Below are 72,089 nucleotides of genomic sequence, written 5' to 3'. Positions count from 1 at the left end.
CGGGCGGCTAGGTCCTCTTAGTAAGGGAAGCTAACAATACAAGACTGGGAATGTCCCCCTATTAACAATAGGGAACATGTCTTTTTTGTTTACACGACCTCTCGAAGAGCAAGACTGTGAAAATGCATGGTCGTGCTCAGATGGATTTTAGAAATCATGTGCTTATTGACAGTCGAACTCAAAAATCGAGAAACACTTCTGGACGTAATAAGGATGACGAAGAATCATACCTTATAGTTCATGAAGAGACATTAAGTGACATAGGAAATGGGCTATACACTAACAGCGCACTTTTCCGGAAGGACAAGTGGGAGATTGAAAGGAATGGTGTCCTTCGAACAAGTGTATTATTCCGATAGAGGGTTCAGTATTATTAGAAAGCTAATTATTCAGTGAGGTCAAGTGATTGGAATGCCTAGCTGGAGGCTGCTTCCGATCAATAATATTAATGTATAATTAATATTACAGCTTAATCTTTTCTGAACCCTTCGGGTCACACCTAATCGAGTAACCGAACCGAAACGACGAATTAATGAAGGATTAAATGAGTCATTAGAATATTATGAACAAAGATGTTGTAAATCGAGCTTGGAGCGTCAAAACCGAGCGTTGTAAGTCAAGTAGAATTTAGAATTTGACGAGACGAGAAATCAAGCAAACGACAAGTTTAAGCTAAGTCGTAGCTTTGCATTGGTCTAGCCATGCGAAGGCTAGGTAGCATAGGGCACCAACCGAAATGCATGACTGTGCCGCAAGCCAAGCATGAATGTGCGTGCTAGGCTTGCTGGCCGAGCATGCTTGTGGGGCTGGTGCACCTGGTCACACGCAAGCTAGCAGCTGGCGCGCCATGCGTGCTAGCGTGCTAGTGTGCTGGGCCTCGCACTCAGCAGCAGCTAGGCTACGCCTAGCACGAGCCTCACATCAGCATCAACAGCGCGCTATGCGTGCGTGTGCTGTGGGCTACGTGTGCTTGCATGCTGGGCAGCGCCTAGCAAAAAACAGCAGCTAGCTAGCGAAGGCTAGCGATGGGAGCATAACATCAGCTTGCCCACAAGGGCTTGCGGTAGCAGCGCCAGCATGCCTAGAAGTAGCTTGCATACATGCGACGCAGGCTTGCTGGGCAGCACACACACGCTACTAGTCAGCAGGCCTAGCCTAGGGGCCTGACCGCCAGCAAGGCAGCCTTAGCGCCCAAGGCAGGCCACGCCAGCTGGGTGATGCGTGTGGGACGTGTGCATGGAGTGTATGTGGGTTTGTTTGGGGAGCAAGGGGAGTGTGGCCCCCCCTTGTGGTCCTCACCTAACCCCTTGCTCACCCCTTGACATTTGTCGTTTATTGATTCACTTGCATTTCAATTTGATTTTTGAATTAAATTAAATTGAATAAAATGCATTTTACCAACTCTCCCACATTGATAGGAGATTGAAATTCAAGGGCTCCCTTCCCTATAAATACCAATCATTTGGCATTGGGAAGGGACACTTGAGTTGTGAACTTTAAGGGATCTCCAAGAAGAGAATACCTTAGTTCTAATACTCTAAGTTCTTTTGGTTTTAGCCCGAGTAAGCTTCGGGGCAGGGGCCGTTGGGGTCGGGTCTCGAGGGTGAGAGTCGTCGGAGGCTTGCGCATTTGCGGAGCTTTACGCTTTTAAGTACGAGCTCTTAGAAAGAGCGAAGAACGCATCAAGGGTAAGATCGTCTTTTCTTCTTTTCTCTCCTTGTTAATTAATTATGCGATTGTTAATTAATTAATATGCACATTTAGTTACTTTAATTTGTGTGCGGATTTTGGGAGGGTTTCATTTCGCGTAGTGTTGGACACTACGAAACCTAACATGGTGCTTATGGAGTAAAAGTGTGGTTATTTGGTTCTTTTGCTAAGCAAGTATATATTGTATATAGTGTGTGAATAAAGACAATTGCAAAGTTGAAAAAGCCGTCCATAGTTTAAAGAGGCGAGGATAAAGCAATAAAAAAAAGAAGATGAAACCAATTAACAAATGCTTTGAAAAAGAGTAAAAAAAAAAAAGCTCAAAAATATTTTGATGTAGCCTTTATCTCCCTAATTTAGAGCATGGAGACAATGCTCCATTTAAGCTTGGGGGAAGCGCGTCTATTCTTTTTGTATAATATGTTTGTGATTTTGGTTTGAATAAGCTTGGGGATATTTGGTATTTTTGTTTGAGTTTTGGTGATAACTTGATTATGGTGTTGAGGATTGATCACCCTTTGCTTTAACAAATTAGGTATACCACCAAATTTCAAATTTTAGCCTACCTTTACCCTTTTTGCCCATACGTTACAACTGTTCAAAGGACCTTTTGACCCTTATGGTTGAGTCACAAGTCGGTGGAGGAGATTAGAGTCAAGCCTATGGAGCAGGTTTGCATAGTCAAAGATGTCGAGTAGCCCTAAATCTTTTCTTTTCCGGTTCTTTCGAGGAATCATTGAGATGCTCACTAGAGGTGGATTTAAAATTAGTAGGGAGAAACGCGATAAGATTGTTTGGGATGAAGGTGAATTGTGTCTTATTAGTTCTCTACGCTTAGCATATTTTATGTTTCAATCAACCTTGGATATCTTGAAATGTGCATTTCTCTACTTGTTTAGAAAGACTTGCATCCATTTGTGCTTGTTCATTTGCAAAAAAGTCCATACAAGAACATTTGTTCTTCTTTTGATTTCTTTTTCATGCTTTGCCTTGTTTGTTTGGTTTGTGAGAGTTATGGTTAATCTCTTAGGAAACCTTTACGAGAGCATCACTCGTCCTCTAGGGCGATCTAGGGGTTTAAATTGCTTGTATTTAGTTGTAAATTGACTGTGATTCCTACGAAAGTGAGTTAGTGTATATTCTCATCTTTTCTATCTTTCTTAGCTTGAATAAATCCATCATTTTCAATTCCCTTAGGTTTGATTTTGTTTTGCTTGAGGACGAGCAAAAGGTTAGCTTGGGGGAATTTGATGAGTGTCATTTATGGCACTCATAGGGTAGTTTTCTTCGTAGTTTTATGCTCATTTTTCGCCTTTTATGTCGTGTTTTAGGTAATAATGCTTGCTTTTCATGCTTGTGAGTTAGTTTAGAGAAATGCATGTTTTTTATCAATTTTATTATCCTTTATATGCATTTCTTTGTTTTTCTCTTGATTTCGTTTGGCTTGACTTGTTTTGTAGTGTGTTGACATTTTTTAGGTTCAAATGTCGAGGAGGAAGTCTAACACGAGCTTTGGAAGTCAACAAAACCAAGTTCGGGAAGTTATAGAGCAAGCAAACCAAGTTAGAAGTCAATCCAAGGTTTCTTCGACAAGAATGCATGCCCAAGCATTGGAGAAGACGAATTTCATTCTGTGCTAGGCATACAAAGGGTGCTTGGCCGAGTGGCTCGTCATGCCCGAGTATCCCTCCGCACCAAGCATCTCTCACGCGCAAGCAGCAACTCAAGCAAACAAGCATCTGCTCGGCCAAGCATTACACGAGCCAAAATGGGTTTTCCCGGGCATGCTATTTTTCTCAGCCGAGCAGATGTGTTTGCTCGAGCAGCTCTGTTTTACGGTTTTTGCGCCTTCTTTCTGTTTCTTATAAATAGCTCAGGGCTTCCCTTTTGTAATGGAATTTTTAGACTTCATTTTTTTCCTCTTTTATAATTAGGCTTAGGTTAAAAACTTCTTTCTCTAGATTAGTCTAGCTTAGGAGTAGTTTTAGAGAGAGAAAGTGAGAGATTTCAATGGTGATCTGAGAGATTGAAGATTCAAGAGTGACAATTGTATTAAACATCTTCCAAATTATCAATGTGCATTTCTTACTCTTTCTCCTCTTTATTTTCTTTCTTTAATTTCATGTTGATTTAGTTTTTTTGCTTTGATTCTTGATTAGATTAGTTTGTTCTTCATATCTGGTTGATTCTTGATTTCAATTACTTGTTTGGATTAGATAATGATTGCTAGTGATTAATTGCTTGCTAGGATTTGGGTAAAACTTGTATGATTGATTGATTGTGATTAATTTGGGAATTATGTTGATTGATTGTTGAGATTGAAGTGATTAATGGAAGTTTGCATGTGCTTGGTTTGGTTAGGCCTTAAGAACTATGCTATATTGCATTGTAGATCCTAATGACATGACCACTTGATTTAGGATTTACAATTGTTGATTGGTTTGAATTGTAATTCTCCTAGTTTATCATTCATAGAGGAAATCTAGCTTGACTATTAGGTGATAGCTCTTTGATTCCAATTGATAGCTCTTACCATTAGTCTTAACAACCATTGCTTGGCTTAACCTTCCCAAGTTGTGGCAATTGTCATGATTACATGTTGATCCCCATTCCCTAGTGTTTCGGGGATTTCTGATGTCCTGCGGGAGAGTTACAATTCCGAGACTGGAACCGGACGCCTGTACCTGCAAAACAACGGAGACTCCTTGTGGTGGGAGCTCCGCCTCCAACGGTCAAGTTAGTACTTGATTAAGGAGTAATTAATGCGGAAATTAAAGTGATTGGGTCTCTCTAGGTGAGAGTGTTTAATGTGTGTAATCTGCGTTTTCTCCGTTCCCCCCCTTATAAGGATTAAGGTAGGTATTTATAACCTCGGGAAACGTGCCAATCTAGGTTTAGGTTAACCTTGGGCTGATTGGGCTTCCCTCCGAAGTTGGGCCTAGGTGACCGGTTATCCCAGGTGTCATGGGAAGGACACGTGTCGTGTCGTAATTGGTCCATAGTGGACGGATCATTGCTTGACACGTGGCAGGCTCCTATTGGCCCATGTGACGAACACATGGCGGAACCTGATTGGTACACTTGTCAGATGGTGATTGGTGGGGAAAAATCCCCTAATAATTTGCCCCTCACAGGTGGCACGTGACTGGTCACGTGTTACCTGTGACAGGTATCGCCCTGTAACAGGCGACGGCCTGCTACAGGTGTCACTCGGCGAGAGGCCGAGAGATTCTCCCGCCAAAATTTTGAATTCTGGAAGTGACCCTTCGCCTTCTCACTTCGCCTATATAAAGGAGTGTTGACTTCGGTCATTTTCACACTTGAAAACTTTGTGAGAGAACATTCGGACCCCTGAACTTGCTCTGACATTTTGGACCCTTTCTGCCTACCCGCCTGCTCTGACAAGCCGACTGCAAAGGATTTTCAGAACTTCATCAATCGTCACTCGTTCAGGTAACCGTCGGTTCTCTTACTCTTAATTTTCTCTTTACTTTATTCTTTTTTTTTTGAAATGGCACCACGGAAGCACACGACACGACCTAGGTTAGTGATCAGCCGGTCACCGGGGATGGCTGAATCTAGGACTAGGACGGTCGCCTGCCCTTTTCTGGACCCATCTTTGCCCTTCATACAAAGTCCGACTGTATCTGTGTCTATGCAAAGCATGATGGCCAGAACAAAAAAGACTGCCAGGATCTCAAACTCAGACGGCTCCTCCCACAGGGTGCCGATTAGTGAAACATCTGACCAGGCGTCAGATGTGGAAGTGAAACAAAGCGGCTTGAAAGCCGGCAGTTCTGAGGGAGGAGTCAAAGTGACACCTTCCCATTTTACAGTTGACAATTCTACATTCTCTCCTGCTCCTTTTAAAGGAGAGGAGGCGGGCCCCTCCGGGAGAGGGGAGGAGTCGTCCTCTTCGGACTTGTCAGAGGACGATTCCGAGTCTAGCTCTTCTGGCCATGCTTCTCTGGACACAGAAGAGAAAAACAGTCGCCTACAAGAGGCGAGGCTTTCTCACGCAGTTGAGAAGGGGGACGATTGGGCGGAGCCATCCGCCTCTCACCGAGAGCAAAATACCCCCTACTACTACACGGTACCTCGGGGCCGGATCACGGCCATGCAAGAGAAAGTGGAGAGCTTTATCGCAAACCACAGAATGGGCCCCGGCTTTTTAGTGTTCGTGCCGGATCCAGAAGACACAGTCGTCTGGCCGGCTGGTACCAGTTATGATGGCGCCTGCTTTGGCTGCTACGAGGCGGCCATCAAGGCTGGGCTGCGCTTCCCACTACATCCGGCTGTTCAGCGGATCTTGGATGGGTATGAGTTGGGGTTATGGCAGTTAGCCCCGAACTCCTAGGTCAACGTACTCGGCTATGTGGCCGGGTGCGAACTGCACGGGGTGGAGCCGAGCTTCGAGGCTTTCGCCCACATGAACTACCTCAGCCGGACCCCTAAGACAGGCGGTACCGGCTGGTATCAATTGACGAGCCACAGGGGCTACCTCATGACGAGAGGTAAAGCAAACAAATGGAAGGACTGGCGGAGCACCTTCCTTATCGTTGAGAATTCAGACACAGAGCTGAACAAGCGATTCAACAGGTGGAACAGGAATCCGCCCCTTCTTGCAGGCGGCCGCAGCATGCCGCCTGTTCCCCCCAAGGCTAAGAAAGAGATCCTAGACAAAGGACTCTTCAAAGTAGAGTCGAAGGTGAACTCTACTTCAGGGGTACGAGAGCAAGTACCCCTGCACTGCGTCCCGAGCTTCAAATGGCTCTACGACGAGTACTTTTTGGCCGCCTGTGGCCTCAGCAGTCGGTGCTCAAGAGGTAGCCGGCCTGTCGAATACTCTGCTGTTCCGTGCATTTCTTGTTATGACTTTTATTAACTTTGCGATTTGTTTTTGCAGCGGACGCCATGAGCAAAATTACCACCTCCAAGACTGCGGTGGCCATGTTGCGGGCCTCCATCATGCAACAGTATTCAACCGAATCCCCCAAGAAGGGGGCACCCTTGGTGGGCTTCGAACCTTTCACCCTCTTTTTGGAGTTGTGTTTATGCATATACTGACTCTTTTCTTCTTTTTTAGACGGGCGCTCCAAGAGCTTCTTCTTCCCAACAGCCGGACCCCAAGGCCCGGAGGACGACTGTTGCGAGCTCTCCTGGTTCTGCCAGGAAACATGCGGCGGCTGAGAAACAGCCGGCCATTTCTTCTAAAACTCCAGCTAGGCCACCTAGAAGTATGAAATTGTCCTTCTAAATTTTAGACTTGCTCCTTTCTTTACTAGGTCTAATCCGTTTGTTTATGCTTGACGCAGCCGACCCTCAGGAGCCTGACTTGGTCGAGGTGGCCAAGTCTATGATCAAAGCCGTTCCTCCAGCTGAAAGGGAGGCGGTCAGGGGTGTCGGCACCCTTGACCTAGACGGGATTGCAGGGGTCCTTGGTGAGGTATACTTAAGCATATTTTTGAGTATTTGAATTCCAGGACGCCTGTTTTCTTTTTGTTTGGAAACTAACGCATGTTCCCCTTTTTACTTAGGCCCTGCTCCGAGTGAACGGCCTTCGCAAGCCGCTTGACCGGAAGAACAAAGAGGTAAAGGCTGCAAAAGCTATGGCCGCCTCTGACTGTGATAAGGCAATGTTTCAAAGTGCCCAAAATGAAGTTCTGACCATTGATATTCTTTATTATCAGGCGCAGGCTACCGCCGCTATCCGGGCTCAGTTAGAGGCGGCCCAGAAGAGGAATAGCGAGCTGGAGGCGACCTTCAACAACCTCAAGGCCGAGCTGAGACCTCTTCGCCAAAAGATGTCCTCATACGAAACCTTGGAGAAATCCTTGGCGAGCGTAAAGGTACGCCTGGTGACCCAGGAGAAGAGTCTTACTCAGGAGCTCTCGGAAAAGGCCAAGAAAGAAAAGAAAGAGCTGGTCCGGGAGATGATGGAAGACTCTACTCAAATCCAGCGCATGACTTGGGGCCGCCTCTTCCCCAATGCCGACTTTGCCTCCTGGGAAAAAACGTACCGCCAGTGTTCTGATAGATATAATCAAGAGATCCTGGCGGCTGCTGAGGAAGAGGCACTGGAGGAGGAGGAGCAGCCGGTGGTGGCGCTTGTGCCGCTTGGGGGTAGTACATCAAATAAGGATGCAGCTGAAGCCGAGTCCAGCAAAAAGAGTGTTGACCAGGCGGCAGCTGCTAATATTGAAGATCTGCCCCCTTCATAAGCTTTATGTCTTCTTTCCCCGGCCTGCGTGCCGTTTGTTTGTATTTACCCGGCTAGGGGGCCAGGGCTCTGAATATTTTGCCGGTCTTTAATGACCGGCTTCTTTTTAATGAATATTTTTGTTTTGCTTCAAATTTGTTTAAGTATTGAATATTCTGATATCCAATTGTGCACTATACCGACTGTTTTACATGGCCGATAGTTGCAGACAGGTACGGATAGTTAGTCACGCCGCCTATGCCCCTGGACGTATGGTTGTCTGTTTCCAGGCTAGACGATCAGTCGGCCATTTATCCAATCGGTATTCGAACCATTTTAAAGGCAGGCGGTCCTGTTTAGGCAGGCGGTCTTGTCATTTGTAAAATTAACCAAGTAGGAAAGTGGTTTCCTACTTGTCATGCTTTTAGGCTAGAGACTTTAGGTCGTCTAGGCCCATTGTTCCCCGTCATATTTAATCTAGTGTGAACAGGTGCTGTATGAACACCTTTTTAGTTTCATACTAAATTTTTAAGGAGTGACCAAGTAAACATGATTGTTACCTAGTCGCCAAGTAACTGAGTAGTAGAGGTATCAAGCGGTGGGTACCGGTTGTTCCCCTTTATTCGCCAATGTTTGTTGGCTTTTAACTCATAGGTTGTTAACCTAGCAGGAGTAGTGGTTGAGAGCCCCTGTTTGCTAAAAACAGGCGGACGACTCATACCTTTTAGGCTCCATACTAAGTTTGAGAGAGTGACTATGAGTTAACTTTGGTGTTACTCAGTCGCCGTCACTCCTGCTTGAGTAGTAAAGGTACCAGGCGGCGGAGGCCGGCTGAACCTTTTGATTCGCCAATGTTTGTTGGCTATTAACTCAAGAGGTACCCCCTGCATTTATCCCAAGTAATACAGGCGGTCATCTGACTCAGATGTCAACTGCTACCACTGGTTTGGTTAGTGATAGAGTTATCCTTGTCTCAAAAACGGCTACGTGGTTGCCCTTGGGGACAGTCGTATAGGTGTCGTGTAATTAGTTTATAGAGAAATGTTCCACCCAAAAGGGAGCTGCTCTCTGCGACGAATTTCATCCGGAGGGATGCCGCCGGACGCCTGCTATGATGTTGGGACAGGTCGTATTAGTTTTGAAGATTGGATCAGCTGGCTGGGCGCCTGGACTGGTTATTCGGCTTGTGGCCTTGGTTAGTTCTTGGTGAACGTAGGTGCTAAGTAAGAGGAGGGTAGCCGCCTGTTTAGGCACAGGGTCGGCCAGGCCCTGATCATTTTTAGCTAAGTATAAGGGGGGTGGCTGTGTGCTTTGGAACCAGTCGGCCCTCTTCTATGGAGAGTAGCCGACTATATGTCCATACGGCATGCCCCTATGGTGATAGAGTAAAATACTCAATGGAGAGTAGCCGACTGTAAAGGTACAGACGGCATGCCCCTCTGATGATAAAGTGAAAAACTCAAAGGAGAGTAGGCGACTGTAAATGTATAGGCGGCCTGCCCCTCTTAAGTAAGAATAAAAATTAAACATGGAGAGTAGCCGACTGTTTGTCAGTAGGCATGCCCCTCTTCAGTAAAAATGAAAACTGAGTATGGAGAGTAGCCGACTGTTTGTTAGTAGGCGTGCCCCTCTCAGTACAAAATTGAATATCAAGTATGCAAACTTTTATTAAGTAGCCCTTGACTATTTACATCATTCAAAAGAAATATTTCTTAAGATTATCTACATTCCAACTTCGAGGCAACGGTTGGCCGTCTGGTGTTTCCAGACGGTAGGTACCGTCCCTGACCTCTTCACAGATTCGGTAGGGTCCTTCCCAGTTGGGAGTTAGTTTGCCAGACTGATTAGCACTTCCAACTGCTTCCATTTTTCTAAGTACAAAGTCCCCCACTTAGAGTGGACGCCTGTGTACTTTTTTGTTGTATGATCTAGTCATTCTCAGGCGGTAAATCTCATGGCGCAAGACAGCATTGCCCCTCCTTTCAGGAAGTGAGTCTAATGTCATGCGCATGGCTTCCCAGTTTGCCTCTTCGTCATATAGCATTACTCGAAGAGTCGGCTCGCAGTGTTCTATTAGAAGAACAGCTTCCGTACCATAAGTTAGGAGGAATAGAGTTTCTCCATTCGCCCCCTTTTCAGTCGTCCTAATGGCCCAGAGAACATGTGGTAATTCATCCGCCCATAGGCCGCCTGCTCGTTCAATCTTTTTCTTGAGACCGTCTGAGATGATTTTATGAAAGGCTTCTACCTGGCCGTTTGCTTGTGGACGGCCGACAGATTCAAAGTAGTGTGCAATTCCTTGGTCACCCAACCAGCTTTTGAGAACAGGCGTCTCAAATTGGGGACCATTATCAAAAACCATAGACATGGGAACCCCGAACCGAGTGATGACATTTTTCCAAATGAATGAAATTACATCCTTCGTCTTGATTCCCTTTACAGCCTCCGCCTCTACCCATTTAGTGAAGTAGTCGACGGCAACAAGTATGTACCTCCTTCCGCCTGTAGCAGGCGTATATGGACCCAGAATATCCATGCCCCACTTAGAAAACGGTAGTGGGCTATGAATGGTAGTGAGGTCAGTAGCCGGACGGTGAATTAGTTTGCCAAACCTTTGGCACTTGTCACATTTTTTCACCATCTCCATCGCATCTGCTTCTAAAGTAGGCCAAAAGTAGCCCTGCCGCCTTACCCGTTGAGCAAGCGTCCTACCGCCTATATGGGAAGCACAGTAACCAGAGTTAAGACCATCTAGTATCTCTCGCCCCTTTTCTGGAGTAACACACTTTAAGAAGGGTTGAAGGTACCCCCTTTTGTGAAGTTCTCCCTTTATTATTTCAAAACTGGTTGCTCGTTTTTTCAGTGCTGCCGCCTGTTGATGATCATCCGGCAGGGTACCATTTGTTAGATATGCCCTGATTGGATCCATCCAGGTTGAGCTTCTGTCTAAGATTCCAATAGGGTCTTCCTCAATGCTTCTCCTCTCCATTACTTCCCAAAAAACAGTTCGAGGAGTATCACAGGAGGCGGATGATGCTAATTTTGAAAGTGCATCCGCCTGGTTGTTTTCTGATCTCGGCACTTGGGTCAGATGGAAATCCTCAAGGGAGCCGACTGCTTGTCGGACCGCCTGTAAATACTTGATCATGGCCGGACTGGTTGCTTCGTATTCGCCATTGTACTGACTCACTATCAATTGTGAATCGGAACAGGCGTCTATTTTTCTTGCCCCTGCCGCCTTGCACATGCGGATTCCGGCTAGTAAAGCTTCATATTCTGCCTCATTGTTTGAGGCCTGAAAACTGAAGCGTAGAGCATACTCGTACCTGTCGCCTTCTGGCGACTGACATATGACGCCTGCTCCACAACCATTTGAAGTAGAGCTTCCATCCACATATACCTTCCAGACTTGGTCTGGAACTTGAGAGTCAGGAGGACGAGTCATCTCAACAATAAAGTCAGCTAAGGCTTGCCCCTTCACTGCTTTTCTAGGCTCGAAGGTAACTTTGAGGCTCTGTATTTCTATGGCCCATTTGATCATTCGGCCTGACGACTCCATGATGGTCAGTGGCCGCTTGATAGGTTGGTCTGTATACACGACGACTGCATGTGCCAAAAAGTAGGGCTTCAATTTTTTAACAGCCATGAAGAGTGCAAGACCAAATTTCTCCACTAAGGGATACCTCAACTCGGCATTTTTCAGTACGTGACTGACAAAGTAGACCGGGAGCTGACAGCCGTCTCTTTCAGCAAGGAGAACAGCGCTTAACGCATGATCAGAGACAGCCAGGTACATGTAGAGTACTTCTTTGGGCAAAGGGCTGACCAGCCTCGGCAAGGAATGCAAGTGAACTTTCAATTTCTAGAAGGCCGCCTCAGCATCCGGCCCCCATTCAAACCTTGCCTTTTTCTTAATTGCCTGGAAAAAGTATAGGCATTTGTCGCCTGATCGGCTTAGAAATCTTCCCAAGGCCGCCAGACAACCTGTTAACTTCTGAACCTCTCGGATGGTACGAGGCGACTGCATGTCGATGACCGCCTGCACCTTCTCAGGGTTCGCCTTTATTCCTCTCTAATTGATAAGGAATCCGAGAAATTTCCCAGACTCAACTCCAAAGAAACATTTCCTGGGATTGAGCAGGACATGGTGCCGCCTGAGTGTGGCGAAAGTTTCTCGGAGGTCCGACAGATGATCTTTCTGAAGTTTAGACTTGACAATCATATCATCAATATATGCCTCGACATTTCTCCCAATCTGATCAAAGAACACAGTGTTTATCATTCGCTGGAAAGTGGCCGGGGCATTCTTAAGACCAAACGGCATGACCGTGTAACAGTATAACCCCTGATCAGTGACGAAGGCCGTCTTCTCCTGATCTTTCTTCCATAAAGGAATTTGATGGAAACCAGAGTAGGCGTCCATAAAGCTCATCAAAGCATGGCCGGCTGTTGAGTCGACCAGGTTATCAATTTTAGGCAGAGGGTAACTGTCTTTGGGGCACGCCTTGTTTAAGTCTGTGTAGTCTACACACATTCGCCAGGTGCCATTCGGCTTTTTAACAAGCACCACATTTGCAACCCAGTCTGGGAAGTAACATTGCCGAATGAACCCTGCATCAAGTAATTTTTTAACTTCGGCGGCTGCCGCCTGACTTCTTTCTTCGCCATGGTTCCGCTTCTTCTGCCGTACCAGCTTCTTTTTCGGATCCACGGCCAGTTTATGTACCGCCAGATCAGGACTAATGCCTGGCATTTCATGGACTTCGAATGCAAAGATGTCCTTGTATTCTTTCAATAGTTTGTGAAAGTCATCACCCAGGTCCCTTAGAGCAGTCGTCCCAACCTTGATTGTTCTGTCAGGACGCGAGTCATCTAAGATCAGGTCCGTATGCTCACCAGCTGGCTGAGGGCGGAATTCATCCGACCGCTCCTCTGCCAATGATTGCTATTTTCTGTCTTTTCTTGCGGCCCCTGTCTGGGATGCCTTTCTCTTCTTGCCGCCTACTTCTTGTACAGGCGCACTCTCCTTGACATTGTCAAGGTCTATTTTTCCACCTCTCGACCCAGTGGCCATAACAGTGGGCTTGACATCCGAGAGATAGCACTGTCGGGCCATCCTCTGATCTCCCCTTAGGGACCCGACTGTTCCATTATCCCTCTCAAACTTGAACAACATAAGAGATGGGATTATAACAGCCTTGGAATTATTCAGGGTTGGTCGTCCCAGAATCATGTTGTAGGCCGAGAGTTCTTCTACTACCAGGAACCAGACTACCATGTGTCGTCCTTCTCCTTTTTCACCCAGGCGGATGGGTAAATCCACTCGTCCCACTGGGTGGACGACTCCTCCTCCAAACCCTACTAAAGGGTGGGATGCCGGATGTATGCAATCAGTCTGATATTTTAGTTTCGACAGACATTTGCTACTGATGAGATCTGAGGAGCTTCCGGTATCTATGAGGATTCGGCCAACTCTCTGGTTGGCCACTTTACATTCAATAACGATAGGGTCGTCATGCGGCCCTCTTACCCCTCCTAGATCTTCTTCAGTGATGACAATCTCAGAAAATGAATATTTGGAGGGCCGTTCTTGGTGAACGGAGTTTACATCTAGCCGTCTGATATTGTCTTTGTTGCCCCTAATAGTGGGGTCGCCTCCTGAGAAGCCGTCTGCAATGGTGTAGACGACTGCATCATCTGTATCGGAGCTGTCGACCTGTTGATTCTTTTTGGCCGACTGCTTTTTCGAGGAAGTGTTCCCCGTAGATTTCTTGACATAAGTGTCAAGATCACCTTGCTCAGCCAGCCGGTCCAGATACCGCATGAGACTGATGCATTCATTGGTGTGATGACCAACATCTTCATGATAATCACATAATTTTTCTTGGTTCCGGTTGTTTGCAGAACCCTTCATGGGGACCGGCTTCTCAATTGAGATATGTCCCTTGATTTCCTTTAGGATAAATTGGCTATCCTTGTTAAACGCATACTTTGGGGAGTATGGTTTGAATTCTTTTTTCTTCTTCTGGGTCGGCTGTTTAGAGGAATCAGCCGCCCAGACCTCTTTTCTCTTCTCATCTTTGTTGGACGACTGTTTCTGTCGTCCTTCTCTTTTGTCGGACCTTCTCCCGTCTGACTGTTTTACCGTACTATAAAGATCTGTCGCCTGTATATAGGCTTCCGCTTCAATCAAGGCCTCTTGAAGAGTCGCCACCCTCTTTCGGACCAAATCAAATTTGAAGGCCGACCCGTCTTTGAGAACTCTGAAAAAGTTAGTATAGGCTACTTCATCCGGTAACCCTTGAAACTGTATTCTCATCAGGTTAAATCGCCTGATGTAAGAACGAAGCCCCTCCTTCTCGCCCTGCTGAATTGTTCCTAAATCAAGGGTCGTCTTCTTCGCAGGGATGTTCATGGCGAAGTTGGAGGTGAATAAGTAAGCAAGCGTCTTGAAGTTATTTACACAACCAGTCGGCAGGTTGCCGAACCATTGTTGTGTGATTCCTTTGAGAGTCGCTGGGAAAAACTTGCACCAAGTGGGATCATCCAACCCTTGAAGGTACATCAGGTTGGTGAATGCCATCAGATGGTCTTATGGGTTAGTAGTGCCGTCATAGGCGCCTACTAATACATTTTTCACTTTGGCCGGTTGAGCGGCTTCAGTAATTTCCTTGGAGAAGGCTGACGGTTGTTCACCAAGTCTAAGCAACCGTAGCTGCCAGTCCATAGGTTGGACATTTTTTGCTGCATGTCCACCAAACGGAGGTGGCTGTAAAAAATACTTTTGTTGCGGTACAAACGGTAAGTTTGGTACCGCCTGGTCGCTATGAAAGCCGGACTGACGGGAGGTGCCGCCTGACTGACCCTCATGATACGACTGAGTATGCCTCATCGAGGTATTTCGCAGACTGTCTTGGAAGTTTGAAGTAGAGGCCGACTCTGACAATCGGTCACTCTTCTTCTGCTCTAGCAGTAGCCGAGCGTCTGTGTATGTTTTCCTCGACCCGTCCGCCTGAATATGACGAACAGGTTTCCTATTTCCTGGAGTAGGAAAACGGTATTTTGTGAAATCAAGGGCAGGTGGCTCCCACTTCCTAGATTTAGGATGAGGGGTCGCCTCTCGCCCTTGAACTGGCTTCCTCTTCTGTGAAGTGGAGGGTTTCTTAGCCGACTGCTCCTTGTCCAGAGCAGGCGGCTTCTTGTTGATCAACTCTTGAATTTCTCCCTTGAAGTCCCTCATGAAGGTCATGAGTTCGTTCCTTGTGATGGGAGTAGACCCATCAGTCGGCTGCTGCCGAACAGGCGGTGCGCCTGCTGGCTCGCTTCCAGTTTGAAGATGTTCTCGTTCCCTCCTTTCGGTATGACGGGTACGTCGGGCCCTTAGGGTCCCGTCTGAAGCTGTGTGAGCTTCAACTTCAAATTCATTCTCAGTATCGTGGTCCGACTGAACTTGAGGGTCGTCTAGGGGACGCCTCTCTTCAGGAGTCGGTACAGACGTGGAGGCCATCTCAGAAGTACTCTCCCCACAGACGGCGCCAAAATGTTTTGGGGTTTTCTGATGTCCTGCGGGAGAGTTACAATTCCGAGACTGGAACCGGACGCCTGTACCTGCAAAACAACGGAGACTCCTTGTGGTGGGAGCTCCGCCTCCAACGGTCAAGTTAGTACTTGATTAAGGAGTAATTAATGCGGAAATTAAAGTGATTGGGTCTCTCTAGGTGAGAGTGTTTAATGTGTGTAATCTGCGTTTTCTCCGTTCCCCCCCTTAATGAGGATTAAGGGAGGTATTTATAACCTCGGAAAACGTGCCAATCTAGGTTTAGGTTAACCTTGGGCTGATTGGGCTTCCCTCCGAAGTTGGGCCTAGGTGACCGGTTATCCCAGGTGTCATGGGAAGGACACGTGTCGTGTCGTAATTGGTCCATAGTGGACGGATCATTGCTTGACACGTGGCAGGCTCCTATTGGCCCATGTGACGGACACATGGCGGAACCTGATTGGTCCACTTGTCAGATGGTGATTGGTGGGGAAAAATCCCCTAATCACCTAGTGTTTCATATTTTGATTCTTGTTTGTTTTGGTAGTTGTAGAGTCTTTCCTCACCTTCGACTTCGACCTAGCTTAGGCATTGATTGAAAACACTTGAACATAACCGTTCCTAGTGATTCGACCCTTGACTTGCCTCTATACTTGTATTTAGGTTTGTTAAGTGATTATACTTATTGTTTGACCTTATGGAGGATTAGTCAACGACCTAGTTTTCCCTACATCAATTGTTCAACCAATATTTTGAGATTTCCTTCTCTATGATTTGATTATCAAATTGGGGAAAAAATTAGGGTAAATATAATCGTCAATTAATAATTATATCAAATCATTAAAATGGTAAAAGAGAGAGCAACTAGTACCTCATCAACGAATTTGCATCAACGATAAAGCTCCGGCAAAGGGTGACAAATAGATGATGAGAAAACTCCTATGAGGGAAAATATGAAGATGTTTGGAGAGAGAAAATGGAGGTTGAAAGTTTGTGGAGAGAGAAAATGAAAGTTATGAGGGTTTTTGGAGAGAGAAAATGAAAGTTATGAGGGTTTTTGGAGAGAGAAATGAAAATTTTTTAACAAATAACAATGGTAATGAGTATAATTTGATTTTTTCTAAGATAAAAATTACTTTAATTGGGAAATGGGTAAGATTGTAAGAAGGGGGGGTGTAGGTAAATCTACCTACAGTAGGGTGTAGGCATTAACTATTACTATAACCAAGGTGGTGCTACCTACAAAGTGGCTCCAACATTCATGGACAAATGAGAACAAGTTTACTTAAGTTGGTTTTTCATGTTTTTAAAAGAGCTAGTGTTGCTCACAACTTTGTTCTTATAATAGCCGGCCTAATAACTCGTATTGTATTATCTTAAACCCTTTCAATTTATACCTTCGTTAAAAAAATAAATAAATAAAATAAAATAAAAAACCATACGGAATACGAAATAGTAATTAAGTGAATTCAATTTGGCAAATTTTTTTAAGAATAGCAATTGTTCAACCAATTTACAAGAGTATCTCTTAAGGAAAAAAAATTAAACTTTACAAAAGTAAACACATCACTTTCTTCCCTATACTTTTTCCTCAAACAAGAAATTAAGATACAAGTGAATATGACATCCCACAATTGGTGACTAATACATGCTCGGGCACAATTGCACAAGGCAGTGTTATTGCTGTTATATGCAATCTATGGCCATTGCTCTTTACTCCTGCACATCAAGATCCATTTACAGATATTTGCAACTATATTGCCCTAAATTGCAATAGCCAGTCGCAACGGAGATGAATAAGATAAAAGAATATTGTTTATCTCATTCAAAGAACAGGAAAAACTTTCTCCAAGAACGCAATAAAACGTCTTGCATACAACTTCGGTTCAACAACAGAGATTGACACTGGGTCTATTAACAAAGATTTGCTTGCATGCTCAATTTTCTTTCTCAAGTTGTAGTCTTGCAATATGTCTATCATGCCAAGATAGAGAACAACGTCATAGACTTCAAATAGTTCGACTTCCATTGAATCTACTTCATTTTCTTCTACCTTACGATTTGCTAGAGCTGGCATGTTTACACCCAATTGTACCCTTAGCCTGCAAAACAAAGTGAGATCTCTGTAGATCACTAAAATAGTACGAGTATATCAATAACATTTCAGTTATATTAAGATATAACAGTTGGAAAAAGAAAAAAAAAACAATAAAAAACATTAACATATTCGCTGTGACTCGAAGGCAAGGGATTCAAAGGGGGTACGAAAGTGAAAGGTAACAAAAGAAAGGAAGTTTCAAAAATGTGGAAGGTGACCGGATGACTACGACCCATGACTTTTGAGTTTAGTTACTTCATACAGAGGGATTCACACTTCTCTGGATTCTTGATAATCCCCACCCATTATACGGAGAAACAAACAACAAAGATCCACAACCATAAATTAGCATTGCAGTTAGTCTCTTCCATTGGCCCATAATATCCGTAAAGCAAAAGATGTTAAGTCGCCAAAACTCCAAGTCACCTGACAGACAGCTTACAATCATAGAACATTTATAGAACATTGTCCCTTCAAACACAGTAATCATAATTACTCACATTCAAAGTTTCTAGCTCTCAGATCTAGTTTTCTTCCCGACTTGGAACACTGATTTTTAATAATCTAAGTGGATTCAACAAACTCATCTCTAATTCCCAAGAGCTATGAGGATGACACATATCACTGAGAAGGTGAATGAACTGTTGAAATGAACGATATACCATTTCCCAGGACAGTGGAACCCATTCCATTGTAGTGAAATCTTGCACGATACATTGAGCTTTGGCCACACTAATTTGGTACTCAGGACAACTGGACTTAGGATAAAACATAAAACCCATTCTCTTTTCTTACACCATCTGAATTGGCCGTTGGATGATAGGCACATGTTTGTAAATAATCTGCAAATACAGCATGTCCAACATCACTGTATCTGAAACATAAGACGACCTAAGCTCAAGCCTAGATTAGAGAATTGATTGTCATACAAGGATTTATTATGTTCAGAAGCAGAACAAATTGACCGTTGGATGATAGGCACATGTTTGTAAATAATCTGCAAATACAGCATGTCCAACATCACTGTATCTGAAACATAAGACGACCTAAGCTCAAGCCTAGATTAGAGAATTGATTCTCATACAAGGATTAATTATGTTCAGAAGCAGAACAAATCCCTGACCTACATACACTTTATCAAATAAAAGGTCCTGCAAAAACTTGGTTTAGGCTTCAAGCCAACTGCAGAGAAAGAACCATTAGCATTCTCGTTTGAACAAATACCAGACTGACTAAAAGAAGCAATCATTTGTTGTCTATCTTGATCCCATGATCCTCAACCCGCTGAAATACATCTTCATTATCCATTTAATCCTTAGGGCATGCTTGGATTGGTGGTAGTGCATTATTTGGGTAATAAAAGTCAACTAACGAATATGAGGGTGAGCAGAGGTGGTTGTAAGGTGTGATGAGAAGGGAGAGGGGGATTACTGCCCTCAAATCTGGGGAAATATCCTAGGGTGGTGGTGGAGGCTATTACCCACATTATGACTACCTCAACTCTCGACTCCTTGTTCCTAGTGTTACCAACAAGCTCACAATCAATAATAACCTCTTCTTCACGTCCTTGTATGTGTGATTTGAAGTCCCTCACCCACCATCTTTACCATAGCATCAGGTGCATACAGTGATGAATGAACTAAAAAGAGTTCAAACCTTACCACATTCTAAACACATAATTTGATTCATATCCAATCACTATCAACTATCCTTCAGTGACTTGGATGACATGATACCAGATGGAGAAAGAAACAATTTTATAGATTCAGGCACATAAAGTGAAAAAAATTCCTAAGAAATTGAAAATTGCATTTTTTGACAGGGTAAAATATTTAGCATTTGTATGTTCATAGAAGATAGGATCGCTCCTTTAGTATAGGATGGTACACATTTTTCCGCCAAAAAAAAAAAAAAAAAAAAAAAAATAAAAGCCTTCAAAATTTGTCAGATCATGATAATTCATATTAAGCCAAGTAGAAAAGATAACTGGAAAAACAAACAAAAGATGCTGTCAGACTATAGCAACAGAACTTCAATGACACAGTCTTTATCTTAGTTGCCATAACATGGCCAATTACCTACCTTCCAGTTCCAGGGAGGAGTAGATCAACTTCCTTATCACCGACAGAGTATGCCCTCAATGTACTTCCTCTAATATGAGGACCTGGAGCAGTGTTCACTGAACCAGGCTCATGTGTAACCAACATCAGACCTGTTGGAGGAACTGATAACCCTGCTATTGAGGTCATACCTAAGAAATTGAGCATAAGGCAACATTATGGCAAGAAAACATATTTTGTAATTAAGAGCAGCCTATGTAAACAAGTTATACAAGGAGAGGGAGAGGGAGCCAGGGGGAGAGGAGATGGGGGGGGGGGGGGATTGGAAATTTAAACCGAACCTTGTTTACACTACATCTGATTTCATTTAAAATGAATCAATTTGACTTGTGCACTATTCATATTGCACTATCAATTTTCACATATGAATAGTGCACTATCAATTTGGAAATTAGTTACAATTTGACTTGAGCAATATTCTTATGTGATACTTCCTCCGTTCTTTTTTACTTGACCCGCTTTGACTTTTACACTATTCACCACCTTTCCTTTGACCATCTTTTGTGAATTATATATAAGTACAAACATATTCATGTGAGATCTTGTTGGATTCGTCTTAATAAGTACTATCATAATACGAGTATATAAGTTTTATAATTTTTACTTATGGAGAATTAAAGTTATTGGTCGTTAAAATTTTTCATTGGCAAACGTGATAAAAGAAACAGGTCAAGTAAAAAAGAACGGAGGAAGTATGTTGTTAAATTAGTTAATATATTTATTTTCATATATTTGATTATACAATTTTTACTTATCACAATTAATAATAGTATATTAAGAGGTTTGAAGTTGTCATGGTAAATGTGCCAGGTATATCACTCCCTAAGCACCCTAATTTCCTAACACAATTGCGGTATAAGGCTTTATACAGGGTTTCAGAATTTAATATGATAAAACCACTCCAGTATAATGAAAGAAATAGGAGTGTGATAAGCAATTGACCACCTATGTAGGATCTGAGGGAGCACCCAATGTCTTATATGTTAATGGAACAATAAATTTATTGTTCTATAAAGGTAGAAAACGAGAAAAGTAGTGGTTTATAAACACCTGTGGACTAATTAACAATTGTGAAGAAGTAGATTGCCATTGGGTTACGAATAAGCACCAATTGGAGACAAGTGTATGCTCATAAGTCGTACCTTTCTGGTAGATATAAAGTAACGGTTTTTTTTTTTTTTTAACAAATATGAGAGATAGCTTATCAAAATATTATAATATTTTTTAACAAATATGAGAGATAGCTTATCAAAATCTAATATATATAATTAAAGTAGGCATTTTTCGAGAGCATTTGGCGCGCCACATAAGCAAAGGTATTATTTCGACCAATTAAAAGTTAGATTTTTATTTTATTTTAGAATTAAAAAATTCAATCGCCACATAAGAAAAAGTGACGAATGAAATTTAAAAAAATTTCCACGTAGGTAAAAACGACAAATAATGATTTATTAAGATTTAATTATTTTAAAACTAAAAATTATCTTTTTTAAAAGATGATCTTTTGATATTAGGATTTAATTTTAAAAAAAACTATAAATTATACAATTATTATATACAAACACTTTAAATTATATATTTGAAAAAGGAAAATATATGTTCATTTTGTTTTTAAGAAGACGTTAATCAATTTTTTTTTAAAAAAAACATTCTAAAAGAAATATAAATTATTAATAATTAACTAATATTCTTCAATTTTTTTTTAAAAAAAAAATCAATATTCTTCAAAAATAAATAAATAACAATAACGTTTAGTCTTTATCAATATTCTTCAAAAAAAAAAAAAAAAAAAAAAAAAAAAAAAAAAAAAAAACACAATAATGTTCAATTTTTATCTTATCGAGCAACCCATTTCAGGATTAGATAAAAAATTTTATAAGAGATTTATTTGCTACTCCACAAATATATAAGATAGGATGATATTAAAGATTTGTATACATCCTCTCAAAAATATAATTTTGTTTTTTTTTTTCAATTGTAAATAGACAATATATATATACTATACAAAAGACACAAACATGGGAATATTATTTATCTACACTTTTTCATGGTGTGAATTTTTTCAGGTCTAATTCGTTGATTAACAAAAAATATTGGAAACAATGTAAGTATATCAAGGATTTCTGATGGTAAACAAAATAATTTGATTGTTATTCATTATTTTATAAGATGTATGTTTTGTTTTATTTTACCTAATCTAATTATGTTACTTATCGTATTAAATTTTGTTAAACAACTTAATTGTAACTTAATATTAATTATTCTATATTTGAAGGGATTATGTCCATGCACCACAATTGAAAGAAATTTCTTCAAGCACTTATAAATCCAAAAGAGAAATAAGTGGATTGGTAAAGTAAGGGCCTATTCTCTTCGGCTTATTTTCAGTTCACTTCAGTTCAGTTCCTAATTTCCTTCTCTCATAAAATATTCAATTCAGCTTCAATCAATTCAGTTCAGTAAATCAGAACAGGCCCTAAGTCAACTATAATGTTACAATAGTAGGGAAAAAAAAAATTAAAGATTGTAAGAGATGTCTCTGATAATTTTGATTTTTTATGTTTTATAGTTTCTGGTAGAATATCTATATTATTATTGTAAAAATCATTGTAGTAGTGTATACATACAACTCTATTATTAAGGACATATGATAATGAAATTTCATTATAAGGATTTAATTTTATTCAATTAGATTAATTTTAGTAATGCAACACTATATATATATCATTTAACTATTTAAAAATTTATAAAGTCATATCTTTTACTAATTTTTTTTATTGTATAAAGTTGATACGGAGTAAAAGAATAATGGTGGTCTAAGTTATTGTTTGTGAAAGAAAAATAGTGATTCTATAAATATATATGTATAGTGGAACAATGTTTTTTCGTTATACAAACAAATCATAGGTTAAAAAAATACGAATAGGATTATGATTTTATTCTAATATTTATCATACTTATAATTTTCATATAACTAATATTAAGTAAATTAAGGTCGCATTATAAGTTGCATAAAAATAAAATTAATTATCCGTTTTCTAACAAGCAACATAATAAAAAAATTATAGGGTTAAATTAAGAAAATAATCTTTTCTTGAGATTTATGTATAAAAAAATCGTGCATCACACGGGCTTCCATCTAGTATTATAATATTTCAAGCAAAAAGAACCTACAAGGAAGCGAAAGACAAGTACAATTAGAATAATGTAGCATACCATCAGCAGCAGGTTTATTCTCAGCATCGTATGAAGGTTCTTGTAATTCCAAGAAAGACTTCAGATGCTCAGGTGCTCGGAAATGCAACCCCAACAGAAGACTATAGTCAATTATGTTTTGAGATTCAAGAAACCTGCAATCTAATTCGATTTGTCTGCAAAAAAAGGAAGGATAAATTTGTTCAAGGGCGTGGTTTCAACTGGTATATAACATTTTTGTACAGTCTGAAATAAAGATAATTTTTTATTATCTTAGAGCAATAAGTATTCTGCACCATACTCAAATAATGGGCTGACATACCAGAAATATTCATGCTCATCGATCCATTTACAAATATCTAACATGGAGTATATCGATAATCAGTGTTGTAGTAAACATGAATTTAGACAAATAATTCTATATACTTCCTTCTATCCCCTAATATTGCAACAATTACCATTTTAGGAAGTTTCACAAATATTCCAACATTTCCTTATTTCCACATGGATTCTCTCGATTTTTCTCCTCATCACATGGGTCAATATTTTTATGTCTCTATATCTCTCTCCTCATCTTAAAATCCGTGCAATACCCCCCATGTTGCAATATTAGCCTATTAGAGGAATGGAGAAAGTAGAACTGTGTAACGTAAAATATACTTTCATTGAGGATGAACTAAAGGTGATACAAAGAGGGGGACCAGATACCAACAATGTATATCAAGAAGATAAGAAACAAATCATGTGTTATGTAGGCAAAAACGAAGATTGGAAAGCTTCATTAGCATGACCCAAAAGGCCAGCTAAAATTACAACACATTCCCACAGATAAGACAAACTAGACACTCAACATTGGATGAATCTACAATTTTAATCACATAATCACAAAATTGATTACGCTTATATGCTTCCCAAAACTCAACATAAAAAACCTGCGTATAATATAAACCAGCTTGTGACTAATCTACCTAATTTAAACAATTCCAAACAGTCTACGAAAGATTAGCTACAAGCCACAACTTAAGAACAAGTGATTCCTTGTCTCATCACTTTAAAAAAAAAAAAAAATAAATAAATAAATAATAATAATAATAATAATAACAAATGCTTCCTCCATTTCTTTTTAGTTACATCACTTTCCTAAAACGGAAGTTTCTAGTTAATTGCATCACTTAACTTTTTAGTTAAAAAACTCTCTCTATCTCTCTCCTATCAGATGGGTCCATTTTTTTTATTCTCTCTATCTCTCTCACCTCCAAAAATTGCCTAAGAGTCCGCAATTAACAAAGTGATGCAACTAAAAATAAAACGGAGGAAGTATATAATTTAAACCAGTAAAATATTCCCCCTGTGGCTGAGAAAACTGCCAAGTAATATATATTTCACCATAGAAGCAAAAATTCAGTCTAGCTTCGTTGGTAGTTCCTATCTCTAAGATTGTTCGTAGTATACAACAAGGCTTCAAGTTCATCTCAATGTAGAGCCATTTATCCATAAATTTAATTTATCTAAAATAGTGGTCCACAAACACACACTATAGAACAATTATCTAACAATCTTAAAACATACTCCCTTCATTTCCGAATGATGTACCTATATTCTGTTTTTTAAGGTGTTTTTATTTGATATACCCATTTCTACTAGTCTACTATATTTTATTTCTCGCAAGTAAATTTTAATAATATACGCCCTAATACCTACATGGTCACACCTTTCTACCTACTCCCTTCCTCTTTTTCTTACAACTGCCCACCTTTTTACCTTCTATTTTTTACTTCATTTACTTTTTCTTACACCCACTCAACTTTCCTAGAAAAAAGAGTCAACACTAAATGTGTACATCAAAAAAATGAGGGAATATCTGTTATGACTATTGATGAAAATTGACCAAAAAAAAAAAAAAAAGGCACAAAGAAATGACATTTTAACCCAAACACAGTTTGGCATCTCCAATTTTTTACGGAAATAAACTTAATTGGCTTACAATTGCCACAGAACTAGGATAGGCACAAAGGGGCAGCCTATTTGACACCATAGTTAAAATAGTAATCAGTTGACCTAGAGTTTCTGTCCATGACTAATTCAGTCAAGTGATGATGTAGAAGCCGTGCAAGCTTGGATCCCCCACCCTATAGCTGGCTTTGAAGGGAACTAGGGAAGGGATGAATCAGATTATCTACCATGCATGCTAGTTTACAGTCATGATTACCTTGGTTTGCATACGTCTGGTTGACAAACATAGGCTGCATACTCTGAATTTACAATAAGTTATTTGAATTAACCTAGTAGTAAACATTTTATCAAATGGGAAACTCTTTTTGCTTTACAAGGATAAGGCAACATAAATTGACAGTGCTTTCTTATTAGCAAATAACTAGAAACAAGGAACACAGTTGCATCCTATTTCCCTTTATACTTTCAAGTGTTTCTTTCAATTCTAGGTCCATTCCAAATCTAACTTATCAATGACAGAACAACTTCTCAATAAAATTATTCACCTCACTTGTTTTCAATGGCTACAATGAAGGGTCCATTCTTAGATTATACCAGGTGCATCCCAAGAGTTTATAGCTTCCAAGAAATTGCGACTCAAAAAGCAGTGTGTGTGTGAGTGCGTGGTATATGGAAAGTAGGTAATCCTGATCACAATTACAGTCAATATCCACCTAAAAACTATATCAAAACCATTAGAGAGGCAGTGTTAAGAGATCAATGTAAAAACATGCTCGGATTGATTAATAAAGAATCATTTTCCACTCCCCCACCCAACTCCTCAAACAACAATTCAAAATTTTGATCACCGAAAAGATGATAGGCCCTCAACGCCTTCTATCTCCAGACGCTACCACCACGGGCCATCACCATTTTACTCTCTTCATCCATAACCAACATCTCTCTGCTCTTTCTTGCATGTCAATTTTCTCTCGATGAGGGCAGGAATAGCTAGTTAAGGGCTATGGGATAGGGATGAACTTCTAGGATAGGGTGGAGGGTGGTTCTCGGTGTTTAAGGGTTCTAAGCTTAGAGAAAGGAAGTTATAGTGGAATATTGTGGGTGGTTTTGGGTAACTAGGCTTAGAAAAAGAGAGCTTTGGTGAATGAAGGAGAGATGACTTTAGTTGACATGATAGGAGTGGATGTGGGGGTGGGGGGGGGGGAGGCGGTCTTTAAGAAAAAACACATATAGTTATGTGAATTCTAGCGAGGGAGAGATAGAGTCAGGTGAGGTAGAGCAATGGTATCAATGGGGAATATTTAATTGATGATGGTGGTGAACAAGCTCCAGTGGTATGAATTCATGATTTAAGCGTTCTGGGTATCAAATAAAGAAGAAAAGAAAAATAATAGAAATTTGGACTAAACACTGATAGTGAGATAGACACATACCCCTCCATTTGATATAGACCCGAAACCAAACTACGCCAAATAAACTTAAATAAAAGCGCATACTCAATGAAATTATTCACATACCCTTTCATGTGCAATATAAAGGCGCACTTTGCGCACAATAACATGACAAACTCAGGCAAACATAGTGAAAATTGCAATGAGTCTAATGCTTATACATAAACATCGCTTTCCTCTAAAACAAATGGCTTGCTTTGTCGACCATTAAGGATCAATAGGAGTTGTATGAAAGCCAATAAATAGAGTAGAATTCTATAGTAACTTAAATAAATTTTAGATGAATATTATCTCCTGTAAAATTTAGATGAATATTTTTGTGCTGGGTGGATATGTTTTAGAGGTGCTTCCCTCTTCCTCGGAGTTTTCATAGGTGTTTAGTGTTTAGGGGGGTTGTTGTCGGTGGTGTAAAATTATTTAGTGGAAGGGTGAGCTTTCAGGGAGGCTTGGTGTGGCAGTGCACTGGGAGTGTCAGCAGTGTGTGGCAGTGCAGGTGGGATTGATGGTGGGGTGATCAGGATTGCGCAGTGCAGGTAGGGTTGTTGGTGGGGAAGCTGAGGTTGGTGGTAGTCAAAGTAGAAAGATCACTACCTTAGATGAAACCCTTGGGGAAAAAAATTGTAGAGGAAAGTGGGGAAAACAATAGAGTAACTGGAATGGAAAAAAAAAAAAAAAAAAAAAAAAAAAAAAAAAAAAAAGACCAAACAAACAGGGGAATTAAGAGCGTTCATTTCAATTCCATAACGTTTCTTAAATAAACCATACCAAATACCCCCTATATGTAATAGCACATAAGTATAGCATAACTATTAAAGACAATTGAAAATAGGCTTAAACCTTACATAAGAGTCAATATCTTCTACATGAAATTGCACAAGTATATATGAGGGTATTTAATGGTCAACCTGCCTATATGATGTGGTGCCAGTAACAAGGTGGAAGGGCAGCAAGGAAAGATCAGAAATCGAAATCTTACTGCCCCCCCCCCCAAACACCCATCAGCCTCCTGCCCCCCTCCCCACAAAAAAAAAAAAAAAAAAAAAAAAAAAAAAAAAAAAGGAACACCAAAATAGAAATTAAAAAGTGGTTCACCTCACATAAAATGTCAAACAGATTGAGTAGTAAGGAAGGGGGAACCCCTTACATGTCAAAAGGTCCATGCCAAAGGAAAGCAGCCGTCTCCGATTGCAAAAGTAATAAGATCTAATAACCAATTTGAACACGTTACTCAATTTTCCCTTGCAGAACATCAGCAACTACCTCATTTGCTGTCAAGCTACCACAAGGAAGAAAGATGACAAAATTCTAACCACCAAATTAACTTAACATCGATTAAAGTATATGCTGAATGATAAATTTAATCAAGTTGACCATAATAATCAGCCCATAGTTTCCAAGATCAATTTTATTTTTCAATCAATTATAATCGTTCTGAATGCTTTGCCACGTCAAAAAAATATGGAAAAACAAGGAAAGATGCTACTAATCTTTTTCATTGTTAACTAAATACCAAAAAAAAAAAAAAAAAAGAAAAAAAAATACCAATTAATATAGCAGAGAAGTAACAACTGAACGAACGTCCCAAACGGGATATATAATCTATTGATAAAAGTTGAATCATGTTCAACAATGGTAGAAGCTTACTCAAATAGGGCATCACGCAATGATCGATCCATGTAAAATTCATATTTCAGGTCAAGATCTTTCAAGGTAGAATTTTGGTTCATTGTCTCTTTATTTGTAGACCTTCCATATGATGAACCCTTCAAGTCATAACGACGATGAATTCGTAACTCAGTGTAGAACATATTCCCCATGACCACGAACCGTACCTGTGAGTGAAAAAAAATTTAACAAAAAAAAAAAAAAAAAAAAAAAAAAAAAAAAAAAAAAAACACTGAAGCAATAGAAACCTGGTATAGTAAACATGAATCCTATGAGTAGTATGTTGTCGATTTTTTTTTTAGAAACAAACTAGCAATTAAGTTTCAAGTAAAAGATAAGTCAGAAACAATTATATCCGTCATGCTAAATAGACATTTCTCAACCAACAGTCCAATACCCTTGTACAGTATTCAATCTGGTTAAGATGAGCCATTAGATGCTCCCATATTGGATTCAAAAAACACATGAGAAAAAACAATTGCATCAAATATAATTGAAAAATATAGCACATTGTGTAGAGAAACAAACAGATAGGAACAATCAATGGACCTTATTCTGAGCTTGTTGATTATTACCAAACAATTACTCTCAAGAATAACATAACTCACTTTGAATTGAATTTCTAACAGTAACCCAATAACAACTGCCTTCTAGTCACAGTATCCATATGTTTTCTTCTATTTTCTCCACTACAAACCCGTTCAAAACATGCTAACCATCATTAGCAAGCCAAAAATTCAGATTGACAGAATAGACCCCTGAATAAATCTGTCATTGGTCTGATAGGTGAGAACAAAGAAAGAGATTTTAGTGAGAGCTAGAAAAAGCAAGGCTGCAGTGGCAGTAATCTACCAGCAACATGCAATGAGTCAAGCCAATTCACCACCCTTACAGACATATATACTAGAAGGAAGAAGGGCATTAATAGCATACCGTTAAGAAGTTCTTAATAATGACGTCAGGGGCATTTCAGAAAAAGAATAATTAGTTTGTCACTGTCAGGATGTTTTTAGGTAGAGGGGTTAAATAGAGGAGGGGCAGGTTATTGTGAATTCTCGAGAGAGAAAGTGGAATGAATTCCTTGTATTTCACTTTTTCCAGAAATATAATCAAAAGCCCCTGCTGTAAGGTCCAGGAAGTGATGAGTATTGAGTGAGAAAATACACAGAGATTTCTAGCCAATCAGGTCAGCTTAATTTCCCTCCTTCCCTTTGCAGTTGCTAACCAACATTATTGTGAAATTGCAAATGTAGTGCAATTAATCTTACAAACTTAAAGCCATAATCAAGCAATTTGGAATGAAATACCTTTCTTCCGCATTTTAGTTTTATGCGATGAAGCCCAAAGAATTTTGTGATAAGAGTATTCTCATGCATTTGTACATGACTGTAATAGCTTGGAAGCATTCTGAGGAAAACCTAAAGATCAGATTAAAATATCAGGATCATTTTAAAAACTATAGGAACACAAGGAAGAGTCAAATGAAATCTTTACCTTCAACTCGGATTTCCGCAAAGTTTTAATCACAAATCTATCATCATGCGACAGGTAAAACAAGCTGCCACTTTTCCCTGGTGAAGAAATCTCTCTCAAACCATCATCACCACAGATGGACATCATGTAGTCTGCAGCATTTAACTTAAACATTTCTCTCAAGTTCCTGTAATCAGATGTAGAATATGTCATTTTGAAAGTTTTGAAACTGCAAAAAAAAAAAAAAAAAAAAAAAAAAAAAAAAAGAAAGAGCGGCAGAAAATTGAAACACAAGGCTAGAATAGCAATATCAGAAAGTAAATCCAAATAGAAACTAAAGAAACCTAATTTTGTCAAAGTGAAGTCAATGTAAAACTTGTGAAACAAGCATCAACAGCAGCCTCAGATAAGGCAAGACAAATATGATCAGTGCATGACCATCATTTGAGTTATTGCCACTAAGCCCTAACAGACTCAAATACATTTTTCTTTAACCAGGTTATGGGATGGTTAAGGGAAATGCCAAGGATGGTACCTTAATCTACACTAAGTATATAAAAAATACAAACATCTCCGCCACATGTCGTCCTCTCCTTTTAACTTTACAATCCTTTTCACTTCTTGCCCCTTTAGCTCTCTCCTCCCCAATCTTTCAACAGCTCTTCACTAAATGTAACTTTCACTTTAATTCAACAAATTTAATTCTCTTAATCTTAATCCTTTACCTCTTCTGCACCCTCCATCTTTCAATTTCAATTTCCATTTCAATTTAATTGAATTCGGCATGTATTCATTGACCTCTTATCATCTACCAATAATCCTTCTTCTAACAGGCTAACATAAACTCCTAATACAGCTTCTTTCATATCACTTATACTCCAAAAAAAAAAAATTTGATCGAAAAAATATGTCTAAGATTGCTGCAACGATGAAGATGGCGATTGATAAGGAGAGAAATTAAAGCGGCAAAGAAGGAAGACATGAACGAAAAGAAAGATAAAACATTTGGTGTAAGAATCTAGATATTAATTTCATTATACGACAATGCTTGCATGTCATAGTGAATCATTTTCAAGATATTACGTGTGCAACAGAATAGATTTGTGAAGAGAAACTTCGTAATGTCATATATTGATGTACATATGTAAAATTATAACACGGTTTTGGTCTTCAATAATTTGATATGAAGTATTATTTAATTATCGTGCAGTTAGAGAATTTAATTCTATGATTGGTACTTTGCTAACTATTTGCTAATTTTTTTTTTTTTTTTTTTTGTATAAGATATTCTTTTAGATAAGCTCTTTAAGTTTTGTAAAAAAAAAAATAAAAAATAAAAAAATAAGAAAAACTCTTTAAGTAAGATCAAGTTTCAATTACAAACAAAGACATTAAGAGCATGTTTGGTTAGTGTATTTTCTAGGTTGGGAACGGATTTGGTTAAATCAATACCGTTATCGCATGTTTGGTTAAGAGATTTGGTAACAATTACCTTTCCCTTTTTATTTTTTTATTTTTTTTTTTATTTTTTTTATTTTTTTAGGAATCAATTACCTTTACCTAAAGGTATGGTATTCCACCCATTTGTTACCACTCTAAAACCTAAGGTAACAAATACCCTTACCCTCCTCAAACATAAAGGGATTCCTTTCCATAGTCAAACAAAATAAATGAAAAGGTAATAGTTATATGATTCCTTTACCCCTTCTTATTTGTTTCCTTTCCACTTCTTTTCCATTGTTCTAACCAAACACCCCCTTAAAATGAAACAAAATCATAAAATGTAACAAGATGCCAAAAAAACAATGGAAGTTATTCAAGTAATTTGAATGTTTTTAGCATATAATAACTTTTCCACAACCCATGCATAGAACGGTCCCAAAAGCTAGTTTAGATTTTGAAATTTTTAACCTCTAGATTCAATATTCTACCAAATTGCTTATGCTACTTGCAGATACACTCAGTATACAGAGAAGTTTGTGGGACAGTGAAAAGGTTGAGGATAGATTTTGAAATGTTTGTCTGACACTTGCATGTTGTTGAAAGCATCCATTTTGCAGCAATTGATCAGGATAATTTTTTTGTCAGAATATTAAGTGTCCACAATTATTAAAGGCTGTTGACCTAGATCACTAGGCGGAAGTCTTGGCAAGATAAGAGGATAATGCATGTAGTCAAGTAGGAGCAGGTTTAATTTGCAAACTATGTAAATGAGTTGTAAGTGATTGTATTAGGAGGGGATTGGAGCCGGCTCAAACACGAGACTTGAAAGCAATAATTTAGGATCATAAACAAGAATATGTGGTAACAGAGCCATTTAGGGGTTAAATCCGCCTGAAATTTTTGTGTGTTATTTCACCCGCCATCCCATTATTGTTACTCTATCAATTTCCATCGACTAGACAAATTATTAAAAGCAATTCAAAACGAAAATGAGTAGTCAGTCCCGAAATCTTTCACAAACAATATCTAGCAGAACATTTCTTAAATGGTCAATATTCAAGAGGTTGCAAATGGTCCTAGTTAAAACCTGTGGTAAATATTTAAATCACTATTTTCAGGTGGCTAAAAATTATCCCTAGAGGCTATCTCATCATGCTTACCACTCACAAGGAGCATACGCCAATCTCATACACTCCAAAGTGAAACCAAGGTTCTGTTTCAGCCCTATTCCAAACAAGATTCCTTTAAGTTGAAGGGAAAGAGCAATGCAATCAAAATGCCAAAAAGATTGATTAAAACTTTATTTTCATTGATTTTTTCAGATCAAAAGCATTTTTACTTATTAATTATTACAACTGACTTATCTTGACATTATTTAAGTTGAAGAGAATAGGGCACTACCCTGCTAGAGTTACTTGCTTGTTGGAAACTCAAATAGAATTTGTGAAAATTAAATCTCTTCATAGACGACCAGAAACTCATATGCCGCTGAGCCAATTCCCTGTTGGTGCTTCACAACTTTATGAGTACCACGAATTTTTGCAACCAAAGATCACAAGGGTCACAACAGCATTAATATTGCAAGTGAAGATGAGCTATTAATCCATACAAAGATCCAAGTCAAATATTCTAGTCAAAGTTTTCATGCTTTTTACTTGGTAAATAGCGATGGTGAATTAATGTTATCATTTTCTGGCAAAGTTGCACACGTACATTACTAAACCAGAATAATTGAAAAAATTCAATTTAAAACTTTATCCACAAACAAGCAATAAAGAGAAATTTTGAATATTGCAGATCAACAAACAATTCAAACTTCTTGGGTATGCTTAATTTTCCAGATGATAAGTTTAAACAGTATATAAATAGAAGACTGTAGAACTTCCAAGATGACTACATTTCAGACAGCAGAAGCAAATGTTAATTTTCAAACATTGTTACACATTCATAACTGAAGCTTTTCCGGGGAAATACAGACCTGAATACCATAGGGCAATAATCCTTCCAGTAGAAATCCAGCGAATAATGTGGAGGCGTAAGTTGAGAACCCTTTCTGGGAAAAAACATTTTGATTCTGGCTTGTTCGGCAAAATCAGTATATCTAACTTCACGAGCAGGAATTGGCGTTATCTTGCCAACAGTATACCTAATTTTTCACACAAAGAAATTTCTGACATTCCATGGCACAAAAAAACAGAAAATGCACATAATATGCAAGCTGGAAAAAAAAAAAAAAGAAAGCCGAGGACAATAGGAAAAATTTAAATCAACTAGCACTGACTTAAGTAATCATATCAAAATTAACATTAAACAACACAGTTAATACTTTTAAATACATAAATATTGATATTTACATTTCTACTCAGAAGGAACACAAGCTAATAGAATGTGTTTAAACTGTTAAACAGCTTGAAAAACTTTAACTAGTCTGACCAAAGGCAATTATAAAACAGAGTATGGTGGTAACAAAAACATTATCAGGATAGGGAAATCTTTTACATGATACCAAATAACAGGACAAGCCCTAGCAATAAGATTAAAAGTTCCAGATTAAGCATGAAGAAGTTTAAAATTGATGACATCCCAATGAATATTTACCTGATACCAAGTTGTAGATTAAGCATAAAATAGTGGCTCTGGTTGCCACTAGAAATCGTGATGCATGAACGACTTTTGGACTTTTTTGGATTGTATTTGCTGCGCTTGACTTTAAAAGATTTTCCGTCATTTTTCCTTAAACGCTCTCTAAGCAAGACGCCTTGCATATATTCTCTTTCAAAGACTACATCACGTTCTTCCTGCTCATCATACTGATCATCACTAGACTTACTATTGAGTTGGCAAGAGCTGTCCTTCGATGATAAGTCTGTGGGAATGTCGCCAAGAATGAAGTCTCTTTCAAAAGAAGCCCTAGATGAATTTCGACTTGAACTTTTCCTTGATTTACTACTAGAAATTCTTTCAGAAGCACTGCGATTAATCCTTGGCCCTGATGTCTTATTATTCTCTTCAAAACCCAGGGATGTGCTGTGAGACAGCTCACCTCTTAAACTTCCATGATAACCTGCTGATTTGAACCACTTCTTCAAAGATACATGTTTACTTCCAGCAGGATAAAATGTTCCTTTTCCGTCTTTTATGCCCCTGCTCCAAGTTCCACAATAACAACCCCCATCAGAAAAGCGGTAGAAACCTGATCCATCCCGTAACCCATCCAACCAAGAACCATAAAATATATCACCATTTGCCCACTTTAAAAGCCCTTTTCCACACATCATCCCCGATTTCCATGTACCAATGTATGCATTTCCTGAACTCCACATATACTTCCCACTTCCTTGGCGAAGTCCTTCTTTCCAAGAACCTTCATAAAAATCAGAGTTTGCGTAATTTTTCTTTCCAAACCCATCTTTCGTATTCATCCGCCATGCCCCATCATAAGTAGATCCATCAGTAGCTTTTAAGGCTCCTTGACCATGAAGATAACCCCCAGAGAATTCACCCTCATATATTGATCCTGAAGGCCAACTTATACGCCCCTTCCCTGTCATTTTTCCTTCCTCCCAATCTCCCTCATAAGTCGTCCCATCATACCATGTATATTTCCCCTTTCCATGAGGAACCGTGCCAAAATTATCACCATTATATACATCGCCATTAGGAAAAACCTTCACCCGATGGCTATACAACATAGCAAAGAAACATAAATCAATATGACCGGACTGAATAATTATAATAAGTACCAGGGAAAAGTAACCAACAGTAGAACAGATAAAATTGGAAAAAATGTTTAAGCAAAGAAGCAAAATAACCTTTCTGTGTTCTCCATAACCAGCAAACTCAATCAGCTTTTCGGACATTCATTCAGCAACCTATAGTAGACAATTATATAATAGGTCATGTAAATTCAACCTAACATCAACAAAATACATTTTTCAAAGCCAATTATACGCCAACGCACTCATAATCTTTCAAGTCAACCCAAAGGCCAGATTGTATGGAGTATAAGCATTTGAAGTAGCTAAAAACAGATAATCAACAAAAAAATAATTGTCCCAATTAAACAATTCTAATTAAAAATATATTTTTTATCAAACACCATTTATTATACAATTCCTAATACTAATAAATCAAACATCATAAGTAGCTTTTTATATACGTTTTGCAATGCCAATTCTTTTAAATCAAAAATCAGCAAAACCCAATATACAAAACTCTTTATAATTCAATTTTTTTTATAACAACAATCACCCTCACCCCAAAAATCATCCCCTCTTCCCCGTTTTCGAGGTTCGAAGCAAGAATTCTTTCCAAACCCAAACCATAAACCATAATGCACAGCATAATCAATTATTTAGATACTAAAAACACATAATTAACAAAAATTAATCAACCCAATTAAACCATACAAATTAGAAAAAATTAAACAACCCTTAATTACCCTCAAATCAACAAATCAAACAAAAATCTAAAACATACTCAAAAGATTCGAACAAAAAATAAATAAAATAATCAAACAATAGAGAAAAACTTACTTAAATACTTGAAAGATAGAAGATGAGAAAAAACCCCAAGTGAAAAGATTGAAACTTGTTAAAGAATCTGAAAACTTTAGTATGAATAAGTGAGATGAAATATGCTTTGCTTAAGATGAAAGAGTTTTGTCATAGCTTTATTCGTTTGTTTGTGTTTGTTGTAGTTGTTTATGCAGATAATATTATGCTGCACAAACAGCAAAGATGAGAGAATCATATTATTTGATTACCTGTCTGTCACTTGTGCAATGATACAGTGTTACTGTTACAAAGTATAAGATTTTCATTTGCTTGGATCACCAATATCTGATATTCTTTTTTTTTATTTGATTTTTAAATTTTTGACTGTTTAAAGTATGGTTGATTATTTAGTGCTGGCCTTTTTCAAGTATGATATGAAGTATCAGTGTCTAGGGGTGAAACAAATTTGGTTTAAAATCAAACCGAACCGAATTAGGAATATGGTTAGGTTTTTTTCTTAAGTGGTTCGATTTCGGTTTGTAAAATCAAGAAACTGAAATTGTATGGTTCGGTTTCGGTTTCGGGAAATGAAAAACCGAAACCGAACCGAATTTCGGCCCATACTATATAAGGCAAAAAAAAAAAACCCTAATCACTCTTCTCAGCCTCTCACTCTCTCCTCTTCTCTTTCCGCCCTTTCTCTCTCCTCTAATCCTCATCTCTTTTCTCCATTTGTGAGCTTTCTCCCTCTCGGTTAGGGGTGAAACAAATTTGGTTTAAAATCAAACCGAACCGAAAACCGAACCGAATTAGGAATATGGTTCGATTTTTTTCTTAAGTGGTTCGATTTCGGTTTGTAAAATCAAGAAACCGAAATTGTATGGTTCGGTTTCGGTTTCGGGAAATGAAAAACCGAAACCGAACCGAATTTCGGCCCATACTATATAAGGCAAAAAAAAAAAAACCCTAATCACTCTTCTCAGCCTCTCACTCTCTCCTCTTCTCTTTCCGCCCTTTCTCTCTCCTCTAATCCTCTTCTTTTTTCTCCATTTGTGAGCTTTCTCCCTCTCGGTTCTCTCTTTCTCCTTTCCTCTTCTTATCTTCTCTAATCTCTAGTTCTCTACTCTGTCCTTTCTCTCTCCTCTTCGATCTCTTCTCCACTTTCACTCTCTTCTCCTCTTCGACAGTACGACCAAGGAGGCAAGGACGACCACCTGGGCACCAGTGTTCACATTCTAAAGGTTTTCATGTCAAATTCGACCATGAAAACACTAGATCTAGTGTTTTCATGGTCGAATTTGACCTTTAAAACCCAAATTCGAGGTTTTTCGGTGGAATGTGAGGTATGTCCTCTTTTTCTTTCTTTTAATTTGGTTTGAGTTTTTTATTTTTATGGTGGTGTATGATTGAATTGTGGTGGTGGTAGGTAGTTTTGGGTGGGTTTCGGGTGGTCAGGATGGATGGTGGGTTTCTTCAGTTTTTGGTGGGTGGAGGGGTGGTTTTTGATGGATTCGGGTTGATGCATGATGAGTGGGTTTCGGGTGGTTTTTGATGGGTTAGGGTGGATGGCGGGTGGGTTTCGGGTGGTTTTGGGGGATGGGTGGTGAGTTTCGGTGGTTTTGGTAGGTTAGGGTGGGTGGTGGGTGGGTTTTAGGTGGTCAGGGTGATGGGTGGTGGGTGGGTGTTGGTGGTGATAAGGTGGGATGGTAATAATTAATACCCTGGATTGGTTTGGTTTTGTTTGGTTCGGTTTTAATTGGTTTGGTTCGGTTCGGTTTTTTTGCAAAATTTGATGTTCATGATGCTTGATAGGAAAATTCGGTGCGGTTTGGTTTTTTTTTAAGAAAACCGAAATTTAGGTGGTTTGGTTCGGTTCGGTTTCAAAGAGAAAGTGGTGCGGTGTGGTTTGCAAAATCAAGAAACCGAAATATGGTGGTTCGGTTTCGGTTTGGGCCAAAAACCAAACCGAAAACCGAACTTTCACCCCTATCAGTGTCTTACGGTTGGCATTTGATTGCAGTAATTATACTTGTCTTTTTGTGAATTTGTGTACTTTGATTTTCTTTCTATTTTTATTTTTTGTAAGGAGTGTGTGCCGTCATATTTAGAAAGTAAAGCATAAATACGATCCCTGAACTTTTGTATTTGTGCAATTTTAATCCTTCAACTTTCATTTATGTATTTTTGGTCCTTCAACCACCACTCTTGGTGTTTTTGAGCAAAAAGTTGAGGGATCTAGCCTAGTCAACAAAAGTTCAGGGACCATGACTCATTACTTTTTTTTTTGTTTTTTTTTTCCTGCTACACTTTATTTAAAAAAAGAATCTTTGTATTATTTATCATTTTTCTGTTTTTTGACAGCATTATTTTTTTCATCAACGTTATTTTTTCATCAGCATTTTTTTTTTCTTTTTTTTTTTTGTCAGCATTAATAAAAAAATAAAAATAGTTCCTCTTTTCTTCAAAAATAAAAAATAAAAAAACCTCTATTCTTATTTTTTTAAAAAAAAAGTAAAAAAAAAATTTAATTCAACTCGTTCCTTATTCTTATTCCCTGTTCTTCTCGCTAAATCTAATTCAATAAGATTCTTCAAAAAAAATCAAATTCAATAAGAAAACCCAAATAATCTAAAACACCAAGAAATCATGAATTGAACCCAAAAAAACTGCTTATTCTTCCATAATTTTTAAATTCGAAAAACAATAATATAAGGAAGAACATCTCTTCCTTTTGCCACTCAACCTCTTTCTCCACTACCACCTTCGTCGTCGTCGCCTCCTCCGCCATTGAAGTCTCTCCTTCCATTACAACCACCGCCATTACAACCAAGATAAGGTTTTTGTTTTTGGGGTTTTTTTTATTGGGGTTTTAGGGTTCTTCAGTTATTTATTTCACCCAGAAAAATTCTTCAAAAAAACAATGTACAATGGTAGGAAAATCAAAGAAGAACATCTTCCTAATTATCCTAGCCATTATCACCTTCTTCGTCATTCTCTGAGCAACCGATTGTGTGGTAATGGTGGGCGAATTCGACGGCGATTTCGGAGGGGGGAAATAGGGTTTGTTCGTTGTTTTGTTGGTGGTTGAGCTTGGCCTAAGTTTATTTTGGGGTGGGAACCATTGTTGGAGGAAAGGGGTGAGTTGGAAGCCATGGGAGAAAGGAAGAGAGAGAAAATTGAAGGGGGGGTTAGGGAAGAGGTGGAGAGAGAGAGAGAGAGGAGGATAGGGGAACTAGGGAACAGGTACTACTTAATATTTTTTATTTTTTTTTGGTTTATTTTGAAAAAAAAAATATTGCTTTTTTTCTTTAAAGAAAAAATTAAAATATTGCTTTTTAATTACTTCAAATTTTTATTTTTAATTTTTTTTTGTCTAAAAAAATTACTTTAGTTTTTTTAATTAATGCTGATGAAAAAATAATATTGTAAAAAAAAGAAAAGGAAAATGACAAATTTTTTTTTCTTTTACTGGGTCACGTGTCATGTAGAGGTCCCTAAACTATTGTCTATCACAACATTTGCCATGTTAGATATAAAGATTCTTTTTTTAAATAAATTCTGATAAAAAAAAATTAAAAAAAAATATGAGTCATAGTCCCTAAACTAATGCTGACTAGGCTAAGAAACTATTTGATAAAAAAAACACCACTCAAGGTGGTTGAGGGACCAAAAGTGCACATACAAAAGTTGAGGGATTAAAAGTGCACAAATACAATAGTTTAGGGACTGTATTTGTGCTTTACTCTCATTTCTAGTCTAGTGAAAAGCAGGCCGTTAAAAATGGATATGAATTGTGATATTGACATGAGACCACAATAATGACCTAGAATCGATAGGTGGAAAACTGAAAACTGAAGAAGAAAAAAAAAATTATACATAGGGGTGCAACTAATACGATTTTAAAACCAAATCGAACCATAAACCAAACCGAACTAATAATGCGATTTGGGTTTTTTTTCTTGATATGGTTCGATGCGCTTTGAGAAATAAAAAATTTGCAGATTGGTTTCGATTTTAGGATTTGAATAACCGATACAATTTTTTACCTAGACTCTATTGTAGGTAGAAGTTGTAGAACTCCCTATACCCCCTTCCCCACTACATCACCCTACACCTCTCCCCACTACATCTCCCCCCTCCCCCCCCCCCAATCCCAAATTATAGCAGCTCTCACCGATTCAACGCATCTTACCTCTAAATTATATACAATATCCATCTTTATCAATTCTAGCGAAGTCCATTACAAACGATCTTACCGCCATTCTCTCCTTCCCCGACGACATTCTAAACCTCGTACCGTCCATGTAACCACCGTTTTATAAATTCCGGTAATTTCCAAGATTAATCACTTCATAACACTTAATCTAATAAAGGATCTCGAATCTTTGAAATTAAATTTAGCGGCTGCAGCTGTTTAGGGTAAAAATTACCCTAGACACGTGGCCCAATGGCCTTGCGACACGTGGCAGCCAGCCATAGGTCAATAGGGCACCAATCCCCTGTTGACACGTGTCCTTTGAACCCTAGATGGGGTACTAGTCTCCCCACTATAAATAGTGGGTCAGACCTCATTTATTGGACATTCACAAACTTCCAAAAATACCAACACGAATCCCGAGCAATATTAATTGCAGAATCCTCCTGTATTAGCGAGGAGTATATACTATTTCCGCATTTATTATTACCTCCTGTACGTTACTGACTTGATCGTCGGGGTGGAGCTCCCACCAACCGGAGTCTTCGTGGTTTTGCAGGTACAGGCGTCGGTTGCACAGTCTAGGGATCATAACTCTCTCGTAGGACACATCAAAAACCCCGAAACATTTGGCCCCGTCTATGGGGAGAGTACTTCCTAGATGGCTTCTGAAATTGTACCTACCAATGAAGGCAAACGACCTATGGTCGCGTCGGAAGTCCACACAGACCAGGAAAGCGGTGACGACTATGAGGTCGAAACCTATATGGCTCCAGACGGGTCCTTTAGAACGAAGCACACTCGCTCAAAGGAAAGGAAGGACCAGGGTGAGAGCCAGGCTGCTCCAAGCAGCCCAACCGGCATTCCGGCTGGGGTAACCCAGGCGGCAGGAGACGCTGCTCCCGTCACTCGAGACGAGCTCATGAAATTCATGAACAATTTCAAGGGCGAGATCAAGAGCCTAATCAAGTCTACTAGCTCCCAGAAGGGTCAGTCGGCCAAAAAGATTTCTTCCTCCAAGAAGAAAGCACTACAAGACCGTGTGCCCACTCCTCACCCAAAGCCCAAGGTGACGGAGGGGCTCAAAATCGATTTCCCTCGACTGTGCTTCTCAGAATTGGAGACGAGGAAACCCATCTTGCATACACAGCCGGATGGTTCCAAGAAGACATTCTTTGACGCCCGGATGTTCATCCAGGAAAAGAGAAGTCAGCAACTGTCCGCGTCGGCTTCCACGTCGACCTTCCCAGACAATTTTCGAAGTGCCTCCATAAGGCACTCAGAATCAAATCAGGGAAGCCAGTCGCGCGATCCATCTGCACGATCTGGCCCCAAAGTGATCCAGCCGGTACAGTACGACCCTCCGTATATATTGTATGGATCTCTTCGGGGGGTCAAACGGCTCAGCTGGTCCAGCCTATGGACTGGCAGCTCCGGCTGCTCAACCTTGGGGAATAACCAACAGGTTTCTCCCCTGAAATAACCAAGGCGGCACAGCCGACCAAGGTTAAGAACGTTTTGGTTGGTGCCTATGATGGTACCACCAACCCAGAAGATCACCTCATGGCCTACACCAACCTCATGTATCTACAGGGATTGGATGATGCCGCCTGGTGTAGATGTTTCCCGGCTACCTTGAAGGGCATAGCCCAACGATGGTTTGGCAATCTGCCAGCCGGCTGCATCAACAACTTCAGAACGTTGGCGTACTTGTTTACGTCAAACTTCTCAATGAATATCCCTGCCAAGAAAACAAGCCTTGATCTTGGGGCCATACAGTAGGGTGAAAAGGAAGGACTTCGGTCCTACGTCAGGCGGTTCAATCTGATGAGAATTCAGATTCAAGGGTTGTCTGACGACGTTGCCTACACAGACTTCTTCAAGAGTCAGAAGGACGGGTCGACTTTCTAGTTCGACCTGGTCCGAAAGAGGGTTGCTACCCTCCAAGAGGCGTTAATCGAAGCTGAAGCCTATATACAGGCGACGGAGCTTTGTGCCGTGAGGCATTCGTCGGACCCCAAAAAGTCCAAACGGAGAGAAAGCCGGCCATCCCAGCCGGCAAAGAAAGAAAAGAAAAGAAAAGAGGTCTGGGCAGCAGACCGATCTGGCCAACCGACCCAGAAGAACATAAGAAAATCAGAACCGTACGTCCCAAAGTACGAGTTCACCAAGGACTGCTCCTCCATTATCAGGGAGATCAAAGACCGGTTGTCTCTTGAAAAACTGGCAGCAATGAAAAGTCCCGTCAACAACCGGGACAAGAGCAAATACTGCCAATTCCATGAGGATGTTGGCCATGATACCAACGGTTGCTATAGCCTCAAGCGGCTATTAGACCGTCTAGCTGAGGAAGGGGCTTTGAATTCCTATTTACCCAAGTCTAAGGGTACCCCCAAGACAAACAAGGGACACCTGTCCAAATCAACGGCTGCTAACTCTAAAACAGACGAAGAAACAATCTTCACTATAGCAGGCGGTTTTGCGGGTGGAGGCTTTACCATCCGGGGTGCCAAGGACAATATCAGGAAGTTGGTCAACTCAGTAGATGAGGGCCAAACATCGAAAGACACCTTTCCTGAGGTCCTTATTTCTGAAAGGGACTGAGGCTAGGTCAGACGGCCTCATGATGACCCCATCGTCATCGAATGCAAGGTTGCCAACCAACGAGTTGGCCGGACCTTAATTGATACCGGGAGCTTGTCTGACCTGATAAGCTGTCAGTGCTTGACAAAGCTCAAGTACAAGCCTAGCAACATGCAGGAGGCTCCTCACCCCTTAGTTGGTTTTGGGGGAGGGGTGGTGCATCCGGTGGGAAGGATTGACCTACCAATCCGGCTGGGAGAAAAGGGGCAAGGGCGGCACATGGTCGTCAAGTTTCTTGTTGTTGAGGAACTGACCGCCTATAATATGATTTTTGGTCGCCCGACCCTCAACGAGTCCAAGGTTGTCATCATCCCGTCTCTAATGCTAATCAAGTTTCAGAAGGATGATGGGATAGTCGGTGCCCTGAATGAGGACCAAAAGACGGCTAGAGAGTGTTACCTCTTAGACGTCAAACCAACTATGACTTCAGCCGGTCATGGCAAAGAGCCCATAGAACTAGATAACTGCGATCACGCAGTGTTGGCTCTGAGGGCAGCCGGTAATAAAGAGAAAGGCAGACCAACTGGAACCCGTCAAAAAGGAAAAGCAATAGCAATCACTAACCGGCGAACGGTCGAATGACCTCCGACCCTAGCCGGCTGGTGAGAGCGTTGATGTCGTCTTAGATGACAGCCGGCCCGACAGAACCGTGAAGGTTGGGACGGTCGCCTTTGAAAAATTAGGAGCAGTCTTGCTCCAACTGCTGAGAGAGTTCAAAGACATTTTTGCCTTTAAAGTGGAAGAGATGCCAGGCGTCAACCCGGATCTTGCTATCTACAAACTCGCCGTTGATCCCAAAAAGAAGCCGGTTAGGCAGAAGAAGAGGAATCACGGAGAGGAAAGATCTCAGGCGGCAGCTGCCGAGGTAAAAACGTTTCTAGATGCTGGGTTCATCCGGCAATGCTACTACCCGAATTGGGTAGCAAACGTTGTCCTTGTTAAAAAGCCGAATGGCACCTGGCGGATGTGTGTAGACTACACAGATCTAAATAGGGAATGTCCGAAGTATAGCTATCCACTTCCAAATTCGACAGCCTAGTCGACTCTACAGCCGGTCATGCTCTGATGAGTTTCATGGATGCCTACTCAGGTTTCCATCAAATACCCCTGTGGAAGAAAGATCAAGAGAAGACGACATTCGTCACTGATCAGGGGTTATATTGTTACACGGTGATGCCGTTTAGATTGAAGTATGCGCCTGCTACTTTCCAACAAATGATAAACACAGTTTTCATCAATCAAATCGGAAGGAATGTAGAGGCGTATATTGATGACATGATAGTCAAATCCAAGCTACAGATGGATCACCTGGCTGACCTCCGAGAAACCTTCACCACCATCATACGGCACAAGGTCATGCTTAACCTCAAGAAGTGTGTCTTTGGTGTTGAGTCTGGGAAGTTTCTCGGATTTCTGATTGATCAAAGAGGTATAGAGGCTAATCCGGAAAAAATACAGGCGGTTATTGACATGCAGTCACCCCGCACTGTCAGAGAAGTCCAGAAACTTACTGGTTGCCTAGCGGCATTGGGGAGGTTCCTCAGCCGGTCGGGCAACAAATGCCTCTATTTCTTCCAAGCAATCAGGAAGAGGTCAAGATTCGAGTGGGGTGAAGAGGCCGAGGCGGCATTTCAGAGGTTAAAACAACATTTGCACTCTTTGCCAAGGCTAGTGAGCCCCCTGCCCCAGGAGGTTCTCTACATGTACCTAGCCATCTCAAATCACTCCCTTAGTGTTGTTCTCCTTGCTGAGAGAGATGGCAATCAGCTCCCGGTGTATTTCATCAGTCACGTTCTCAGAAATGCTGAACTCCAGTACCCAATGATTGAAAATTTTGGGTTGGCTCTTTACAAAGCAGTCAAGCGGTTGAAGCCTTAATTTTTGGCACATCCAGTGACTGTATATACTGATCAGCCACTCAAGCGGCCAATGACTACAATAGAGTCATCCGGCAGAATGATCAAATGGGCAGTTGAAATACAAAGCCTGGAAATAACTTTTGAACCCAGGCTGGCAGTGAAAGGTCAGGCGTTTGCCGACTTCATTGTCGAAATGACTAGGCCGGTACAACCGGCAAATCCGGATCAGGTTTGGAAGTTATTTGTAGACGGAAGCTCTACTATGAACGGTTGTGGTGCAGGCGTAATCTGTCATTCTCCAGAAGGGGATAAATATGAATATGCACTACGGTTTAAGTTCCAAGCCTCAAACAATAAGGCAGTGTATGAGGCCTTGCTGGCTGGTATACACATGTGTAAGGCGGCAGGGGCAAGAAAAGTTGATGCCTACTCTGATTCTCAATTGATCGTCAGCCAATTCCATGGGGACTATGAAGCCACCCATCCGGCTATGATCAAATATTTGCAGGCGGTCAGAGAAGAGGCTGCGGCACTTAACGAATTCAATCAGGCGGATGCACTCTCCAAGTTGGCATCATCCGCCTCCTGTGATGCGCCTAGGTCAGTCTTTTGGGAGGTCATGGAAAAGAGAAGTATTGAACATGACCCCATTGGAGTTCTTGACCGAAGCTTTGCCGGATGTCCCTTCAAAAGTGGCTGCTCTAAAGAAACGAGCTCTGAGCTTTGTAGTGCATCAAGGGGAACTCCTCCGAAAGGGGTACTTATAGCCGTTTTTGAAATGTGTTACCCTAGAGAAAGGGAGAGAAGTCCTAGAGGATCTGCATGTGGGTTTTTGTGCATCACATATAGGCGGCAGATCCTTGGCTAAGAGAGCCAGGCAGCAGGGCTACTTTTGGCCCACTCTTGAGGCAGATGCCATGAATTTGGTGAAGAGATGTGACAAATGTCAACGGTTTGGTCGGATGATACACCGACCGGCCACAGACCTAACAACCATTCACAGTTCTATTCCCTTTGCAAAGTGGGGTATGGACATTCTGGGGCCATACACGCCTGCTTCAGGCAGTCGCCGCTACATCTTGGTTGTTGTGGATTACTTCACCAAATGGGTTGAAGCAGAGGCGGTCAAAGGCATAAAGACTAAGGATGTGATTTCCTTCATCTAGAGAAACATAGTCACCCGGCTTGGGGTTCCCATGTCCATGGTCTTTAACAATGGTCCTTAGTTTGAAACGCCTGCCCTCAAGAGTTGGCTTGGAGATCAAGGGATCTCTCACTGTTTTGCGTCTATTGGCCGGCCCCAGGCAAACAGCCAAGTTGAAGCCTTCAACAAACTCATCTCAAATGACATAAAAAAGAAAGTTGAGAGAGTTGGCGGTCTTTTGGTGGATGAGTTACCTCATGTCCTTTGGGCCATCAGAACAACTGAAAAGGGGGCAACCGGCGAAACCCCGTTTCTCATGACATACGGCACTGAAGCCGTCTTGCCCATTGAACTTTATGAGCCAACACTCCGAGTCATGCTCTATGATGAAGAGGCTAATTGGGAGGCCATGCGTCTAGCATTGGATTCACTCCCGGAGTGCAGGGGCAACGTCGCCTTGCGTCATGAGATATACCGTCTGAGAATGACAAGGGCCTACAACAAAAGAGTACACAAACGGCCCCTCAAAGTGGGGGACTTTGTGCTGCGAAAAATGGAGGCAACCGGTAGGGCAAATGAGCAAGGGAAGCTAACTCCTAATTGGGAGGGCCCCTACTGGATTTTTGAAGAAGTAAGAGGCGGTAGCTAGCCAGAACTTGGAATATAGACAACTTGAAAAAGTACTACTTTTGAGAATTTGTAAATTTTTGTGAAAAGTGTATTAATGAGAATGCTTTATTTTAAATTTTCCTTTTTTTGCATACATTCGCCATGTCCTGTGCAATACACAAGCGGCAACTATAAAATTAAGGGCTAACCAACCAGCTGAAATAAAACCGTTTGCTCCAACAGAGCAGACATCCGGCGACGCCCATTTGGGGTGAATTTGTCGAAAAGAACATCTCCCTTCCGGGTGGTACATTGTTCTAGCAATCACAAATCAAATGGCTCTAACCGGCTGTTTGGATGATCCTTCGTATCCAAGATGCGACCGGTTTTCACTGCAAATAGTACAACCGGTCATTTCTGCAATGTGGTACCCTAGGGCTTTACTTCAAAGTAATACAGCTGGTACCTCAGTAGAAAAATACAGCCGCTTGTACTACCAAACAGTACAGACGACATACGAAATCTTGGTCATGCCATAAACAACCTTTATACAAAGGCACCTCAAATGGTTATGCCACTGAACCTAGCAGGGTCCAAGCCTTGGCATTTAACAAATGACTGACCTCAGCCGGCCAAATAACCGGCTGCATACAAACATGGCAAATTGGGGTGCTTTACGAGTACACCCCAGCCGGTTAGTAATGCGATCAGTTTCCTTCAAGCAATTAAGCATCGCTTGTTTGTCTAACCGGGTGCACATGTGGACGTCTGTCTGTTAACCTTTTGAAGTTAACAACCAGCCATTTAGGGGCAAACTCAGTAACCCCACCCGGTATATATGGGAAGTTAGGTGTCATTATACTTGATAAAAATTTGCGAAAATTAGAAAAATGCTTAGCAGAAATAAATTGAGAATTGAATCAAGGCAAAGCCGACACAGTCGGTGAGATATATTCAATAAAAATAAATTGAAAATGTTGAAATTGTTAACCGGACCCCCGTCCGGTGAAAATAGATACAAAGATACACGGCACGCAGGCCTGAAATTACACTCATTTAATTTCGACGGTCAACCGGGTCTGAGTCTGTTGCGGCTGGGTTTGGTTGGCATCAACTTCAAGGCCAGGGAGGTTGGCGGTTTCCTCAACTTCCGCATGATCTTCCTCCTCCTCTTTGCCCGCCTCAGCCTGCAGCTTCTCAATCTCCTTTTTGGCCCATTGCTCATAAGGCTCTAGTGCCGGCTGACCCTCCTCCTGTGCCAGAATGGCAAGATCTGCGTATCAATAGGCGAGCTCCTAGGCGGTGTAGTCTACATCCGGATGAATAAGGGAGAACGCCATCTTCATGCGGTTCTCGCAGTCTTGCTCATTCTCCTCAATGAGCCGGCTCTGCTCTACTTGAAGGGTTGCCTCGAAGTTTTTCTTAGAAGTGGAAGCCTCCTTCTTCAGGTGGTCATTCTCTTTCTTCAGGGAGGAATTCTCCGTCTGTACCTTCTTCAAGGTCTTGAGAGAATCCTCATGGCTCTTCAGCTCCGTCTCGGCGTTGTCCAGCGCCACCTAAAGGTTGTCAGCCTTGACCTTCGACTCATTGAGGGCCTTTTGAAGGGTCTTAATCTGGTCCCCCTGTTGCATGATTATAGATTTAGTTTCTAAGTCATGCACAATCATTGAATACTGAGCTACATTATGGGCGTCATTGGCGTCCCGTTTAGCTCTCCTTACCTCCTCTTGTTTGCGCGCATAGGCTCTCTTCAGCCCCTCCATGCGAAGCAAGGACTGCGAAGACACAGTCGGTGTTAAAAAATACCGGATGAGTATAAGTTTATAGTGTAAACAAGAGACGGATGTATAAGAACACCTCAGCCAGGCTGACCATCACACGGTCACCATTGAAGGCGTTGATCACAGGGATCGCTTCCTTCTCGACCTTAGGGACGGCTTTCAACATGGCCCGGGCGTATTGTGTCACGTCCGGCTAGCGAGGAGATTTATCTGCACCAGAAACAGACGGTGAGAAAGGAGCAAACGCCCATCCAATAGAGTGCCGGTTGGATGACGAGTCCTCCGACTGGAGTTAGGAGTAAGACTTGACCCGCATGGGCAGGCCAAGTAGAGTGAGATTGAAGGGGTCATCCGTACCTTGGGTCTCCTGAGTGCCGCGTGGGCCTTTCCCGGCGGATGTAGCGCCTGTAGTTTGCAGGGAAGGAGGGACATCCGTCATTACATGAGAAAGGTCGAACCCTAACCCGGTTTTCTTCACTGATTTGCCGCCGATAGTCATCCGGTTGGTGTGAGAGGTCTTTTGGACCTTAGGAGCAGGCACCTCCCCAACCGGCTTTGGCCGGTTTTGTTTAGAAAGAGAGCGAGGAACCTTGCTCCCATCCTGAAACAAGGTAAAAAGCAGTCAGACGGATAGATCTGAAACAACTGGGAATAGAAGAGAAAGCAAGAAAGCAATACGCAATAAGGTCAGGTGGACTTACTTTCTTGGCCGCCTGGGCAGCCTTCTTCTCGGCATTCTCCTTGCGGATATCCGAGGCCTTTTTAGCAGGCGTCTTGTATGTTGGCAACATACCTTGGGCTTCAGCTGTAAAATAACAAGAAGACGCCTGGTTAGAAAAGGTTCAAAAACACATGAGCAAAGCAAAATTATACATCTGGCACAAGTTGGCCGGCTGAGGCTCTCAACCTACATTTATTTTTGAGCATGGTGCTTAACCCGCAGGCTGACAAGAACGCCTCGTCCCTTAGGAACTTATGTTTAGGTACCCAATTCTTGGGTACACTGATAACTTCACCGGTTGAGATGGTGGAAGTGGTGAGCTCGAAGAATCCAAACTCTATGATTGCTTCGTAATCCCCATCCGGTATCGGGAGCATTTTACATTTTTGCCCAAGCAGCTCAGGCTTCCGGTTGTACCTCCGGAGCTCCCGATTTTCTTCATTGGTTGGAGCTTTGACCAAGTAGAAGCGGTTTTTTCCAATCTGACCACTTTGACGGCTTGTCAAGCGTCATTAAGTACTTGGGATATGTTGTTAACGTGTACCAGGCCCTTCAACCGCCTGGACTCCGGCTCAGATAATGCATGCGCGCGAAAGCCTCCCAGTCGGGGTTCAGGTTCAGCATTTTGCAGGCGGTAATATACCCCAGATCATTTACCCAAGAATTGGGGGTAATTGCTAGACGCCTAGGCCATAACCCTTGAGTATGGCCTTTGTTGTGTTGTGAAGGGGGAAGCGGAGCCTCGCTAAAAAATCCGCCTCGTAGCAGCCAAAGAAGCCGTCTACATTGAAAGGAATGGTGTCCTTCCAACAAGTGTATTATTCTGATAGAGGGTTCAAAATTATTACAGAGCTAATTCTTCAGTAAGGTCAAGTGATCGGAATGCCTAGGTGGAGGCCGCTTCCAATCAGTAATATTAAGGTACAATTAATATTACAGCTTAATCTTAACTGAACCCTTCGGGTCGAACCCAATCGAACAACCGATCTGAGACGACGAATTAATCCGAAGGATTCAATGAGTCGTCGGATTTTTACGAACACAGACGTTGGATATCGAGCCTAGGGTGTCGAGACCGAGCGTCGCAAAATCACGAGCAACAAGTGAGAGCATATCCATAGCATCACATTGGCCTATCCATGTGAGTGCTAGGCTAAGCTAGTTCATCGCAAGCCTAGGCGCACCATGTGTGTGCTAGGTGCACCATATGTGTGCTAGGGGCGCCATGCATGTTGGCAGCACCATCACAGCAGCGTGCTTGCGTGTAAGCGTGCCTTCGCATGGCATAGCATCAACATCGCACAACCCTTCGCACAAGCACAATACCATCGCAGTGCTAGGCATTAGCGTGTGTGCGTGCGTGTGCACCTTCGCACAGCACATCACCATCGTAGTGCTGGGCACTTGCGTGTGTGCGTGTGTGTATGCCTAGGCCTATCGCCATGCACCAGCCATCTAGCATATGTGTTGTGCGCATATGCGAGTGCCGAGGCCAACAGCTTGCGAGGCAATGCCCAGCATGCGTGGCTCGCTAGTAGCACGCATGCTGGCTTTGCATGTGTGTGTGCGTTGGCTAGGCAGTAGCACCACGCTAGCAGCGCCCAGCGCCCAGCAAGCAACAACAGCGAGGGCCTCGCCCAGAACAGCAGCATGCGTGGCTCGCTAGCAGCACGCATGTGCTAGCTGGGGGCTGATGCGTGCTAGCTGGGCATGCTAGAAATGCATGTTGGCGTGATAGCTGGCAGCCAGCCCAGCTGCTTTGAGTGGGGACCAAGGCTTAGAGCCATGCCTTGAGGAGCAAGGCAATGGTCCCCCCCCAAGGGACATGGTCCTCACCTGACTCTCTCTCTCTCCCCTTGACACTTGTTGCATTGTGATTGCATTTGATTAATTATTTAATTTAGAATTAAATAAATTAATGCAATTCCAAATGATCCCACATTGATCATGTAATGGGATTCAAGTTCCCATTCTCTATAAATACCCACTTGGTTGGGATTTTGAGAATACACACTTGAGTGGAGCTATAAAGGCATCTCCATTGTTGAGAATACCTTAAGTTCGTAAAACTCCCAAGTTTATATTTTGTTCGGGTCCCGACTGACTTAGGACGAACGGGTCGGGTTCGAGGGTACGAACCGTCGGAGGCCTAGCATTTGCGAGGTTGAAGTAAGAGCTCTTTTAGCGAGCGAAGCACGTGTCTAGGGTATAATTCTTTATCCCTTCTTCTTTTAATTATGTATTAATTATCTTTGCATGCTTTAATTGCTTTAGTTATCGGGGCGGGTCTTGGTGGGTTTCCTTCCGCGTAGTGAGGGTCACTACGAAACTCTACAGCGGTATCGGAGCCACGCTATTTTTAATTATTGCAATTATTTATTAATTAAGGTGTTTTAAAGTAGATTTAAATTCTGGTTTTGCTTTTCTAATTGGATTACAAGCTCGTTTTAATTAATTTTAAAATTCGTATTTTTTTCTCGTTTTAGCTATCGAACCTAGTTTTGGCTCAAAAATAGTGTTTTTTGGGTGGAATCGACATTATGAATCAGTTTCATTCCTCTTTGAGACCTGTCCAGAAGCCAAATTCGAACTAGAAACCCAGTTTTTTTTAGGGTTATTTCGTTTTCAAAGAAAATTTTAAATCTTTCGTGCCTTGATTAATGCAAGCATGTCAAGGGTAGATTAAATGCATTATTGCATCCCTAATTTACTGCAATTTAAATATCTTTTAAGCATGATTATGGAGTTATAATATGTGCTTAAGTTGATATGTTCTTTTTCACATAAACTTGTTTTTCACAATTATGCAAATAAATTGCATTAATGTGTGAATACTTGTTGTGAATATGTAATTTTAAGTTCCTAGTATGTTAAAGATATAATCTTTAAATGTTTAAATGATTGGGACTTTAACCTTAAATTCCATGTTGAACTAACTTTGGATTTTTCATATTTGGTTGATTAAAATCCTTAAAGTTCAAATGCTTGTGAATTATTGTGATTAATCTTTGTATTGGAAGATGTAATCATGTTATTTTACACAAGTATTAAAGTTGGAAAATTTTATCATTGAATGATTAATTTATTTTTCCAACTCCCTATTTGTCAAATCCATTATTAATTTACATATTGGTTAAATTAATTATGGACATAGCCTTTTCAATTTTAAGCATCAAGAAAGACCTAAAATGTTCCAAGGTGATTTTGGAAATTTAGGCTTGTGCACCATTAAAATTGAATTTAATTAAGTTGGACTTATTTTATTTTCATTTTGCCCTAAATTAATTCTAAAATAAATTTAGATTAATTTTACATCGCACGTAAATCGGGATTAAAATCCCGAGAAAAATGCACACAAATCGAGGCAAAACCCCAAGCGTCACCAAGGCTAGCAGGGTTGCCCAGCAGCCCGCATGTAGGCTGCCTATGGTGCACACAGGGGCCAAGGGCTGTGAAATGTGTGGCAACGGCTGCTGTTGCGTGCTGTCGTATTGCTGGATGCGTGGCCTTAGGCTGCTGAAGGCTTGTGCGTGCTGTTGGGCAGCGAGGCAGCAAGCCCCAGCTAGCTAGGCCACTGCTGCCTGCGCCAGCGAGCAGCTAGCATGCGTAGCGTGCTGCTGGTGCTGGCTAGTAGAGCATGCTGCGCTAGGCGTGCTTGCTAGCAGTCAGCACCACACGCAACACTAGGCTGTCTAGCAGCTATGGTGCACAACCCGCTAGGATACGAGTGGGCGGTTTTGGCTTAATTTCGGGCTATGTGTTTTGCGAAAATTTTTCCGTTTTAAAATATTTATGTAATTATTTTAACGAGGTTAGACCTCAATTTTTCCGGCTCTTGCAAAATTTTTGATTTTGACAAATTTGGGTTAACCGACTTAATTAATTGGATTAATTAAGTTGGATGCGGAATTTAGTGGGAGCTTAGCTAATTACGTGAACAAATTGCACCTTAGTAATACATAATTTATTAAACAACTTTGACTAGTTTTAATTAGGCGCGTTAATCGGATTAACCACCTAAGTTAGTTACTAGTTTTGCGTGTTTACTCGATTTATCTCGTAAAATGCATGGGCCATTCACAAATAGTGAATGGGTGAATGAAAGATTGTTTCAAAACAGGTTTTTGAGAAAAAATGGCAACTAGTGGGACCCGACTAGGATAGAAAATACGGACTGCATTCCGTTATGTATTTTTGTAAATCTAAATACGGTCTGCGTACAGTTAAGTATTTTTGTACTTTAGATTTATCTTAGTCGTAGTAGCTAGTAATGTTATTTTGGCAAAGATGTCTCAAGACGGTGTTTCGATGAAGACGAGCCAAGATGAAGGCCCTTGAAGATTTGAAGATTTTAAGGGGTCATGCTAGTTGCCAAATGCATCAAATTTATGCCTTATATATATATTGTTGTTATATATATTTGAATGTTAGATGCATGTCTAGGATTTCAAATGTTGCGATGATTAGTTAAGTTCACTTAAATTAACCAACATAGAAACCCTAGGTCCCTTAAAATATTGAGCTAAAATTTGCCGTTCCAAGAACAACACTTACCGAACTAATGCGCGTATGTGATGGGCTACGCCAAAGTGAGGCATCACTACTTCCCTTGGAACGTAAGGTATACTAGGTATACAAGTTGGTCTGGTTAAGCTCAACGATATCACTAAGGAGTCCTTAGATGTCGTGGCAAAAGAGATAAAATGTCAAGAATGCATTAGATGCGACGTTTTATCAAACCGAGAGTAGCTTAGAGCTATTAGCAATTGGATTGCTTACCTTAAGATATTTAATGTTAAGACAAGCCAAAGCATTCCTAACCATTTCTTGATCTTTAGGATCTCGGAATCATTTTATTCTCGCCTAAAAGGGACAAAATTATTAATGCGTGGATAAAATGCTCAATAAGATTGAAAATTTGCATGAACGCTTTTAAATTTCAAACTTATTGATTAAATGAATGGTTTTTTTCATTTCAAATTCTTTCAATTGTAGAACAATGTCTGCAAGTAACTCAAACAACAACCCTATATGCCTGGATCTCCCCGATAAGTTGGCTATCAAGCTTAACTTGACAAACCTTGATGAATGGGAAGAGGAACTCAAGAAAACTCTCCGGAGTTGTTCCAAGGAGTACGTTCTGGATACTTCCCTCCCAACCCTCTTCACCAAGAAAAACTTGAGTGACGAAAATTATTATGCATGGTCCAATGATTGCAAAATAGTGTCACAACTCATGGCTAACTCCATCCCGGAAAAATGGAAAGAAAAACTTCCATTCTCTTTTCCGGACTTATTCCTTGGAGGACTAAGGGATGTTGTCGGTGTGAGATTTTCTAAGAGTTTCAACGACAACAATGATGGACTCTTGTTTGAGGTGACTAGGTCACTTACATACATGAATGTGAAGCCATCAAATCAAGGTTGTCTTGCTAAAGAGAGGTACCATCTTTGTTCTACAGTCTGCAACACCAAGTTGAGACAGGGTATGCCCCTCCGACCCCATGTGGCAAGAATGACTAGGCTCTTCAAGCACATGGAACTCCTTGGAATTCCATTAGAGGATGGAATGGCTGGCCATATTATGCTCACTTCACTCCACTCAGGATATGATGCACTAAGGGCATATATCTATGAAAGAAAGGAGACACATTCTTTGAAGAGTGTGGTGGAGCTACTTCACCGAGCCAATTCATTTGGGGCAACCAAAAGACCATCAAGGAGGAGGGATTTCAAGAACAAGGCGAAGATTCGTTGCTTTTATTGTGGTGGGCAAGGCCACTACAAGAGAGAATGCAAGATCTTTCGCAAGGATGAGGAGGAGAAGAATGTTCCGACTACCTCAGGTATCTTCCTTAAACACTTGTGAATTAAGCTCATCATAGGTATTAGATACCAAGTATGACTCACTTTATGTTGCCTTTTCAGGGACCAAGTGAAAAGCTTATCAAGTGTTCGTTCAAGGATAAGTAAACGACGAAGATGGTTTTTCGGTCGTGCTTGCATGCACTGTTTTGTCTGTGACATGTAATTAAACTAATCCTAGTTTTCATCATGCTTTTGAACATACTATGATCTATGGTGTTGGACACCTAGTTATTTTGAATGTAAGACTTTGACAATGGTTGTTTCAAAATTGTCTTGCAAATATATGTTCAATGAAAATTGCATGTTTTTACATATGATTAGCCAAATGTTGATACCGCTGACAAAACTAAGACAATTCATAGTAGACATAGTTATGTCTACCTTATGTCGAATAAATCTGAATCCTTTGAGAAATTCAAAGAATTTCAGAGAGAAGTTGAGAATCAACTTGGCAAGAAAATTAAAGCACTTCGATTGGATCGAGGTGGCGAATATTTAAGCCATGAATTCGACGATCACTTGAAAGAAAATGGTATTCTTTCAGAGCTAACACCTCCCGGAACTCCTCAATGGAACGGAGTGTCCGAACGGAGGAATCGAACCTTGTTAGACATGGTTCGATCAATGATGGGTCTTAGTGAACTTCCTATCTCTTTCTGGGGACACGCATTACTAACCGCGACACTAACACTGAACCGAGCTCCATCAAAAGCTGTTGAAAAGACTCCATATGAATTATGGACTAAGAAACCTCCTAGGTTGTCTTTTCTCAAGATTTGGGGATGCGAAGCATATGTCAAATGATTAATTTTGGACAAACTTCACCCCAAATCAAACAAGTGTTTCTTTGTGGGATACCCAAAAGAAACCAAAGGGTATTACTTCTACAATAAATCAGAGAACAAAGTGTTTGTTGCTCGTGATGGTGTCTTTTTGGAGAAGGAACACCTTTCCATAATGACAAGTGGGAGGAAAATTGAACTCGACGAAGTTCGAGAGGACGAGCAACAATGTCAACCTGATAAAATTGACAATCTAAGTGCTTTGGAAGCAGCTGAGAAGATTGGTCAGAATCAAACAGACAATGTAAATGCTCAACCCATTACCCTTCGTAGGTAGCAACGACCAAGATCTCAACCAGACAGATACCTTGGTATTGTCTTAACCGTTAATCAGGACATCCTAGTTATGGATGGAGATGAGCCAGCAACGTATAAACAAGCTATGACGAGCCCCGACTCTGCTAAATGGAAAGAAGCCATGAAATCCGAGATGGGCTCCATGTCTGAAAATCAAGTCTGGGACTTGGTGAATTTGCCTGAGGGTTACACACCCATCGGTTGCAAATGCATCTTCAAACTGAAGTCAGAAAAAGATGGAAATGTATCAATATACAAAGCTAGACTGGTGGAGAAAGGTTATAGACAAATCCACAGGATTGACTATGATGAAACCTTTTCACCGGTTGCAATGCTAAAGTCTGTCCAGATTATCCTAGCGATTGCTGCATATTACGATTATGAAATATGGCAGATGAATGTCAAAACCGCCTTCCTAAATGGGATTTTGGAAGAAACTGTGTATATGACACAACCAGAAGGTTTTGTTGATCCAAGCAACGCTGGAAAGGTATGCAAGCTTAAGAAGTCCATTTATGGACTGAAGTAGGCAAGCAGAAGGTTGAATCTGCGACATCAATAAGTTTGGTTTTATCAAGAATCTAGATGAATCTTGTGTCTACAAGAAGGTCAGTGGGAGTGACATCGCATTCCTAGTCTTATATGTTGATGACATACTGCTCATTGGAAACAACACAAAATTACTAGAGTCCATAAAGGGCTGGTTGGGAAAGTGCTTTTCAATGAAGGACTTAAGAGAGACACAATACATATTGGGCATCAAGATCTATAGGGATAGATCTAAGAGGATGATTGGATTGAGCCAGAGTACTTACATTGATAAAGTACTGGCACGATTCAACATGGAGAATGCCAAAAGAGGGCATCTACCCATGTCCCATGGCGTAACTCTCAGCAAGAAACAGTGTCCACAAACACCTGTTGAGCGAGAGAGAATGGATCAGATTCCATATGCTTCGCTAATTGGGTCGATCATGTATGCCATGATATGTACCAGGCCAGATGTATCATATGCTTTAAGCGCTACGAGCAGATACCAATCAAACCCATGAGAGGCGCATTGGACTGTGGCCAAGAACATCCTGAAGTACCTGAAAAGGAAGAAGGATAAATTCCTGGTTTATGGTGGCCACAAAGGCATGGTTGTTGAAGGTTACACCAACGCTAGCTTCCAGACTGACAAAGACGACTTCAAATCACAGTCAGGGTACATATTTTGCCTAAATGGAGGAGCGTTTAGCTGGAAGAGTGCCAAGCAGAGCACCACTGCAGATTCTACAACTGAAGCCGAATACTTGGCAGCTTCAGAAGCCGCTAAGGAGGCTGTTTGGATTCGCAAGTTTGTTAGTGAACTTGGTGTTGTACCCTCCATCAAGGGTCCAATAGATCTTTACTGTGACAAAAATGGAGCTATCGCTCAGGCTAGAGAGCCAAGAGAGCACCAGAAGGTCAAACATGTCTAGAGGCGATTTCACATGATAAGGGAATGAAAATCCGAGGGTGAAATCAGAATTTGTAAGATCGGAACGGATGATAATGTGGTCGATCCTTTGAATAAACCTCTGCCTCAAGTGAAACATAACAAGCACGTTGAGGCAATGGGAATCAAGCACGTTGGAGATTGGCTTTGAATTCCCTGTACATGTGTTTTAATTAAACTGGTCGTTTTAATGTAAGACACTGTATTGAAACCATTCATTTATGGAGTAATGAATTTTATATTTTATATTCACTCCATTGCTATTTAATTGTGGTTTAGAATTAAATAATGAGTCCATTCGATTTATGAAAATATTCAAAATAGGGTATTAAGACCATGTCTTGGATAAAGAAACACCTGTTAAGTGAACATTGAATATTTAAATCGAAAATTATCCCTAATCGAAGTCATTTAACGGTTGGACGATTAATGACCACTGGAGATTAGTGTGTAGTATGATTTACAGCACCGTTTCTTGTGCTGCAAGGACATAGTAGTCATAAATCATTTGCATAGGTGCTAGTTTGGAACTACACCAGATAGACCTATGAGAGTACTTTAAGAGATTTAAAACGTCATAAGTACATTTCTCATTATAGCTATCGGAACTTATTTCCTCGACCATGAGTATTGTGAAGTTTTCTTATTTGAGTACTAGTCTCTTTGATGTTACCTAACGTTTGCTGTAACTGGGGATCATAACGGGAACACTCGGGAGATTAGGTCCTCTTAGTAAGAGAAACTTACAGTACAAGACTGGGAATGTCCCCCTATTAACAATAGGGAACATGTCTTTGTTGTTTACAAGGCCGCTCGAAGACCGAGACTGTGAAAATGCATGGCCGTGCTCAGATAGATTTTAGAAATCATCTACTTATTGATAGTCGAACTCGGAGATCGAGAAACACTTTTGAACGTAATAAGGATGACGATGAATCTTACCTTATAGTTCACGAAGAGACATTAAGCGACATAGGAAATGGGCTATACACTATATGCACACTTGTCCGGAAGGACAAGTGGGAGATTGAAAGGAATGGTGTCCTTCCAACAAGTGTATTATTCTGATAGAGGGTTCAGAATTATTACAGAGCTAATTCTTCAGTAAGGTCAAGTGATCGGAATGCCTAGGTGGAGGCCGCTTCCGATCAGTAATATTAAGGTACAATTAATATTACAGCTTAATCTTAACTGAACCCTTCCAGTCGAACCCAATCGAACAACCGATCCGAGACGACGAATTAATCCGAAGGATTCAATGAGTCGTTGCAGTTTTACGAACACAAATGTCGGATATCGAGCCTAGGGCGTCGAAACCGAGCGTCGCAAAATCACAAGGAACAAGTATGAGCATAGCCATAGCATCACATTGGCCTAGCCATGTGAGTGCTAGGCTAATCTAGTTCATCGCAAGCCTAGGGACACCATTTATGTGCTACGCACACCATGTGTGTGCTAGGGGCGCCATGCGTGCTGGCAGCACCATTGCAGCAGCGTGCTAGCGTGTGTGCGTGCCTTCGCATGGCATAGCATCACCATCGCACAACCCTTCGCATAAGCACAACATCATCGCAGTGCTAGGCACTAGCATGTGTGCGTGCGTGTGTGCCTTCGCACAGCACAACACCATCGCAGTGCTGGGCACTTGCGTGTGTGCGTGTGTGTATGCCTAGGCCTATCACCATGCACCAACCATCTAGCATATGTGTTGTGCGCATATGCGAGTGCCGAGGCCAGCAGCTTGCGAGGCAATGCCTAGCATGCGTGGCTCGCTAGCAGCACGCATGCTGGCCTTGCATGTGTGTGTGTGTTGGCTAGGCAGCAGCACCACGCTAGCAGTGCCCAGCAAGCAGAAGCAGCGAGGGCCTCGCCCAGCACAGCAGCATGCGTGGCTCGCTAGCAGCACGCATGTGCTAGATGGGGGCTGATGCGTGCTAGCTGTGCATGCTGGCAATGCATGCTGGCGTACTAGCTGGCAGCCAGCCCAGCTGCTTTGAGTGGGGACTAAGGCTTAGAGCCATGCCTTGGGGAGCAAGGCAATGGTCCCCCCCCCCCCCCCCCCCAAGGGACATGGTCCTCACCTAACTCTCTCTCTCCCCTTGACACTTGTTGCATTGTGATTGCATTTGATTAATTATTTAATTTAGAATTAAATAAATTAATGCAATTGCACATGATCCCACATTGATCATGAAATGGGATTCAAGTTCCCATTCTCTATAAATACCCACTTGGTTGGGATTTTGAGAATACACACTTGAGTGGAGCTATAAAGGCATCTCCATTGTTGAGAATACCTTAAGTTCGTAAAACTCCCAAGTTTATATTTTGTTCGGGTCCCGACTAACCTTCGGGACTTAGGACGATCGGGTCGGGTTTGAGGGTACGAACCTTCGGAGGCGGGTCTTGGTGGGTTTCCTTCCGCGTAGTGAGGGTCACTACGAAACCCTACATGCATTGCGCTGGTTGTCTTCCCAGGCAATGGTCCCCATCTCAGGCGGGACGACTAGTTTGTACCCTTCTCCTAAGGGCCGCTTGAGTAGGCTAAGTTTCTCTGCATGCTAGCCCTGTCTTTTGTAGAGATGGAGATCATGAGAGGGTCGCCTTTAGTGTTCCATGTAGGCCTCTCCTCCTCCTCGCTATCCACAGACGGCGTGAGATAGCTGCTGTTATTGTCGCCCCCATCAGAGCCGGACTCAGAGCCGGAACTGGAAGCGGAGTTCTCATTTCTTGCTGAGGTTTCTTGATCCTCAGCTCCAGAAGCAGAGGCGGCTTCCTTACCGCCTTCACTGTAAGACCTTAGAATTTCATCGCTAGGGTTACTTGGGGTGCCTCTTGGAGATCCCCTTGTCATCTCATCCGGGATCCTCTCCTCAGGCGCCAACTCTTTTGAGCTTCCGCCTCTATAATTGGGATCCACAGCCGTCTTCTTGGTTCTAGCCATTGTGTCCTACACAGACACGGAGACAGTCGGATTGAGAGATGAACAAGATAGATTCCAATGCCCAGAGGCGGCATCCCCAGTCCTAGACTCAGCCGTACTGAGGGACCGGTTGGTCTCAAAGCAATGTTCTGGGTGTGGGTATAGAGGGTCCATGTACTTATGGAACTAATAAAGAAAAAATCAAGAAAGAAGCACAAACGTAAATACATGGAAGAGCTAAAAAGAATAGAGGCGGTACCTAAGTTAATTGGGAAGAGGAGAAAACCGCTTAACCAAGCTGGGAAAACATCAAATGGCTGGCAAAGACTCAGGCATCCTCGTAGCCGGATGTGTTCTCTGAGTAGAAGCTGCAAATTTGTGATGTTGTTCACAACACACAGACGGCAGCAAATTCTATGATGGAGGCGGAAAATACCGGATGTGCACTCGGAAGAATTCTGGAGAAGTTTGCTCTCAATACCGGCTGCTCTCAAAATCTTTGAAAATTGTTCAAGGTTGTAAATGTGAACATGAGGGAGGAGTTTTGCTATTTATAGGCAATCCTCAAATGGTGAACCCTCGCGCCTTTTCACCTTCTGCCCTTTGCACTTCCAAAATTCGAATTCGAATTCAAAAAAAAAAAAAAAAAAAACCGTCTCAGGCGCCACGTGGCACCGCCACGTTAGCACCTGAGACGGGCAAATGTTTAGGGTAAAAATTACCCTAGACACGTGGCCCAATGGCCTCGCGACACGTGGCACCCAGCCATAGGTCAACAGGGCACCAATCCCCTGTTGACACGTGTCCTTTGAACCCTAGATGGGGTACTGGTCTCCCCACTATAAATAATGGGTCAGACCTCATTTATTGGTCATTCACAAGCTTCCAAAAATACCAACACGAATCCCGAGCAATATTAATTGCAGAATCCTCCTGTATTAGCGAGGAGTATTTACTATTTCTGCACTTATTACCTCCTGTACGTTACTAACTTGATCGTCGGAGGCGGAGCTCCCACCAACCGGAGTCTTCGTGGTTTTGCAGGTACAGGCGTCGGTTGCACATTCTAGGGATCGTAACTCTCCTGTAGGACACATCAAAAACCCCAAAACAGCAGCAATCATGCTTCTGGTGGCAGCTGTGGTGGTAATGGCGGTAGACGTGGTTATGGTGGCGGTAGATATATGTACAATAGAGGAGGAAGGCTTCCATTTATTGGAGTAGCGGGAGATTTAGGAGTTATGGATCCCCACAACCCTAGAAATAAAACTACTCGCACATCTTTAAATCTAAACTAAGCAAGGCAATTAAATAAAGCATAATTAAATCAAAGCAATTAAATTACTGAAAGTAAAGAGGGAAGAAATCGTTACCAAAGTAGACGAAAGTAAGGAATTGCATAAACTAAAAGTGTCGAGAGGGATCAAGAGTATTAACTAAAAGCTTAAAACTAAAAACTAAGAAATTAAACTAATGAGAAAAGTAAAGAGAGAGAGAGAAAGAAGAAGGTCCCAAAATTGCTTAACAAAAGCATATTTATATTAAACTAAGAAAACCTAAGCTAAAACGAAGATTAAAAGTGCTAAACGAACTCAGAAACACGCGCCCGGTCGGGCGCCATCTCACCCTGTCGGGCGCGCCTTTGGGCGAGCAGCTACTCTCTTCCTTCTTCCTCGCCCTGCCGGGCGCGCCTTCGGGTGAGGGCTTGCCCTGCCGGGTGAGCTCCCGCAAAAATTTGGACTTCTTCAATTAGGCCGTTTCTTAGCCCAATTCACATTTCCTTTTCGGGTTCTGAATACATGGTCCATTGCCTCGAACTCTTCTTCTTCGCCGAGCCCTTAATCACCGATTTGATGAGTCCAACCAGTCTTGGGCTTCGGAATCTGGTCATGTGAATGCGACCTTACTCCAATGCTTGTAGCGGCTCCAATAAATCCGGGAAAATGCTCCAAATCTGCAATTTCCTATAAAACGATACCAAATCTACCAAAACACTAGAAAACACATATTAGTAACAAAAGTAACTCCGTAAAGCTCACATAAACACAATTATGACCATTGGGACGGGGAATAAATATATGTATAAAATAGACTTATCAGTCACGCAGGACCAAATTAGGGAGATTCTTTTTCCCTTTTCTTTAAGTGGTAAAGCTAAGTTGTGGTACAATGTTTTGAATAGAACTGCACTTGGTATTACTAACTGGGATACTCTTGCTTTGAATTTCTATAATAAATATTACCCTACAGAGAGGATAGCTTTATTAAGGAGTTCAATTCAAAAAATTTCCCAAGAAGCTAATGAAAGTGTATATGAAGCTTGGGAAAGGTTAAAGGATTTGCAGAGAGAGTGCCCCCATCATGGATTGGCGCAGTGGCAGATAATCCAAGCCTTCTACAACGGGCTTGGAAATACATCTAGATTAATCCTTGACTCAGCAGCCAATGGAAGATTTATGAATCTCCAAGTAGATTTAGCAGGAATGGTTATTGAAGAGATGGCAATTCATAATTCCCAATACGGGAATCCTAGAGGTTTTGCAAATAAGAGGAAACATAATGTCGATTCAGTATCCTTTGTGCAAGCTCAATTAACCTCTACTTGCCAAAAAATAGATAATATTAGTACTGCTATTCCTACTTCCGTAGTTAATGTTTCTGCTGTCAATAATACTAACGATGCTTTTTGTGAAAATTGTGGAATTGTAGGTCATTGGGCACAAGGTTGTAGGAGTTCATAGAGCAAGTTAATGCCTTCCAAACCTATAGGCAAAATAACCCACACTCCAACACTTATAGTCTTGGTCTTCGGAACCATCCAAATCTTTCTTACCGGAGTACAAATGTTCAAAACCCTCCACCTCCACAACAACCACAACAACAAGCACCGCAACAAAAATATTATCAACCACCCAATCAAAGGACCCAACTACAAACTCCACCTTCATCTACTGACCCTGCCTTGTTAGAAATTAAAACTATGTTGGCTAGTATCCAAAAGCGTATGCAGAGTAGGAATGCACAATTCGATCTTAGCTCACAATAAAATTATGGATATCAAATTGCGCAACTTTCCTCTACTCTACAAACTCGCTAGCAGGGAGCCCTACCATCGCAACCACAGCAACCTACAGATCATGCAAATGCAATTACTTTAAGGAGTGGTTCACACTATGATGGGCCTCCTATGCCCAAGGATGATGAACCTGTTTTAACAAAAATTGCTAATCCTGATTCTGTTATACCAAATGATTTTGTTACTGACCCTGTAGGGCTCCAGAGTAAAACTAACATTTCTGATGATACATTGCAGGGTACAACTCCCAAGAAAATTACAACCCAAGACAAGAGGGGAGATGTACAGAAACTAGTTATCAAACTACCTTTCCCTAATAGACAATTGAAGACTAAGTTGGATAAGCAGTTTGGTAAGTTTCTGGAGGTGGTGAAAATCTAGCAGGTAACAGTTCCTTTCACAGATATAATTACACAAGTTCCTGCATATGCTAAATTTATGAAAGATATTTTGACTAGGAAGAGAGCCTTTAATGAGGTAGAGACTGTAGCTTTTACAGAGGAATGTAGTGCTTTATTACAAAATAAATCTCCACCTAAATTAAAGGATCCTGGTAGTTTTTCTATTCCCTGTCATATTGGAAATGTCTTCATTGATAAACCATTATGCGATTTGGGTGCTAATGTTAGTGTTATGCCATCGTCTGTGTGTTCAAAGCTTAATATGGGTGATTTAAAAGTTACTGACATTAACTTGCAAATGGAAGATCGTTTTGTTAAATACCCCTTAGGTATTCTAGAGGATGTCCCTGTTAGAGTCGGTAAATTTTTTATCCCTGTTGATTTTGTTGTTTTAGACATATATGAGGATACACAAATTCCCATAATATTAGGTAGACCTTTCCTCCACACTGCAGGAGCCATTATTGATGTAAAAAATGGAAAACTAACTCTATCAGTCGGAGATGATAATATCACTTTTAATTTAGGGAAGGTTTTGAAAGGTCCTATGTTAGAGGAAAATTGTAGTAGTATTGATGTGATTGATGTTATTTGTGAAGATAGCTTACCACAGGTCCTTGCAAGGGATCCCTTGGAGGAAGTACTTTGTGGTGATTTTAGTACAGGTGAAGCTGGTATTAGGAGTAGTGAGGTGGATGCTATAGAGAAGGCTCTCGCACTTGAAGAACTTGACTCTAAGGAGAGCAAGAAGGTAGTAAAACTAGTTCAGGAATCAAAACCTGTAGAGGTTAAGAAACCTGAACTAAAACCTCTCCCTTCTCATTTAAAATATGTATTTCTTGATGAGCACGAATTACACACTGTGATCATTAGTACTGCACTTGATGACCCACAAACTTCCCAACTTCTTAAGGTTCTTCGAACCCACAAAAAGGCAATTGGGTAAAGTATTGATGATCTCAAGGGTATTAGCCCTGATTTTTGTATGCACTGGATACATTTAGAGGACAATCATAAGCCATGTATTCAACCCCAGAGACGGTTGAATCCTAACATGCAAGAAGTAATTAAGAAAGAGGTTATGAAATTGCTTGAAGCAGGTATTATTTATCCTATTTCTGACTCAAAGTGGGTGAATCTTGTACAAGTAGTTCCTAAAAAGGGTGGGATGACTGTGATTAAAAACAATAACAATGAACTAATTCCCACAAGAACTGTAACAGGGTGGTGTATGTGCATTGATTATCGTAGATTAAATATTGCCACCAAGAAAGATCATTTCCCTCTCCCTTTTATTGATCAAAATGTTAGAAAGGTTAGCTAATCATAAATTCTTTTGCTATCTAGATGGTTACTCGGGATTTTTTCAAATTCCGATTCACCCTGAAGATCAGGTAAAAACCACATTAACATGCCCTTATGGTACTTTTGCATATCGTAGGATTCCGTTTGGTCTATGTAATGCCCCCGCTACTTTTCAACGTTGCATGATGAGTATCTTTTCTAAGTTCATAGAGTCTATCATGGAAGTCTTTATGGATGATTTTAGTTTGTATGGGTCTTCATTTGATGCATGTCTAGCTAATCTCACTAAAATTTTAAAAAGATGTGAAGAATACAATTTGGTCCTTAATTGGGAAAAATGACACTTTATGGTGACAGAAGGAGTAGTCCTTGGTCATATTGTATCTAATAAGGGTATACAAGTAGATAAAGCTAAAGTTTCTGTGATTGAGCAATTACCTCCACCAGTTAATGTTAAGGGGGTTAGAAGTTTCTTAGGTCATGCGGGGTTTTATCGTCGTTTTATTAAAGATTTTTTTAAAATTGCTAAACCACTGACTCAACTTTTACTCAAGGATGCCCCATTTGATTTTACTGATGAGTGGCTTGAGGCTTTTAACAGGATTAAGCAGGCTTTGATATCGGCACCTATCATATGTGCACCCGATTGGAATCTTCCTTTCGTGATCATGTGTGATGCCAGTGATTTTGCAGTAGGAGCCGTGCTAGGACAAAGAAAGAACAAAGTTTTGCATGCTATTTATTATGCAAGTAAAACTTTGGATGAAGCCCAAGTTAATTATGCCACCACGGAGAAGGAGTTTCTTGTTGTGATTTATGCTTTAGAAAAATTTAGATCATATCTAGTTGGTTTTAAAATTGTTGTAATTACTGATCATGCAGCCTTGAAATATTTAATAGCCAAGGCGGAAACAAAGCCTAGGCTCCTCCGTTGGGTTCTCTTGCTCCAAGATTTCAATGTGGAAATTAAAGACAAAAAGGGAGCAGAGAATGTTGTTGCTGATCACTTGTCAAGGATCAGGTATGATGAGGGAAAGGATTCTCTTCCTATTGATGATTCTTTCCCTGATGACCACTTGTTTACATTTATAGAGAAACACCCTTGGTATGCAGATTATGCTAATTATTTGGTGGGTGGTACTCTACCTCCTGATATGTCCTACCAACAGAAAAAGAGGTTCCTTTATGATGTAAAACATTATTTTTGGGATGATCCTTTTTTGTTTCATGAGTGTGCAGATGGAATATTTCGCAGGTGTGTTCCAGAATAGGAAGTCCACGGTGTACTTAAAAGATGTCACAACTCACCATATGGTGGACATCATGGTCCCACCAAGATGGTTGCAAAAATCAATGAGTCGAGTTTCTATTGGCCCACCATGTTTAAGGATTCTCACTCCTTTTTCAAGCTTGTGACTCTTGCCAGAGGACTGGCAACATCTCGCGGCGACATGAGATGCCTCAAACAGGTATATTTTAGAAGTTGAAATTTTTTATGTTTGGGGTGTTGATTATATGGGACCTTTTCCCTCCTCAAAAGGGAATCGATATGTCCTTGTCGCCGTTGATTATGTATCTAAGTGGGTTGAAGTCATTGCCACACCTACCAATGATGCCAAGATGGTCCATAAGCTTTTTAAGAAAACTATTTTTCCTAGATTTGGAGTCCCTAGAGCCATAATTAGTGAAGGAGGATCTCATTTTCATGAGCAAAAGTTAGATACCCTTCTCAAAAAGTGTGGTGTCTACCATAGGACGGGTTTAGCTTACCATCCCCAAACTAGTGGCCAAGTTGAGGTTTCTAACCGTGAGATTAAGGCTACTTTAGAGAAGGTGGTAGAAAAGTCTAGGAAGGATTGGAGCGATAAGTTGGATGACACTCTTTAGGCATATAGAACTGCATTTAAGACCCCCATTGGTACTTCCCCCTATAGACTTGTGTATGGAAAAGCATGTCATCTACCAGTGGAATTGGAGTATAAGGCTTATTGGGCAATTAAAGAGCTCAATTTGGATGCTAAGTTACCGGGAGAGAAGATGTTACTACAACTTAACCAACTAGGTGAGTTTAGGTTGATGGCCTATGATAGTGCACATGTCTACAAGGAAAAGACCAAGAAATGGCATGACAAGATGATCCTTCCGAGAGAATTCAAAGAGGGTGATAAGGTTTTGTTGTTCAATTCTAGACTTAAACTGTTCCAAGGAAAGTTAAAGTCAAGGTGGTTGGGTCCTTTCACTGTTAAAAGGGCAAACAAATTCGGTTCTGTGGAGTTATATGATGAACATGGTGGTGAATTTAAGGTAAATGGCCAAAGACTGAAATTATACCATGAAGGGGCTACGATTGGTGCAGTTGAATTACTTCACCTAATCAATTCTATCTCATCTTGAACGACATATGGTAAGAAGGTCGTGCGGGACCTAGATAAACCAGCGCTTTGCGGGAGGCAACCCGTATTTTTCTTGCTTTTTAGAATAATTTTTCCCTTATTTTTGTCTTTTGAGAGGAAGAGAGGACGAAATTTAATGTGTTTTAGAGTATTTTGTACATGTTGGAGAAAAAGAGTTAGCCAAATTTTGAAGAGAAAAAGAAAAAATTCGTACTCACAATAATGTGGCGCGCCCGACCGGGCGCGAGAAGAAGTCAGTATACGAGCAATTTCGCCCGACCAGGCGAGATGGCGCTCGACTAGGCACGAGAGAATGAAGGATTTTGGCCAATTATTCGCCCGACTGGGCAAACATCCGCCGACCGAGCACGAGAATAAAGTTTCATAAAGAGTCAAAATCGCCCGACCGGGCGCGAGAGGAAGCAAACTTAAAACCTGAATCTCGCCCGACCGGGCGCGAGCCCAACAATTTTAAGTTTGCCAGATCGCCCGACCAAGCAAGAGGTTGCCCGACCGGGCGCGCCTCTATTCCTCCGTGTTTTTCTTCTTTTTTCTCCTTTATTCTTCTTTCTTTCGTCTTTCTTACTCTTTCCTCAATTGTTTCTCTATCTAAAACTCAATTCTCTCTACCTTCTCTCTAAGATCTCTCCTCCAATTCTAATCCAAAATAAAAAAAATTTACATCCTCTTACGCCTCTCTTCATTCTCTACATTCCTATACCAATTTGGTTCGATTTTGAGCAAAGTTATTTGAAGACCCATATTTAAGATGACCATAAAGAGGGCAAGGAGTCAAAGTGGTCGTGGTTTGGGGTCGAGTACTTCATATGACCCGAATTTGCAACCAGAACAATGGTCGACGATCAGGATTACAACCTCAACGCAGCGTGAACGACTCATCAACCTCTACGAACGGGAGGTAAATCCTTCTCGATGGTTACACCGAGACACCCTTCAATCTCTAGGGTTATTTGAGCATGTTAGACGTTTCATGAATGATATTGGCATGTGAAAATTTGTTGATATGCACTATCCCACTTATAGAGAAATAACATGTGAATTTCTTTCCTCCTTGAATGTGGTTCAATCAAATAATGGTCCTATTTTGCATTTTAGGTTGAATAATAGAAATATTAGTTTAACCTATGTTGAATTTGCTAATTTGTTTGAACTTGATCCCCATCCCCCCACCCAATGGCATGAGGATTATAAGGCCGATGATATATATCTTGCTTTGTCGGGCAAACCTTGCCCGAATTCACAACATGCTAGCACCCTCCCTTTCCACTACCCCGTCCCTAAAATCTTCCAAAGGTTTTCGGGGACTTGTTTTCTAGCTCGTCATGAACCCCACAATGCCCAAACCAACGAGCTAGCTATCCTAGGTCACTATGTGTATGTGTACGGGAAATTGAACATTGCCCGATATATTATTACCCATTTGAGTAGGCATGCCAATGCCTGTAGTAACAATGCCAAGACCCCTATCCATTGTGGCGGCCTAATCACTAGGATAGTGATTAAGAAGGCGGGGTTTAGTGAATCTAGATATGAAGGGTTGACCAACTGTGGGGGGATGGGGTACACTTATGAACTTGCCGTACTTCCAATTTATAAACTAGGTTAAGCCCAACCGTAGAAATGTTCTAGAGTGGCTTGTCAGGGTAGGGAAGGATTACACACCCGTTTTCCCTCTTCCTAACCCCGAGCTAACTGCCTTTCCCCCTTGGCAAGAGTCTTACACTTATGATATTCTACTTGCCCATGCCCAAGGACGGTGTGCCCCATCACCACCACAGCCACACTTTGAGGCACCACCACCACCCCATGTACCTCAGCCACCCCCACACCAGCCTCAGCCAGACCCCGAGACCATTTGGGACCTTCAGAGCATAGGTCAGGCCATAGGTCGCGTAGAGCAGGCCTAGGGAGACCTTAGGAGGATGGTGGGCTCTCTTGATCAGAGGTTAGGGTACGTTGAGAGGAACCAGGGTAGGGCCCTTTTTCCCATGTATGATGATTATGCTCGTCGGGGTGCTATTCCCGACGATGTTGTTTACCCCAAGTGGTATCAGCCACCACCCCACGGATATGAGGATCCCACCTCCCATGGCATTTACAATGATTATTCCGCATTTGCTGGCTATGGCCGATACTTTCCTTTTGGGGGGATGGGTGGAATGTTAACCCTAACTATTTTGGTGCTAGTACTTCTGGTGGTGCAGGTGGTAGTGGAGGAGGTGTGATGGATGAGGATGGTGATGATTAGCCATGCTGGGCTAATTCCCGAGTCAATGAGGACATTGTCTGATTTTGGCTTAAGGGAGATTTTTGGATGTAGGTATCTTTCTCTTCTCTCTCTTTTTGTTTTGTGTATAGGTTTTTTGTTTGTTTTTTAGGTTAGATTTTATTGCTTTGAAAAAATAAAAAAAAATACGATCCAATGAATGATAAATCATGCTTCCCTATGCCCCATAAATGAAAATTGTTTTGATTCTTGGTATATGATTATGAGTGTTGTGGATAGGTTAGCCATGATTTGATGTTTGATTGCTTGGATGTCTTAACATGAGTCAATTTTGCCCAACTGCTTGTGAATATAGTGCTTGACTAGTTGAGTTGGTTAGGAATGTGTGTTAGTTCCTGGTATTTCAATGAAGTTGAGTATTGGTTTGCAACTTTGAGTAATGTTTGTATGACTCATTATTATGCACATTGAGGAGGACGAAGGCATTTGTTCTTTTAGGTAGCCTTCAGATGATTTTAGATACATTTGTTCCCTTCTTGCTACCCATGTTGTTGCTTGTACCATTTTATTATTTATTTAGCCACATTGCATTACAAGCCTATTTTTGCCCCATTGGTTACTAGTCCCAAGCTTGGCTTGGGGGAGCTATTAGTGAGTGAGGTGAGGGAGTTGTAGTGTGCACATAATTTGCACAATGTGGGTGGATTTGAGAAGTTTTTATTTATTCTTATTTTTGTGGATTGGAAAAAATTGAGAAATTGTTGTTCAAGCTAAGGTTGAAAAAAATTCCAATGTGAGATAAAAAAAAAGAGAAAAAGAAAAAAAATAATTGTTTAATTGTTCAAATGTTCTAATTGAAGGTTGCTCAAAAAATAAAAAAAATAAAAACAAAAGAAAAAGAAGAAAAAAAAGAGTTTAAAGTTTGTTTGTTCACTCAAGTTCTATATTATCATAATTTTATGAGTGAAGTTGTAAGTGTTGGGAAATTTTGTTATGATTGAATTGGATGTTTGGTGAATTTTTGGAAGAGTTGAGTTGTGTTGGAGATGATTTGGTCATTATTTATTTTTGACCTTGGTTTTATTTATTAGGATTTTGGCTTCCTTAAGCATGGCTTTACTCGCACATTTTCCCAAATACTTCCTACCTTTTACCCTAAGCCTTACATTACAAGTTTTGAAGACCTTCCGACCTTTGTGCATAGAGTTGTGTGAATGTGAAATTAGTTGTTTATCAATGCAAAGAATGATTTGACATATTTCGAGTCGACTACTAGGTTTAGTGTATGTCTTTTAAACACACGAGTGCGTGAGTTGGGAGGGCATTGTTCACATATAAAGGGGATGATGGAGATCGATCGAGTACATCTTTTACTCGCCACATAAATAAGAGTTGAGTGTGTGAGCACTAGTCTTGAATTCTATATGCTCTTGTGGTTTGCTCTATTTGACAATTGTTAGGAACGATGAGTAGTTGGATGAATTTGATTGGTTGATTTTGATGCATGCTTGTTGGATTTGCCTTGAATTGGTATGCTTGGTTTAAAATATTTTTGGGGGTGAAGTATGTTTTATCTGTTCAATGATGAGCTCTTTGCTTTGGGACAAGCAAAGGTTTGTCTTGGGGGAGTTTGATACGTTCATTTTATATAGAGATTTACTCCCGTCCCTTGGTCATTTTTAGGAGTATTATTGGCTCTTTGGAGTCACTTTTATTACTAATATGTGTTTTCTAGTGTTTTCGTAGTTTTGGTACTATTTTATAGGAAATTGCAGATTTGGAGCATTTTCCCGGACTTATGATAAGCCACTACGAGCATTGGAGAATTATGACCGTATTTCATAGCCTAAGACCGGTTGGAGTCATCAAATCGGTGATTAAGGGCCCAACATAGAAGAGATCGAGGCAATGGATCAAGTATTCAAGACCCAAGAGGAAATTCGGAATTGGGCCAAGAGAAATAGCCCAAAAGTGAAAAGGTCCATGTTTGCCCGAGAGCTTGCCCGACCGGGCAAGCCCTCGCCTTGAGGCGCACCTGGCCGGGCGAGACGTATAGAAGAAAAAGACTCTTCGCCCTGTGGCGCGCCCGACTGGGCGCGAGTGAAGTCTTAAGGCTCAAAAAGGCGGGCCCGGCCGGGCGAAGCTCCGCCCGACCGAGCGCGTGTTTCTGAAGAGTATAATGATTTAATTTTTTTTTATCTTTTTAGCATAAGTATAAATACGTTTTGTTTTAGGAAGTTAAGCACGTTTTTACACTCTGACTTAATTTTCGGATTTAATTTAAGCTTTTGTTAATACTCTTACTTTCTCTCTCTACACTCTTGAGATTTATACAATTCATCATTTCCGTTTATTTTGGTAACAATTTCTTCCCTTTTATTCTCAGTAATTTTATTGCTTAGATTAATTATGTCTTGCTTAATTGCTTTGATTAGTTTAGATTTAATTATGGGTGAGTAGTTTAATTCTAGGATTATGGGGATCCATAAATAATATGAAGGGGTAGTTTATTACTGTTGATTGTCAATGCTTGATTGATTTCCTATTGATTGATTTAATGTTATGCAATTAGATTACGCCTGGTTTATTTGTATGAGTTATGCAATATTGATTCAAGATTCGAGAGATGAGAATTGATGTTTAGGCTTAGTTTCAATAGGCAGGTTAATTTATAATTTTTTAAGTCAAGATTCGAGAGATGCGATTTAATACCAGTTGATTAATTATGTGGTTGTAATACGTAGCGAAAGCCCTTTATGATCTGATTAATTGATGCATTGGTAATTGATTGTTGTGTTTTACCCTGAAATATTTTTTATTGGTGAACCTATACCCTAGGCCTTTTATTATTGATTTCCTCCCTTATTGATTATTCCCTTAGTTTAATTATTTCCATTAGTTTAATTCTCATTAAAAACAATTTGGTTACTTGATAATTTAGATTATATTAATTGATTAGGAATA

General features: G+C 40.9%; 1 protein-coding gene across 1 annotated transcript; it reads right to left on the bottom strand.

Annotated features, from left to right (window-relative positions):
• Positions 1 to 16,919: 16,919 nt before the first annotated feature.
• Positions 16,920 to 35,625, bottom strand: LOC110695655 (phosphatidylinositol 4-phosphate 5-kinase 7-like). Its single transcript, XM_021872869.1, has 10 exons — positions 35,380 to 35,625; positions 34,657 to 34,716; positions 33,443 to 34,525; positions 32,823 to 32,990; positions 29,423 to 29,588; positions 29,236 to 29,346; positions 27,908 to 28,095; positions 22,881 to 23,035; positions 19,627 to 19,795; positions 16,920 to 17,548 (listed from the first exon to the last, which is right to left on the bottom strand). The coding sequence occupies exons 2-10, from the start codon at positions 34,671 to 34,673 to the stop codon at positions 17,272 to 17,274; spliced, it is 2,334 nt and encodes a 777-aa protein (XP_021728561.1). The 5' UTR covers positions 34,674 to 34,716; positions 35,380 to 35,625; the 3' UTR covers positions 16,920 to 17,271.
• Positions 35,626 to 72,089: the final 36,464 nt, after the last annotated feature.

The sequence above is a fragment of the Chenopodium quinoa genome, unplaced genomic scaffold (genome assembly GCF_001683475.1).
Source record: "Chenopodium quinoa cultivar QQ74 unplaced genomic scaffold, ASM168347v1, whole genome shotgun sequence".
NCBI lineage: Eukaryota > Viridiplantae > Streptophyta > Magnoliopsida > Caryophyllales > Amaranthaceae > Chenopodium > Chenopodium quinoa.
This window is presented reverse-complemented; position numbering and strand designations above follow the sequence as displayed.

Excerpts from the sequence above, each read along its gene's own strand:
- LOC110695655 (XM_021872869.1), bottom strand. Across the intron at positions 29,589-32,822 it reads TATTGCCCTATGGTATTCAG|GAACTTGAGAGAAATGTTTA; the intron begins GTCTGTATTTCC and ends ATCTGATTACAG. Across the intron at positions 17,549-19,626 it reads CTCCTCCCTGGAACTGGAAG|GCTAAGGGTACAATTGGGTG; the intron begins GTAGGTAATTGG and ends TTTGTTTTGCAG.